Here is a 72089-nt window from a genome sequence, read left to right as displayed (position 1 = left end):
TTGGCTCTGAAAGCATCACACTCAAGAGGAGCGGCATAAGAATGCTGCGCATTAGTAGACATTTTGTCTGAGTTTATGCGATTTTTTTTAAGTGGCCTGGTTTCATTCGCGCTTCTATTATTAGCGAGTTATTATTGTACGTGGAAGCGCAAGGTCGCGGTTCAGCATTTTCACCTGGGCATGAACGCACCCTTGTGCATCGAAAGTTTAGATCATATAAAATAATGCACAAATAAATGGGTTACAATGGCTGCAATTACCCTAAAACATTTTTAATTTGTGCCCTCCTGGAACATCTTCATGATTTCAGTTCTCATGCAATGAGGTTTTACCTTTTTAATCTCATTGTTTTTCCACCTGATTTATCAGGCCTCAATGCACATACCACGAAATAAAAAAACTCCCTATATTCATAATGCCATGATACAATCAAAGCTGTAAAGAAAGTATCTGTATACCTTAAACCTATCCGGATATTGAAGTGATAGTCTACTTATACAAGCTTGGGACACGAACAGAGAACTGAGTTGGGTATGTAAATTTTAGGTATTTCGTCATTCTCAAATTCATCAGCGTGCACAAGTGTGAGATGAAAATTACATTAATGGCACCATGTCCGAGGAACGATGTTTTCTTTATATTTGATATCCAAAATACAAATGTGAACACAAAAGACATACTTAAATAACAAATACAAATATTAGCAGATTGCCCTTATGGAACACAAATTAATTTTTTTGTGGAAGAGCAAATAACGACCTGTCAAGATAAAATTATTGTTTTCATTTATGGAATTTTCAGCAGCTTGCTGCTTACAAAACAGGGAGAAAACTCGTCTTTTTTGCGGGCTACTGCTAGTATAACGCCCGACGTTTGGCCTAAAGCTGGCGGGTATCTCATGTCCTTAATGTAATATATTTCCAAACAAAGAAAAAGTACATTCTTCGGGCTTAAATTATGGTTCGGGTACACCACTTCCGATGTTTAGATGGCCTTTGTAGAATCGCCACAAGCAATCTTTGGCCCGGGAGCTGCTGTTTCTGGAATTTCGTTGCACTGGAATGGAAACAGCGTTGTAAACATTTCAAAAACTTTGAGTCACGGTTAGCAATCTGTTGTGTTGGCACTGCGTGAAGAAAAGAAACGGCAGGTGAGTAAGTTGCAAGGTACAAAAGAGAGGCGTTATTTATTGGCGGTAAAACAGTATAGCCTGAAGGGGCGCAGCAGAAGTATCACGAACGCGTTAGCAGATATGTGAAAATAGCATGAATCAGGTAAGTGCATCGCTGTAGTTCAGGCAATTATTTCTTTCGTACTTTCTTGTAGATTCAAACGCTCTACAAGAGGACGTTTTCTTCATATACATAGGAAGGCCGAGCGCTTTTTCAGCGAAAAGGCGTGCGAGAAAACGTTGCCATAATTTTATTTGATGGAGACACGTAAATTGCACGTCGAAAAGAAACTCTGTTCACTGTTACATGCTAACGGTAATGTGCCCTAGTTTTTTTTTTAACAATTTCTACCAATAGTATGGCGCAAAACATTTTCTTAAAGATGGAACAAGATTGCTACCAATATCTTTTGCTAAGCTATAGGTAAACTGCGCGCACCGAGCAACAGCCAGCGCATCTTTAACAACATTAGAAGCCACCGCTTCGAGCGACCTCCACGCCGGCGACGCGCCGCGTTTGCGCTGCCAATGCTATCATGTTTCAGCAAACCGCGTCTTGACACTCTAGACAGACCACAGCTGTGGTGAAGACAACATGATGGGGGCTGGTGTTGCTCATGAATATTGCATCATGTGAAAACTTTACCACTTAAACGCACCGTAACAATTTTACAAATCGCCACAGAATCAAGACTACTCAACGCGCCAGAAAATTCACTAGCCGAAACGACAACGCGAAAACCTAGTTACGAAAAAAACGTTACATACCGTTTCGCTACGCCTACGGAAAATGACAAGCAGTGGCCATGGAAAATCTAAAAATACAGAATTCAAAAAGGGTTTTATGTGCCTTGACCTGGACAATGAAACACATGAAAAAATGCAATTTCTTTATGACACCACGGTATTCATTATGGTAACGGAAGTACCCCACATGTGCAAGCGTTTACATTTTTCGCCTGGATCCCAAAACGGCCGCCGCACAGGGAAACCGAATTCTGTCTATATAGCACGTCACGTTTGCCGTACAGCCCCGGGTATCGGAGAATGATTTTGGCGCGGGCTTCTTACGACGACGAAAAAGCCATAATTTCATGGCCATTACTAGTTGTCTGCAAACACTAATTCTTACAGTCTGCGCCCCCCAACCCTCAAAAAAAAAACAAGAAATCCAGGGACTTACCTATCCTTTCATGTTCAACCGGGCTATGCCAGCAATACACACACCAGCCGGCTTAACATGGCGCCGCTGCTTAGCTTGCGTGACTGGTGGCCCTAATAAACCCATCGCATTTGCAGTTGTTTCGACTGTTACACCGACGTAGAAGAACACATTTGATGTCAGCGGAAGCGAATGTGTTCAAGAAAGTGTGAACGCTTGGAACTAAGTATGGACTACACAGAGCGAGAGTCAAAGCGCGGGCCCCCAATTTGCTCCGCGATAAAATTCCTCGCATGTGCGCGATGGAGACGAATAACCGTACCACAACTCACCGCGCGCGAACGTTTTTCCATTGCTACTGCGCATGTGCGCGCGAGATATTTGTGAATGCTTTTTGGCTTTCGACGCGTCGTCGGGCGCGCATCATCGGCCACGGCAAAAGCAGCTCACGGGCGATTGTGTGAGGAGGAATACGCGCATGCGCCGCAAGCCAACATATCGCTTGGAGCTTCACGAATTCCCCCCTTTTTTATTTTATTCCTGGCATCAGGCTGTCTGCTAGTTTATAGCCGTGACATGGGCCGTTGGCGCAGCATATAAGCGTGATGCAACAACCTGAGATTTTGTCACGGAAAAGAACTCTGTCAGGGCCTCTTATATCACGGTATAGAGAGTGCCACCGCATATAATTAGGACGCCATCCGGGACGCGACTATGACTATACTCAAGAACGATGCAATCGAAGGCCTCTCCCATAGGCATTGTGAAAGATGCTATGGCGCGAAATAAAACACGGACACAGCAAGACACCGGGAAGCGCGCTTTCTGTGTCCGTGTTTATTTCCCACTGTAGCATCTTTTACAATGAACTAGCATCTTTTACAATGAACAATGAACTATTTTAGGTTTATTCAAGCTTATATCTCTTCCCACGGCCGTGCTATTTGAGTGTCGTTGTTCAAGCATTGTTTTCATATGTTCTGCCCTCTCACTCCGTAAGACTATGTCGTCCGTGAACCTCAAATGGATGAAGAAATTCCCGTTTATCCTTACACCTACGTGTTCCCAGTCAAACTTTCTAAATTCCCGCTCCTGGCCTGCTATGAGTAGTTCCGGCAAGATTATACCTCCCCGTATTACTCCCTTTGGAATCGGAAATTTATCGCTTTGCCTGCAGAGGGTTATCCTGCTCTGCGCACCTTTATTATGACTTCTAGAAGCCTTATGTAGGTTTCGTCTATTCCATGAACTTTTATCGGTTTTATTACGGCTGCGGTGAGTACGGAGTCAAACGCTTCTAAGAATCTACAAATGCCATGCAAAGGGGTTTTGTGTTCTGCGAATTTTTCTATCACTTGTTTGATGACATGGATTGGACCCATGGTTGCATACCCTTTCCTACACCCTGCCTGAACTTTGGGTTGTTGGGAAGGCTGTCTGTGACCTGTGCGGGTAACTGTAACTTTAGTAAATAGCTTGTAAAGACGTGAGAGTAGTTTGATGGGTCTGTAATTCTTGAGGCCCTTGGGATCTCCCTCCTTATGAACCACAATAATGTTGGTGTTTTTTTACGCTATGCGTGAATTTTGGGTCTTTGCCCAATTCGAAATAGTATAGCCAGGTTTTCTATTACAGTACCTCTTCCCTCCTTCAAAATATCTCAAGTTATGGTACCGTCACCAGCAGCTGTTCCTATTTTCATGCCTTTGAGAGCCTTTCCAACTTCATCTTCAGTTACATGTGGGACATCGCAAGTTCACCTTGTAGTCTCATTAGTTTCCTTGGTCTTATGTCACTGGCATACAGCCCGATGTACAATCGCTCCGCTACTTTTATTAGAGAGTTTTAGCTGACCGTTTCTGACGGTCCGCTCCGCTCCGATAGCAAGCGGGAGCGCCATTGCGCATGCGTCGCACGCTAGCGCGCTACCGGCGATACCGGAGCGGGGCCCCGCTCCGCTAACCGGGGCCTCTTAGCGGACCGTCACGGCAGCTTACGCTACCGGGCGGAATTTTAACATGGCTGCCCCCGAAATGCGAGCGCGCTCCGGTGAACTTCGTTTCTTCAGTTGAAACACGACTGACTGAAGCCGCGAAAGCGCTTCCGAATAGGCAATGGTGCCACACACCTCAAAGATTTTTAGAACGGAAGCGAAAAACGTCGACCGAAGCGCGGGGCTGCTTCTATGCAGCGCCGAGAAAGACAGCCTTGGCTTGGCTATTCCAAATTTTACCGGCTTGTTTATTGTTATTTCGAAAAATTAAACCATTTCAGGGACTACATTATGCAAAAAAAGGTTAAATGAGGCCAAGAAACACGGTATTTTGCTTTGTTTGGGCGACCAAATACAAATTTTTATGTTTCCTTTAGGTTGAAGTTTCGGTTTACAGGCGCAGGCGAAACGACCAGTCACGCGAATCATTCCCCGTCGAGGGAGATACGGTTATCGCTTAGCTAAAAGCGTTTCGGCTGCTGACGCTCTGGTTGTGCTGAGCGGGACGTCGGGAGCATAGCGGAGCGTGTAAAACGGTCAGCTAAAACTCTCTATTATCTCGTCTAAGTTAGGCGTGTGGCTACCCTTCTCGAGTCTGAGTGCGTACATCCTGTCTTTGCAGATGGCTAGCCTTCCCCACTGCTGTCAAGCTTCCCCCTATTTGTAGCGTTTTCTCTATCGATGCCATGTTATATGCACGAATGTCGTTTGTTTTACTTTTGTTAATCAGTTTCGAAAGCTCGGCTAATTCTGCTCAATGCGCAGTGCTTGACATTTTCAGTTCTTACATTTGGCAAATATTTCATTCGTTTACTTCCTTAGTTTCCGAGTTTGTTCTCTACATGTTGCTTCTCCCACAGTTGGTGCAAATTCGCTGAGTGCCAATGTTAGGTGGTCATTAACGTGTGTACGCTCACCTCATTCTGCTCGTTCAAAAGCGTGAATTCGTTTTGAAGAGTTATTTTAAACTCCAGCGGTCTGTCCGATTCAATGGTAGTTTTCTTAGTTTTTACGAGTTTTCTTCTTTCTCTTTTGAGGTTGAGCATTAGCTTGCATCTAACCATTCTATGAACGCTGCTACAAAGCTTACCGCATCTCCGCCTTGGGCGATACCAGGGTTATCGCTTAAAATCAATCAATTCCTGGCTTCACGTGTCATGACGGGCGTCTTTGGAGGGAGATGCGCGAATTTTTAAATTTCCGGCAGAAAATCTGCGACATTAGTTCTTATCCTATCGCACTCCAAATTTTACAATGTTCTAAACAGGTTTGTGACAAATTTCAATCTCATAGCACCAATAGTTGTACGGCTTTTTTTTTTCTCGGCGCAGTTGTGGCCGCGTTTAGTCATGCCTGGTGTCAAGGCAAATAAAACAAACCTAGCTAACTTGAGCGGCAATGTGCTTCTTAAACGGCGTAGTCTCGTTATCGCGGGAGTGTTCAGATAGTTTGACAAGTGACATAGGCTTGCCAGGCGGAAATTCGTTGAACACACAGCCGAAATTTCAGATGTAAACAAAACATCCACCGTAGGCCTATTCGGTGAAGCCGCTTGTACAGAATTGCAGAATAAGCAAGTAATTCACCCGGCAGGGCGTTTGAACTGTTGTACTGGTTAAAAAGAAACCCTTCCGCTGCAGCGCACAGGCTCGTAGAAACAAGAAAAGGCCGTGTAGTAACAGCGCTCGTGGAAGTGCCATAGAAACGGCCTGCAGTAACTCCAAGCTCAACCACCACAGCCAGCGGGTTAAGTTTGAAAAAAAGAGATTAGTTGCTAGGACGGGGTCAGAAATTGCTGGAAAAGATAAAAAAGTCCTAACGCAGCATCGGACGCAAAGTTACGGAGGGGAAAAAACTCGAAATAAGTGCAGCCCTACGCCAGAAACGCCACATCCATACCGGGCTAAGAATATGATAAAGACCCCCGTGACACATGTACAATCGCTGAAATTTCGATGACTCGAGCACACCTGGGCGCACACAATAGTGGAACCTAGATACTTAAATAGGTAAATATGTTTGTAGAAAATACGGAAACGGACTCCTTCCGCTCTGTCGTGGTCCCGAGGTTTTCGGACTAGAGAGAGCCCAAAGTGCCTAAAGTTTTTCTTGCCAGTTGGCTAAAGACTCCTGCCAGGTCTCCGTTGTAGGCGGAGCCCACGATAAGCAGTTTTTCAGCTTAGAATAGTGCAAAAAGGCCAGCAAGGACACTACTGTATACAACATGAGCGACCATTTTGTCCACCTTAGCTTTACACTACTCTTGTTTTCGTAGCCGTACACTTTAGCAGTGCAGTGGCTTACCTTTCCAATGGCCAGACGTCAGTGGTTCTCATCAATAAGCCAGCGCCTCAGCTTACTCCTTTAAAACCGCGTGTATAAAAACCAAAACCGACAACCTCTCACTCAATGTCACTGCAGGCGGCAGGCGTGTGGAGTGACGTCGTCATCGGGGAAATTCTCGACGTGTTTTTCCTCCGGCTTTATGTGCAAAACCTGTGCAGGTATGAAGTGCTGCCTGCTACGGAAGTAGCCTACATTACGAATATCTAAGGGGCTACACTAGAAAGGCCCAACCATGCTAAGAAGGCTCTTAGGAACATAAACAGCACTCCCTCACCAGAGAAGGATCTGGCCACCCTAGTGTAGTAGATGGCCGTCACCTCCCATAACTAACCAACTCAACTCTCGGCCCTCAGTCCCCAGCAGATGTAGAGCACCTATCCACGGTGACGGTTAGAACAGCGATACAGCAAAGGGTGCTACGAATCTCCTGGTCAGACCAGGCCGTTTTTGGAAATTAACCCTGGCAACGTTTTACGCAAGCACCTTGTCTAGAGAGGTAAGGTTAGCTGCACTACTATAGGAGCTCTCTGACATAAGTGCTATAATACAGGCTTACGCGAAGTTACAAGGACCGAAAAAGGATTCATGGAGCGCACTAGAGGGCATATTTTGTGCTACAGTGAACCCCAACAGAAGAACAAAGCGTGGTGGATTTACAATCCACAGAAAAATAGCAGGAAACGCCAAGGAGTTTTCCAGCATCTGTTGTTATCAAGCTAAACAAGCGATACAAGATAAAGATGGTACAGGCCTATGCGCCAACAACAATCTATGGTCACGAAGTCGTAGAGAGCTACTACGACGACGTCGAATCAGCAATGAAAAAGGCAACAGCGCGGTACAGCATTGTGATGTGAAACTTTAACGCATAGGTATGGGAGAAAGGTCAGTGGGAAACTTGGGAATAGACAGTCGAGACAGTCGAGGAGATATAGTGGTGGGATTTGCAGAGAAAAATAACCTGAGGCTCATGAGCACATTCCTCAACAAACGAAAGAGTAGTAAATGGACATGGAAAAATCTCGATGGTACCGCACAAAACTGCTTTATATATCATAATTTACAAACGACAAACTAGTTGCGCAGTGTCGCCCTAGCAAAGGTTGTGACATAAACCCCCTTCGACATGTGTGCCGTTGTGCGAGTCTCCCGCGTTTGTTCACGCCAGTAACTTTGATTGTCCGTTTTGAACTAGAAAGGTGCACCAGGGTACTTTGCTGGGGTCATAACCCAGCTGTCGGTAGCACAAGGCTCAGGGGTGACTGCTACTCACCGGGCCAGAACCCCATGCACTCTCCCAACTAACCAAACTCGCCATAACTTGGCTGATTAACTTTGTTACGTCCTCAATTCTCAGTTGAACTGCCCTCAGCGTCTGGCGTTGTGCTATAGAGTCATTTGGCGTACTCAGAGGACTCTATACCAGAAATGCAGACGCTATGGGGAGTTCAGTCCAGTCTTAAAAGTTCGAATGTCGTCGGGAAGCTGGGTTGCTGTCGGATGGCCTTCTAGACACTGCTAAATCTCATTTACAAAAGAGAGTGTAGAAGATTTGAAAGAATGTGTCGTGGTCTGATTCTTACCTGATGTTGCCTGGGGGTCTATTTTTCTAGCGCATGGCGCGAGGAAGTGTGGATGAGGCGAAGTCATCAGTCGACCTTTATATTAAACCTACCCATATTCTTAGAGACGGTTGGAAGTCTGTGCAAAACAGCTTTGTAGGCATTGTACCCATGTTCACTATAAAACAATCGCAATTATAGTAAACTATACCTCCCGTAACAAGTTTAAATTAGGTATTATGGTCCTTATTCGTTGCGGGTCGTTTCCATTTACGCCACTCACCTGGCATTGATAAAGCACCCCGAAGATTGGGGTTCTTGCTAAAGATACCCCTCCGCCAAATTGGCATTTGTGCGTATTGGACGCCTGCCTCGAAAACCGGTGCTACAGGTGCCAGTGAGGGTAGACTTTACACCCAGAGGGACGAGAGCTAGCTTTGCTGGCGAGTAGATATGGTGTTTGTTTGCTCAACCAAAGGAGGTAGGGTCAATACTGGCAAGATGGCTGCATTTTTATTCCAGGCTGAATGCGATGGCACCCGTGTTTCGTGATTTTTCGAGCGTAAAGATTCCAAGGTGGTCAAAATTCGCCTGGAACAGTCCACTACGACACGACGCCTCTCATAAAGCAACATCATTGAACTGGCGTATCTGCGAGCTTCAAAGGTGGAGCACTGGTTGCGGTGAAAGTATTCAGTGGGGCTGGAAACGTCATGTCCTTTCAGGGCTGCATGATCAGGTGTTCTCGCCTCCGAGTGAACTCGACGAGAACCAACGGTCCCAGTCACTGGAGTAGCCATCGTTGCAATACCAACCCTCACATGTGCAGGCTTGCGGCATTGTAAAGGAGTGTAACAAGTAGCCCATAACATCAGGGGAGAGCCAAATAACCTGTATATTCCTTTACCCTACTCATGAACCCCCACCCAGCAAATCGGTTGCCACGCATCAATAGGATGGGGCCGAAAACAATGTGTTCTTTTTGCTCACCTATGAAAAAGGTTTGTAGACCGTCACTCTCACCTTGATTTTTTCTTTCGTGAATGCACGAAATAAACGCGGGCATTTCCTGCGTGGGCCGACGCGTTTAAGAACGTTGTTTGTTGCGTTTTATAGTCTCCCGAAGGGTGGTCGTTGTAACCACGCTTCGCAGTGGTCAGCTTGCCAAGCAAGTTTGTGAACCTTTTGTATATTTGTGAAAGTGGAACGAGCGCTTCAGGATTGTATATTTTCTCGTACGTGACAGCTCATCAAGGCTCAGTCTTCCACACACTGTATTGTGGTAAGTATACGGTACATGCGAATTTCAATATTTGTGTCCTCTATTGATTTCTTATTGATGCTTTGATACCACAATTTTGGGACCACTGACCCGCGATATATTACTGCCACCGTAAATCTAAACTGCGACGTAATACACGGTGACTTCATTATAACATTGGTGCTCAGTGCGCTCATCATCTTGTGACAGCATGGGGCTACGAGAAAAAAATACGCGCATTAATATAAGCTATGTTATACACAAAATAGTAATCAGTGGTTGAGTCGGAAGCCTGTTTAGGATGAGGAGGAAGTACCTACAAACCACAAGATTTCGCTTTAAATGGCGTAGAACCATCTCAGATATGACGTACTGTAGGTCTTTGTTTTGTCCTAATGGAAAGCTACGGATTTCACATGTGCTCCTAAATTTCTACAAAGCAATGGTTTTGTTTCGTGCTTCGGGGTCAGAAACACCTACCAAGAAAGAAATCGAGCATGAGGGGGCATGCAGCCAAAGAATGCTTTAGCCGCGGCTTCGATGTCTGGCTGCGGGAATTTGAACCTTTCAGTATGGTAGAGGTTTTAGGTATATCTATGTTAGTGTAAAATTGTGCTGCGTAATTTTTTCTTCCTTAGATTGTGAACGTGGCGTGCAGTCCAGCGAAGTATTCTCGTAAAAATCTCAGTGGAAGTGCTGTTCTGAAGGTGCGAACTCGATTGAAAGGGGTTCCATTTTTTTCTTGCATTATGCATTTGAAATTACAATGAACACAAGCCCCTTACAGGAGCAATGGGTTTCATAGGTGGCGCAGTTGAAAACAATGTGGTTGGTCCTTCTTGCATAGGAATCGGTAAACCACAAAAGTAAGATGTTCCTTCAGAGAAGCATTTGAATGTTTATTGTGCATCGATATAAACTTGCACTTTTATTTTTATATGTCACCGGTATGGTACCGTTCGTCGCATCCACATTAGAAACGGGATTTTACGCGCTAGCGCATTGAGTTAATCCGATTGAAACCCCAGCCGCTGGCAAACCGTGAGAACGAAACCAAACGGGTGGTCGGCCAATTGTTCGGTGAAGTAAGGGGCAGCTACGGCGAAAGGAGCATGTTTGTGGGTCGGCCGCAGTATTGTGGACGTGTTTGGAGCTCAAGGTCCTTGTAGAACGCGGCGGTGGCGTACCACAAACTGAGCGACGTTCCACACAGGCTACGGACGGATAAACACAGCAGCTTCTGCTGCTATACGCTGCCCCATCGAGGGGTGAACTATTGGCGCTCATTCACGTCATGACGCACTACTTCGCGTCACCTCTCCTAGACGGCAGCACCATCTGAATTAAGATGTTAGAGGGGAGGACATAGGGCGTGTTCGCACAAATCTCCGGACATGACTTCATGGATCAGTTGGAAGAGTGTTGTGCACTTTCCGTTGCGGCCAGGCTGATTGTGAGCTCAAATCTTAGCGCTGCCGCTCCAGCGGAACGTTTTCTGGCGATGTCAGTTCCGTGACGGATATGACGTCGGTAAGGATTTCGTACCCCGCCATAAAACACGTGCGCGTTAAGAAGTTTTTTGGTGCGGATTGTTTTTGTTTAAACAATTCTTGAGCAAAACTTTGCAGCCAAAGGGCTCTCCTCAGCATGTTTACACACACGAAAAAGAAGCATACATCTTCACGTCCCGCTCAGCAACTTTCAGCCGGGTGACGCCCAAAGTTCTCCCCTATGTATGTCAGTGAATACAGAATTTGGTATAGATAAGACCCTATACAGATGGCGCCCATAGTAATGAATTCGTAAGGTGCTAATTTAGCAGGCAAAATAATACCTTCACTCACGAGAACAGTAACTAATTTCTTGTGCTTTTGTACCCCTAGGAAATGGTACCTGTAAAATGTATTCCGCGTATTTTCATCAAGAAAACCTTCGCTAAAAATATTCAAGGGAATAGAGTTAAAGGGGTAAATAGAAAACGTTTGCAGCATTACAATTTGGTTTTGTTATTTGGCGTATGAAACGAAAAGAAATGGTTAGGCCTTGTGTGCTGCCGCGAGTACCGTAAGGAGTTCTACAGTGTCGTGTTGCTAAGAGACTAGGTCCAAGAAATGAATTTATATGCCACGGAATTATACAGTAGGAGACTCGACACTGGCAGTAAAATAATGTTGTGACCGATTTGTTATTGGCTGATCTTGAGAAACGGCGACTGCGAACAACAAGGGAAACTTTGGCATCACTATAAAATCTACATTTGGTATTTTATAGCCAAACTCTAGAGATTGTGGTGAGAGCTTCAAGTTAATGAGTGTAAAGAACTTATCATCGTAGACATCAGGTTCACACTTCTGTTTTATTTGATTGCGCGCCTAGCGAGGCACTGTTTTGGTCCTCTTATAAGGAAGCCTTCGTATGCTGCGGGAGGCGTGGCTTTCAAGCAAGGTGGATGAATAGCAGGCGCCGTTACCTCGGATGCCAACAAGATAGTGGGAAGTGGCTTTGTAGCAGTCTGGAATGAACACTTTACACTCGAAGAATGCAGGACGGCCATTTACGGACGCTATTTTTGGAGGTAGAATAGAAGACAAAAAAAACTGCTCCTAATGCTGAGTTTTTTCCCAAGAATGTTCGTGGAGAATTTGTTTGATTTATTCCAAGCTACCATGAATCGATTTAGTGCCGTCAGAAAACTTGCTACTGAATTGTCTCATTCGAGGTATACATGCTTGCCCTCAAAAGACGCTGCCACGGAGAAACTGTCGCATCCTACTAAAAAGTTTGACTTTGTGCGAGCTCCATTGTTGTTATGGATGTCCTACTAGTAAGCGACAAGTCAAAGAGCAGCACTTTATTCCATACTCGTGAGTATTCAGTGCGCGAGTAAGCCGCAGATTTTTCGGCTAAAAAACAAAAGCGATGGTCTTAAAATTTCGGCGTTCGTGCAAAAGGTCTAAATAAATTACAATAATATGCCGTCCCTAATATGTCGCCTGCCTTACAAGAGGTAGATTCGTAGCGTAAAAGAACTTAAGTTGCGTTATGAAAAGTATTTGATTATGAACTGCGCTGTGCGATAAAGGCAGTGCATCGTGATTGAAGGGGTTTATTCAAGGTTCAAAAGACAAAAAAAAAACATTCCCCAAAACCAACGATGTTTTACTTTTCGACTGCGCAAAAATTCATCCCGTGAGAAAGTGGCAACAATTTGGTATACTAAAATTTCCCTCTGGAGGTACTGTTTGTGTAATTTTGTTGGTAGCAAGTTCAGGTAATTTTATTGTGCTTGTCAGTGTTTTACGCTGGCTTGGAGGACTTTTAATTCAGGACTACGGGGACAAAAACCAATAAAAATTAAATTAAGTGTTCCTCTGAAGAGTATCGGTGTTCGCCGAGAAAGTTTCTGCAAATGTTTTGATGCATGCATTTCTCGCTTTCTGCACTGACCATCTGCTAGATGGTGTTTCTCTATATAGTTTAGCGAGGCACAAACTGAAGAAGGTGATAATAGCGGTCCAAGAAGAAGAAATATAAGATTAATAAAACGCGAACTTGTGTCTCACAATGTGTCTTACAAAAGACGAACGCCCAAGCTCTGCTGAAAAACGACTTCAATCTCACTCGCCGCGCTAGGTCTTCAATCAGGACTTCAATCTCACTCCGCGGTAGATCGGAGGGTCTTCTGCCTCTGCACTTGCGTTGGCTGGTTAAACGCTGGTTAGAACGAGGCATCCTTTTATTGTTTTGCTATTCGTGTCGAGCCGCGTGCAGTAAGCCATGCAGGGACGTTGTACCCCCTTGAGAAGGCGTGTTGTACCTACGCGCAAAAGTAAGGAAGGATTTGTGCGAGATTGTTTTATCCTAACTACAGAATGTTATCTTGTACAATAACGCTCTGTGAGAACTATATGAACCGCTCCTGGGTGCGGTTGCCGATGAGCCGGGAAAACATTGCTGAAAGGTTCGGCCTCGTACGTAACGTAGCTTGGTCGTCTCAAAAATAGGTAAGGTCTGGAGTGGGTTCTCAACAACTTTTCGGAGTGCTCTCGGCATCGGAGGGCTATCGATACCCAAACTTCACTACCTTGCTAGAATTCTGTTTGCCTGTGGCGTAACTGTAGTGGCTTGCGTCGTGGTGCTGAGGGTTCCTGATGCGTACACGGGCTAGCTGCTTTGCTTCTTCAGTGCGCTGCGTGAGGTCTGCGGCCCAACAGTCAACATTTCCAACGTGGGGCAGTATGGCGTGTGGCATTTTGGCTGCATAACAATAGTTAGGATTAAGAAACGGAGTAATTCGCGTTGTTTCCTGCGGTGTCGTATTGTATACGACAGTTATATACAGTGAAATAATGTCACGCGTCCTGTGCTCGACGCCTACAGGCATGCACAACATATCGGCGATTGTTTTATTCATGCCCTCGGCAAGTCTATTTGTTTGCGAATGGTAGGCAATAGTTCTTCCGTGAGAAGTGCCCGTGACCGTCATGAACGTTTGCACATGTTGGGTCATGGACGCTGGTAACTTATCTTTGATTAAGATAAACGGAGTACCATGTCGAAGGACAGTATTCTCGACGAGAAGGTGTTCTTACGATGCAAAGGGAAAAGATAATATTCATGCCACCTTCTCGAAAGGTGCGGCCGGACTCTGAAGAGGTTGCAGCAAGTCGAAGGGGAGATGCGGCCAGGGAGCACTTTTCGACGCTGGCAGTCGCGACGCGTCCACATATACTGCTTAACAGCCGCTGAAGGGGTCTGGAAGTCGTATTTTAGTATGACTCTCGCCAGAGTGTGGGCGCAGGCAAGGTGACGAGCAGTTGGCTCGTCATGAGAGGGCAGTAGTACTTCGTCGCGGATACTTGTGGGCATTACCAGCCGGTATTTCTGGCCGCTAGCTGCGAAGTTGTTATTGTAGAGGACAGCAGCGCCTAATGAAGACGAAGGTACGCTCCTTGGTAAATCGTTTGGTGTGTCTGATGTGTGTTCCTCCATGCACTCCACAAATAGGCGGGGTTCGAGTTCTTGCCAATGCTGCTCGGATATTAAGCCCATGTCTACTGACCCGGCGATAATGTCATTGTCCTTGTAGTTGGTGACCGCTGATTCTACTGGTGCCCGGGAAAGACAGTCCGCATATGAATGTAGTCGAATGGACTTCTCCACAATACTCTTGTCAAATGATTGGAGCCGTACGCTCCAGCGTGCCAGCTGTTCCCATAGATTTTGACGTTTATCAACAATTACAGTGAGCGGTTGTCATGACCTAAAACAGCCGGCAATAAAGGTAGGGCGAAACTTCATTTCAGCCAAATAAACCGAAGGACATTCTTTTTCGGTGGCAGGGTAGTAGAACTCTGCGCTGAAAGGGCCTTCCTAGCCAAAGCAAGAACTCTTTCGGTTCTATCGTACCGTTGTACGAGCATCCTTTCGAGTCTGCATTGCTTGCATTTGCATGGACAATCGTCCTGGCCTTTTCATCAATATGAGCAAGCATGGCTGGAGCATGTAGGCTTATCTTAAGCTCGTCGAATGGTGCTTCGTTCCAGATAAAAATCGCGTCATTTTCTGTTACTTCTGTCAGCGAGGCAACGCTGTAGCTGGAGCACTGGCCCACGAAACGCCGCACAGACTTCTCACCGGCAGGCACAGGGTAGCCAGCGACAGCTGCAATTTTGTCCGGATCAGGTCGCACCCCTTGACGGCTAAACACGTGGCCGGGAAACCGGAGCCATCCTAGCCAAAATTGCAATTTCAGGCTTCATCCTGCGTCCAGCGGTACGAATGGCATGAAGTACACATACCAATATCTTTAAGTGTTCGACAAAAGTTTCGGAAAACACGACAACGTTCTGTGCAGCACAAACCATTCTGCATCTTCAAGTATGCTCGAAGCCTGCCATAGCGGTCTCTTTCAGCATTTGCTTAGTCTTTTGTCCAAAGTTCGCAAGGGAATGGTTGAACCCCCAACAATATGTTTCTGATTTGTATGCTCCACTGTTGTTGAGGTATATGCTTTGGTTTGAGTACTGTAGACTAATGTTCACGTATAGCACTAGAGCAAGAAGTAATTCTGGAAAAGTGGGCAATTCACAATTCACTGTTGGTCGACAGGAACGAACAGTATTTGTTTTGTGCATATTGCAAGAAAGTATGCAAGTTTAGTAGTTATATTCATGTGTAGCTTCTATGGAGGCTCTCTGGCTATCCTTGTATTAGACTGACAAAAGATGAGCATTTGCGATCATAACTTCAAAAAGATAAGAAAAAATGTATTTATACATAAATGATGTGGCATTAGCTGAACGTGACCGCAAATTTCAATGGGCAGTGATTTTTTTGAAAAAAACCAATATTTCTCTTCCGTGACGCAAGTGCTCGTATTCAGCCGCATGCCTCGATGATTGTGGAATACATTTTCGCTAAAGGGGTCTTCATGGGAAGTGCCGTGTAGAATATATAAGTAATGTAACTTATACATTATGGGCCTCAATTACCAGAAGAAACAATAGCCATAATTGATACAACCCTCCGCACAAACTCGAGTGAGTAGAGTTGTCTTTCGTCATGGCATCGCCAAAATATTTTGTCGCAAATCCAACTCATACCACCGAAATGTTCTAGCCAATTGAGCCCTCCACCAGAAATACCAGCCCCGATAAGGAAATAGATGTATCTCCCTTCTTTATCAAGGGGCAGTCTAACCGTCAGCCTCCTTGAACACCCCGTGTCACATGACCGGTGCCCCTGAGGCAGCCGCCATTTCGAGCGCATGTTAAATTTTGCGTCGCATAACGCGCGTCATTGCGGTATTTTTTTACGTTCTTGATATGGCCATGCTCCGCTCCCTAGTTATAGTACACGTTTGCATCATGTGATGAACGAACTCTACCAGGAAATACGCCCACGCTCTTGCTGCAAAACAGGCATATTTTCAGTCAGCCGACAAAAAAATTTCCGCAATGTTCCCTCTACAGCAAACTACATGGGGATGTTTGAAATTGAAGAAGGAAAATATATGATGCAGTTGGCAGGCGTTTCTGGCGAAACAGATAACGAAGGCAAACCAGAATGTGACAGAGCCAACTTCTGTAGCCTGTTTATTTTCATCACCGGTATTTTTTGTTCATTTTGCTTTTCTGAAAGCCGTTGGCTTCGCCTCCTTTAAGCTGCAAAAGTCAGGCAGCCTAATTTCTCTTCTAGCCTTTTTCGGCCTTCTGGAACCCCGATCGCAGATGCACAAATCGAATTTACGATAACATATGCGTCAAAGGGCGGCGCTCAGCTAAAGCTAAGCCTAACCTCAGCAGGTGTTCATTGGTTATACCCATTGCCATCGAACTGACCGATAATTTCGGATACTTGAACTGCTTTGAATTTGCTTTAGGCCTTGTTGCATAGAATAACTGAAACTGCGTTTTTCTGTAAACTCCGACAGATCCCCCTTTCACGAGCACTTGCCTTGGTTGGAGCCCATGAAGAGCCAAAGAGTAGGGCAACTGGCCATGCTGTCTTTCAAAGAAAACCAAAGAAATCCTAACTCGTCCTTCGTGTTGCCTTTATTTCAAAATAAAATTCACTACTGCTAGCACTAAGCTTTTCAGCGGAGCAAGGGTAAAGCACAGCACATAGATTTAAACACTTACACGGAAGAACCCACTTGGTGCCTTTCACGGCAACCCAGCGAAGTATTCAGATGTTGTCGTGCCCCATATCAAAGTGGTTTCTGAGAAATGTATTCCACAAATTTTCCATTTCATATATTGCAGGATATAATGTTTTTCTATGAATGCATTACTAAGTCCTTAACACTGCGTGCTCCTTGCGTCTTGCTGAAGGGATGTATTTAAGAAGGTTAATGACTTCACAACCTTTACGGTAGTGAAACAACCGAACCTGTGGATGTTCCCGCAAGGCATATCTTGCCAAATACTTTCCTAAGCGTGACCGCACCACCATCTCCACCTAAACCTTGAATTCGCGTCGGCCAAGAAACACTAAAATAAATCAGCGTGAATAAAAGTGCGCTGAAATATAAAAGATTTTGACTGTGGTCCTATTTTTATATATATATATATATATATATATATATATATATATATATATATATATATATATTTTTATATATATATATTTTGAGAAGGGCTGTCTTAGGTTGCCGTGACAAATAGTCAAAAATGGGTATAGCTTCTAACAAAACTGTTTATTGGTCGACGTTTCGGTCGGATGCCGACCTTGATAAAGATCGGCATCCGAAGGTCGGCATCTTCTAACAAAATAAACGGTTTAAACGGTTTTGTGAGAAGATATACCCATTTTTAAAATGCAGAGCATTTCAGTAACTCACGATGTCACCCGCGTTCGCGTCCGTAGTCCGCATCGCTCCTCCTACACTATATAAAACAAATGCTTAAAGGCGCCAGGTTTCGATCCCACTACTCTGCGGGCGGAACGTAAAGTCACGGCCGCTCGATGGAAACTAGGTCCGGCCTGCCGAACGCGCCTCTCCGCCTGTGACGGCGTTAGTTTCCCTTTCCGCCGCAGCGTCAGTCGTGGCGCTAATCATCGGTGAAAGATGAGCGGCAGCTGCCGGCTGCGGTCACGGTTTCAATACGGTGTAAGTTGTTCATGACTGCCCCGACGGCCGAAGTCAGCATCCTTATAATTTATAATATTACGCGGTGATAAGTGAGGCGGAAACTCACAATATAGGCGTCACGGACTAACAAGTATTTCAGAAGTAGGCACAGCGCTACATTTGTTTTCCTTTTAGCGCGCCGCATGCGACGTTAGCAGGTGGCGTATTGCTAACGTCGAGCGCAATAGGCGGATTTCTTTCTAAAGACTTTCCCAAGGCTTTCAGGAATAATATTTAGCATGGCAAGCTAGTCTGAACAACCGCATTTGTTTATTACAAAACAGCTTACAATTTCAGCGTACGTAAAAATTACATGAACGTTTCGTGCTGTGTCGTACACGCCCATTTCTCAATGCGCGTTTGACAAATGTGACTGGGTATTTTCACACCTTGCTTTAACTGTGTTTTCAAAGAGAACTGGAATAATCTAATACCTTTTAGGATTCATTGGTCCATCTGCTTTGGTCCATCTGCATACTTGTGCTCCCTGAACGGCTCCGGGAGCACAAGTACGCGTGCTCGTTGATAAATGCGCCGAGCAACTTGGCACAGCATTGTCGAAGGTCTGGATGCACGCCTGAGTACTATAAAACGTCAGTGCTCCTTAGGTCCAGAAACAAGATGCAGCGCGAGATATGGGAAACATGCAGCATGGTTTCTGGTAAAGAAGGGGATTACGTCAGCAGACCATCTATCACATTATCAAAAAGAGAAATAGACTTCTTGTCGCGCTAAGAACTGAGCATGCGCTCCTTGTACACAGTGTGCAGGTGTAATCACACACGTTCAAACGTTTTTGTAGCTTTTTGTTTTTTGTGTCTCCTTTTCACACAAGCACGTGTGTATATATATGTTCATCCACGTAAATAAATCAGTTGTTAGCTTGCGCTTCGTCCTGTGTTGTAGTTTTTCTCGTCCTTGTTTACCAGTCAAGTTTAAGCGCTTTCCATTCAAGCTATATATATATATATATATAAATATATATATATATATATATATATATATATATATATATATATATATATATATGCAATAGACGAAACCTGCCAGCAAGACATCGGGGTATGTGCCTCACCAGCATAGCCCATATAGGATTATGCCCAATGCACACACGGGGATATGGGTATATGCGCCAAAGAGGTGTCAGGGACGAAGATGAACCCCAGGACGTGCATGCGCCAGAAACGCGCTTGGTGATCGCAACGCTCAGACCTGCGTTGTCCATCGGCTTCGCTCCTGCAAATTAAACAACCTCAACCGGCTACCGGCGTGTCGGCTGTCTTTTTAACAATATATATACATATATATGTATAAATATATATATTTTTTTATCCAAATTCTTTATCTGTTTCAATGACCTACCACATCCTCCCCTTTGCTTTTCGAGGTTTTTCTTGAGAGCCAACTCTTTTTTCTGTCTTATTTCAAAGAGCCCCTCATTTTCTATTCTGATTATATATGTATATATGCATATATATACCTCACTTATTAACATATTCGGATACACTAGTCAGAGACCTGCTGTGTTTCAAAATTACCATGACGGGATGCTAATTTTTCATTACCTCGCACAATCTTTCAAGTTTTTTCATTATTTATATTGGTCCTAGATAACAGTTTACCGAGAAGTACTGTGGCACCTACGCTTTCTGTAGGGACGAGTGGAAATGGAAAGGCTATGTGGAGATGGTATGGTGCATCGCTGTCAAAGATAATCGGTAAATCAGCCATGGGATAGAGCAATCTACACGCGTCACTGCCAAATATCCTGTGTGGGTTTAATACATTTGCGGGTTTGTGCGTTGGTGTCACGAATAAATAAGCGGTGGCGAATTATCCGTTGTGCCACCTTACACCGGCAGTTATAATTTGCGAATTACCGTACACAGTTGTGCTACAGTTGTGGGTGGGTATGCTGAAGCTGCAACAAAATAGAAATTGGTGAATAGGCCACCACTACAAGCACGGATATATGTTGCAGGTATTGTCAGAGGGTTACCTATATCGAAAACACCTCATATTCGAGCGGGAAACCATATTTTGTTACTGTTGCAAACAAAAGCATCTGTAAGAACGTGAACATGAGAACTAGCGATTGGATTCCCAATCATGCACGCTAAGGGCTTAGTTTTCACAAGTGACTCCCAAGTTGCCTGTCGAAGTATCATGGCAAAATAAGTGGCTCCATCAAACTTCCACATTATTTTCAAGCATCAATTCCAAAGAAACGTCGACCTAATTCGAACCTCCGCCCATTGCCCATTGACGGACAATAAAATAGGCTGCCTGAAAACTTCCGCCCTTTCCTACCTGGACCTAGACTAATAAGTGAAGCAGAAATTATTGGTCGCATTTGAAAAAGTTTCACAATGGCATCGCCATTGCCGACAATAATTTATTTCACGTCACACAAATTGTCTGAATCAGAGATGATTACTGCCCGTCTCACTTAAACAAATACATTCTTTTGTCCAGTTCGCTTACCCCTATTGCTTCTAAGTTAATTATTTGCCCACTTCCGTTTCTTCTCTGAGCGAGGAACACGGGAACAGATTGTATAAGCGTACCCGAAACGCACAACTCTACGCTTACAGTCTTTTGCCCGACCTTCACGTTTACAAAAATGTGATCACCAGCCAGCATCTGGCCATCTAGAAAGTGCTGGCATATAGGACATCGATCGCCCGATCATCACTTGAAATCCAGGAATTGGGAACTACACCTTCCTTAAGAGTAAATATTAGTTTACTACTACTACTACTACTACTACTACCTCTACTACTACCACTACTACTACTACTAGTACTACTACTACTACTACTACTACTACTACCATGATTACAAAATCACTGCTTCCCAGAGCTGGTTCAATCTTGGGAGGCAAATTTAGTTTTTTGGCAAATTGTTGAATCAGTTTAAAGAAGATGAGTTTAATGGCACCCTTTACCCACATTTTACAAATGCTGTAACTTTGTTGACATTGGCAAGAACGATGTTCAGAAAACTAAATATGGCAATAACACTACTGTCTTCAACGTTTCCTAGCTTCAATTAGTACATTGCAAAAAAAAATTATGTCATTGAGTGCTGGGAAAGTGAGTATTACAGATTTCATTTATTGCGTGAATTTTCGCATCCATGACTGACGGCCGCCGTATCGATGAGGGCATCCGTACCGACAGCAACGTTTCTCTTGAAAATATTGTACATGCGGGGTCAAAGATTGCACGGCACAATTTCGATTTCTACGTTATTTTCTCTGCTTTCTGGGACTTAGCACCGAATATGGATTTGCTAGCGAAGCATCACGCTTGGGGTATCATCACAGTTCGCGTAGCAGGAGCTTTGCCTCCAGAGAGCAGAGATATTATGGATAAAATTCTAAATCCAGTCCTGTAACCTTTTGAGCCCACGTGTTCATTACCGAAGGAACTGATGATCGGGATGATAGTGCCGGAGCATGCGGGGCTCAGTATTTGCATAGAGATAAGCAGCACTTTCTGGCGGTCTACCCTGAATTTTTAGCTACCTTTAAGCCGTCCCACATATAGAACAGGAATATCGTTGTGTAGTTTTTTACTTCATAACCAGCCTTGTGCTATGCCACGGGGTTAAGCCTAGGACCCCCTGCGTTCGAGCTCACAGCAGAATGGGCGAACCATGAAGAATGTAAGCGCTGCCCTAGGATAACGGTATTCAGCTGTAAAACAATTTCACCTCACAAATAGCTTCCGCACATGTTAGCACAAAAGAGCCATAATTACAAACAGCTCACTAAAATAGGTCGCATGCAAAACAAACCTCTTCTAGCGGAGACTATTTCAAAATATTGAGAATAGCCAAGGGGCTTAAGCCTTTTATTTGTGAGCATTTGGATGGGCCGACAAGCGTTTTAGCGCATGCGCATGAAAAGCGCATGAACGAATTCAGCATTTACGGGAAAGATATGAAGAAGTTTTACCTCTTCAGCATTGGCGGTTGTCATTAAAATTGAAGCCACATGCTTACACACTCATACATTCAGCGGGACTCTACAGATCGTGACAATGAATGCTGTTCATATCGAAGAGAAAATTGCATGCTGAGATTAGGAGAAGCATAATCTTTGTGTGTAAGTTATTTCTTGATTAAAAATAGTGACATCTTATAACTGATATACTATACGCTCAAGTCAAACTGATGCGACGTGCAGGCGTGAAGTGCGGATCTTGCTTTGAGTGCACGGCATGCTACTTCATTTGAATACGCATTGTTGTGAACACACACGGCCGAAGCGTTCATTTTAAAATGAAAGCTGTCTCAGTGGGACGGATTGCATCCTGACAAAAAACAATTCCATTTTTTTTTATACCTTCCGGCCGACTGAAAGTTCTGATAAGAGCTTTTGACAACCGGCGTCGGCATGAGTCCGGGATTCCAATGCATCTTTTCGATTCGATTCGATCGTGCTTTAGAGATCACAGAACAAACAACATACGTTGTGTATATACAGGAGGAGGTCCCGAACTCAAAAACTGCGGGGGGGGGGGGGGTCTCCTATAATACAAGCCTCAACAGGTAAATATTTTAGCAAACTTGTGACAGTATTATCTTGAAACAGACAAAACGGAGATATCGCAAAACTGAGATTGCACAATTACAGTAAAAAAAGCAAACAAATCTGGGGATAAAAGCATACAAATTCATCTCAAATGAACGGAAGATGTGCGGGTTAGCTATTCTTAAAAGAAGAAATATTTGAAGCGTTTTTTGTGAAGTGAGGCAAGCAGTTCTATATGTAAGCAGCAGAAAAATGTGCAGCTTGGTTACTATACTTAGTTTGAGCTTTAGAAAGTAAAGCATTGTTATGTAAGGCAAGACGTGTGCAGCTCTGAAGAGGAAGCTGGTTAGTAGTGAGGACGCGCGTTTGATTTCCAGCCACAGCGGCCGCTTTTCTAATGCAGGCGAAAAGCAAGATCACCCATGTGTACGAGATTTCAGCGCGCGTTAAAGATCACCAGGTGGTCAAAATTAATCCGAAGCCCTCCACTACGGCAAGCCTCATCGTCTGCGTTGCGTTGCCACGTTAAAGCCTACAATCAATCAATCATGGTTGGCAGTGACAATTTTGACAGGAAGCCTTCCGCTAAAGAATTTGAATGTTATGATGCAAAGAGAATGCTTCGCCAAATTAAAACCGACAAAATATAATGCGGATGAAGGAGCGGTAAAAACTACAACGGAAATGACTAAGAGTAGTGATCCTTATGGCTCGATTCTGGATATGTTGCAAGGGCGACAGGTGCTTTGGGTTTCTATTACCCCAAGACTATATGCCACAACTAATGTGGCTATGAATGAAAGCATAGTGCAGTGAAATTGAAGTCTTCAACCAAAAATAAGCACGAACCTTAGTTATAATGCTATTCCATATGTTTTTTTTTTTCAATTAAACATTTAACGAAGCCGTGTATTTTTTGGAATTTGAGATGTTCAGCAAGCTCAACGCCTCAAAATGTATCGTTTACCTGTTATTGGTGCTGTTTGCCCCAGCTGGCCTTGCCCCATTAAAATGCAACCATCATCATCATCAAAATGCGCCGTTGTCAAGCAAAAAAGTTGACTACCAGTTAAGCAAATGGAACAGTTTTGCGGGAACGTTTTCTGTTGAGATAGGGAAATACTAAATCTATAAATTAAGCTATAAATATAAATATAATAATGAATAATAAAATACCTATCTATAAATAAAAGTGAATAAATTAAGTAATTATTGTGGTTATAATATCGTCCCTGCTGTCGTGACTCTTGTGCTGTTTTATAGGCACCATGCACCGGACGGAGCTCACTGTTAGCGCTGCACATTTGCTAATGGCGATGTCTGTAGCGCACTGTTGGGTTTCCATGAAGAAGGGGCGATTTCTTGACCAGTTATCCGCCACTTCCTGCAGCTTGCCGTGCCACGTGGAATGGGGCTGACACATAAAAAAGGCGTAATTAAAACTGCTTTTTATTTTCTATAATCTCTGTGGCCTGCTATTATATCAAAGAAATACCGGATTTTCCTATGCCCCTCCTAAACATTTCCTCCGAATCTGCCTTTATTATCATGACGCTACCCTAAAGATTTTATTCTGCGGAGGCTTGGGCTTAACTCGGGTGATCTCCACTTTTGACATCGCGATCTTGGCGTGGACACCTACGTAAGTTGAATTCTTCGAACAGAGGGGGTGATGAGCCGGCCATCTTCGCCAACAGAAATGACTCCACGAACCAGAAGATATAGAAAGCGGCACTGCTGCTTGTGGAGCCACCATCATCGCAACTTGCCTATAGAACTGTTCCGCAGCACAACATACAGATTATGCTTTTTCTAATCTTCCTGCAACAACACTACTGCACATGGGAAGTCAAAATTTTGGCGGGAACAGAGACGGCAAGACGAAGCAGACTGATAACCTTTGTTCCAAAACCAACAGGATAGAAACAACTGAGGTAGGAACTGAGGTAAGCATGCGAAGGTAACAGACATTTCTGGAACCCACCCTACTGATATTATTCCGGGTTAACAGCAGATGCGGCCCAAAATGATGGTAAGCGAAACAGCGGCATGGTTGCACGCCTTATTCTAAAGGAAACGAGCCCACTCAACGCAAGCCCGCAAATCAACGGAGAACTCGTGACAGGCCAACTCATCTCACCGGCTGTTTGTTAAAAAGCTTACACTTTAGAGTAGCAGGTGTTCTTGCGTGTTCAAATTTTAGAGTAGCACGTGTAACTTATACGACACAACCATTTTCTGAATTATTCTGTCAAGGATAAACTGGCCCAGTGCCCTTGTAGCATAGTCTTCTTTATCCACAAATATTCAGTATTCTTTTGACGCAATTTATTCTGTTAAAAAATAAATAATTTACCCTCTTTTAGACAATAAGAACCTCTACAGTGTAGGCGTAAACGCACTCATTTCCTCCACTCTTCTTGCTGTTATTCATATTCCATTTTTATTGCTTAAAATATTCTTAAGACGTAACAGCATCCACATTTCATTAACAAATGACATTAAGCACTTTGTGAGGAAATAATACAAGCTACCATCCCAGTTTTTTCTGGGATGTCATCTTTTTCAAGTACAATTGTAAAAACATGGTATGGATTATGACATCACTGGCTTTAAAACCAATCAAACGACAAAGCCGCATTTGAGTCAAATTAAGAAAATCAGTTTTGTACCTGCTATTGTCATGACCCCAGTGGTACTTCGGAGAAACACTGGTACTTTTATTTTCAAGCCAGCCAGGCACGGTTCTTCCAACAGCTTCTGAGAAGGTTCACTTACGCAATATGTCAAAGCTCGCGTCTGGTATTTTTCATTTCATAACCTGCTGTGCTTTTTGCCTTATATACATGAGTAGTTGCAGTGTTGGTTTTCCGCAAATGAGATTTTGCTGTAAAATATGCAGTCGTACTAAAAGCCCTGTTTTTATATATTTTGTGTCTGAAATCAGAACGTTGATAATTAATTTTATAGTTTTGCTTTTATAAACCTCTCACACAATGCCCGGGGCGCGTGGAATACTTGAAACAAATTTGTATTGCTATCACTCGAGCGTCATCCTGAAAAATTTGTTGATTTTTATTGGATAAAATTGTCTTTTAAATATTCAAACTCTACCCAGACCTTGGTGACGTTTCACTTTCTTTGCAATTTAAATAAAACAGTTGCGTGAGTAAATCTATTCGCGTAATGAAGGCTACTTCACTGTCAATAGTTATTCTTTTGAATTATGTTCTACCTCTTACACGTTTGAACAGACCGAAACTACAAAAGTAAGTGCTTAGGACCTTTCGGTATTGCATAATCACAATACATATGAACCAAAAACAAGGAGACGTATTATTTGAATTGTATTTTAAGGAATGAGAACATGGTTAGGGAAAATAGCATGATCTAGATCTAGGAATACAGCCTGGAAATTTTTGCTTTGAAGACAATATGCGAAATTATTCTTCTGCACATACCCCAAAACAAAGGTAATTATAAAACAAGAGAGCCCACTTAAATTTAGGCTTGGAAACAGACGGCAGTATTGAGAAACTTAACGACTGATTACAAAAACATACCTTAGCGTTACGTTTGGCAATAACATAGGTTTAGCCGGTTTATACGTGGACTTAGAACGCTAATGTTATTAGGCTGTCGTTTGTGAAAAGCAATATTTACTGTGTCAAAACAGGCGGCATTTTCAGAGCTCTTTGAGGTGCTCGTATCTGACCAACAATGTGTTTCATATACGCGCACTGGGGCACATCGTAACTACACAGCTCATCACCACGGGCGGTGGTTCTCTTAGCAAAAGCACAAGCAAAGTACAACCATTTTTGACACTGCAAGGGAAGTTTTACGCCAAACGCTCGGCTCAAATTGAAGCGGCGATTCAACTATTCTAACAATTTCATTCCGAACGCTCTTTTTTTTCACTCCCCTGCAAAATAGCCTAGGATATTCTTTGGTAAACAAAGCCTTTTAAGATACATGAAACATTGAGGCACCGGCTCTGTCCCAGGTGTATTGTCACACAGCAGAAGCTGAATACCCAAGTTTGGCCCGAATGCAAACCATTAAAAGAGTGACGAAGAGGGTATTTGCTGTTGGTGAATAAAGCGGGAAGTTAGGCAAGTTGGTTACTTATAAAATCTTACTGCTAGCAAATGTTACACGGAACGGAGAAAAAAAAAGTCGAAACACACGCTAAACTTCAAGCAGCCTAATTCTAGAGAACAAGGAAAGACGCATACACGCACATGCGTATGCACGTTCTCGATTGATGTACATATGTGCGTGTTCTTTGTTTTCTATGGCATAATACAAATTGACGTGGAGCGTGCGTTTTGTCTTTTCTTCCTTCGTTCAGTGTCGCGTTCGCTATCAGTGTGAGTTCATTAGTTGCTCTTGGTTTATAACATCATACGAGAAGTGATAACATGGCTACGAAATATGCGGGAGCACTGTAGCCTAAGGGTAGAATAATTCAGAGCCGTTAGGTCGGGAAATTTGGGGCCGAACTGGCACTAACACTGCCAGCGCTGCCACGCCGACCCAGGACACCACTTTACTATTAATAACTGTGCTGGACTCTGTCGTCTACATAAAAAAATATGGAGTTATTTTTATTACGAAGTATCCTGTATATTAAGCAGGAGATGTCAAGCGTACTAGGCATCGTATATCTAAATGGTATATGAAATTCAGAGTATTTTATACGGAAAAGTACTGCAAAGCTACTTGAAAACGGCAGCTGTTAAACATCTTACCATTAGGAAAAGTGGTGATTTGTACATTGGAATGTCTGAGCGAACAGAAAACCTGATGAACTGAAGTGTTTAGTAATGAGTGCCAGCAAAAGTTTAAGGGTAGTATTTTTCAGGACAACAAAAATTATTAAAATATTTTTTGTTCTTGCATACAAAATATAAAAATAAAAGATTGTTCGTTTTGTTCTTGCTTAAAAACTTAACTATTGATGTTTTACCTAATTGGTGTAAGCAAGCAAAACCTTAACAGTGTTATTTATGAGTGGCTAAACGTCCACCTGTTCTCTCCATTTATCAATGTGGGCTGTAAAATAGAGGTATCCTATCATGTCAGTTTTATATCCCTAAACGCTTGCGGCCGGCAGCGTTTTATAAGGGGTGAGTCAAAAACACATCAGTTTCGAAGAAGTACCAATGTGAAAAGTAAGCATTGAGTTTTTCTGACACTTTTATTAGGCAAAATGAAGATACAACATCGGGAAAGGCTATTACAGTGACGAGCCGTACGAGCAGAGAAAGAAGCGGCAAAAGAAAGGAGGAACAGAGGGGTGCGTGACGCGTAGAGAGTGAGAGCTGTGATGAGATGTGCGTACTGGGGGAAATATGTAAGAAGGTTACGAGGCGATCCATGGTAAAATTGATCAAACATTGCCATAACTGCATTGCAGATACTGGCATTGCGGTGACGCAGTAGAAAACAAGGAAGAAAGGTTTTATTTTGAAGGAAGATGGGCTGACGTGTTAAGAATATTAACAATGAATGAATCTTTCTGCACTATCTTCAACGGCTTTCAGCGCGTCGCTGAGGTGTGTCTGGTGTTAAGTCCAGATAAGATATAGATATTCCAATTTGTATTGGACAAGTGATCGTTAGGCCAGTAATTTACCATGCTCCGGTCTGTAGCGAAGGCGACGTTCTGAAAAACCAAGTGCTTTCTTTCCTGATAATATCACAATGTTTATATCAAGTTTCCGGGACAGGTCCTCTGACATTGTATACCGAGGTATTTGTAGTTTTCAACATGCTTAACTATGGTGTAAGAGGTAGTGTAGGAGAAAGTAAAGGGTTGGTTGAAGCGTTGAAAAGGAATGGTTTTTCATTTATTGGTTTAGACTGTCATCAGCCACACATCACAATATTCATCAACATAAAAAATAATGCTTGGAGAGATATTTTATTCCGATCGTTAGAATTTCAACGGTGGATCTATAAGAAGAAATATGCGTTGGCAACAGAAGAAGACGCTGTTTGCAAGTTGGCGCATATTTGGTAAAACTTAGAGCGCGATTCAACAAGGACGACAGGAAGACGACAAACACAAGCGCTCGCTCGAAAAAGTAGTTGCGAGTGAGTACTTGTGTTTGTCGTCTTATTTTTATCCTGGTTGAATCGCACTCTACGTTTTACCAAATATGCGTTGACAAGGGGTAACATACATTAAGAACAAAAGGGATCCAAGTACATCGCCTTGTGGTACACACAAAGTTACCGGGAAGGGACTCCTGCACTGATTATTACATAAACGAATTGTGAGTGGCTAGTTAGGAAGCCCTGAATTCGTTGTGGTATAGGTTTACGCTCAATCTGGATAAATTAAATCGTAGGCAGTTAGGAAAGAACGTTGTAAAATGCTTGAAGAAAATCAAACAATATAGCATGAGTGTGCATGTTAGTTTCATGATTGGAGTATAGGACAAGAACAGAAGTAGCCGGTTGTTTCTCACAAGAGAAGTGCTTTCTGAAACAATCCTGAGGTGAAGGAAACACGTTGTTTGAATCTAGAAAATATACGATATGGGAGTATAGGACGTTTAATTATTTTACAGCATTCTCCAGTTAAGGATATCGGTATGTAGTTTAAGGGTGAATGTCTGCTAGCGGATTTGGGAACTTGAATAAAGTTTTCAATTATTTAATCGATTGGAATCACGCCTGTTACCGTGACTGCGAGAACACTCAACACGGAAGAAATGCGCATACACTTGTAGTATTTTCCCAAATTTTGGGGTTAGTTCCATCAACGCCAGAGAAAAAATAAATTTTATTTTTCTCGAAGAGTCACAGCATTCTTGTTGTAGAGGGCTCAGCATGGCGCTTACTACAGCGCACGGCTGCGTCCAATCCGGCGTGTCTGTTTCTTGAGTAAAAACTGAAAGGATATATTACCGGCAGAGCTGTTTAGGCCGACACAATTCGTACGTGTAGACAGAAATCCCCGCAAAGTTAAGAAAAAAAAAAACGTGGTAAGGGAGGTCGTGGAAATGAAGTCCGGGAACTTTACACCATGAAACAACAGCACTGGGCAACGCGAAAGGCCTGAGGGGTAACGGTTAGCAACACTGGGGAATAATACCATGTGCAGACAATAAGAAACAAAACGACTTTTCTCCTGGGCGGAAAACCGGATTTTGTCTCAGTAAGCTAGAAACGCATTCGGGGCACACAGGGTTTTTTTTGGTTTCGTAGCGCGGGTGTTGGCTTTGAACTTGGCCGGTGGTTTTAGAGCGTACGTGGTCCACTCTGGGAGAGATGCGAAAGCAGGGGATGAAACTATGTCTGACTGTATGTGACGCTTGACGGTGGTAGCCAGCGCCACTCAGACTACGCGAAGAGAAGGGGACCTTCTTTTCAACCCCCGGGGCGTGACGCGAACGTCTACAGCCTGTCATAAGCGGGTAACTGGCGGGAAACTGGCCCCGGGGGTTGAAAAGAAGGTCCCCTTCTCCCCGCGTAGTGTGAGTGGCGCTGGCTACCACCGTCAAGCGTCAGTTACAGTTGTAGTAAATATAAATACCCCAGAAAGTGAAGGAGAACACAGTCGCCCAGATAGCCGAATTGGGAAGGCATTCGAGATCTAATCGAAAGGCGTGGGTTCGGTCCCCACTCTGGGCACGTGTTTTTCTTTCTTTCTTTCTTGTGTAATTATTATTAAAAAATAATGTAACGTCACTAACGGTAAAATATAGTCCAACCATTCCCCTATGCCTTCTTTGGCGTTGTAGACTGCCGGCATTTCTTTCTATATTTCCTAACAAGCCCCTCATTTCCAAACCCTATATATATATATATATATATATATATGTCTAAAGCAAGTCTAAAGCAAGTCTCTTTGATGAAACGTTGGCAAGAATTGTGCTTTTACCTTGTTGAACGTTTTCGTGTCTTATATATATATATATATATATATATATATATATATATATATATATATATATATATATGTAAGGTAAGTGAGGCGAGAGACACACAACAAACAAAAAAACGTTAAAAATAAAAATGCACTAACGTCTTAGGAAGAGCCCTTCCTATGATCTGAAGAAAGGAAATCCTCGGTAAACGTCAGTAAACTTTTATGTTTTAATTGTTTTTGTATTGTGTATCTGTCTTTACTTACCTTATTTTCTCGCACTCTGGGATTTTTTGTTTCCAGAAAATATATATGTATATATATATAACAGTAAAAGCAAGTTCTTTTGGAGGAGCAAGAAGAAATATTGGAGAAAATTGTTCACGCATGATTAAACAATGGTTTACTGAGGTTTCGCCTGCAGGGAGCGTGTTCATCAAGTTACTCAGATGTAGACTGTTCCACCAGTCGAAACGTCAGTAAACCACAGTTTTGTTTTTAATCGTGAGTCCACCATTTTGTCATATACATCTATATATATATATATATATATATATATATATATATATATATATATATATATATATATATATATGCATATATATATATATATACTTATATATATATACACATATACATAGGTTTAGGAAAAGAGAAAACTCACATGGCGCACACAAATAGTATAAGATTCGGATACCCAGCAACTACAATACCAAAGAAGGTTTACTCACGTAGCGGCAATAGGACTTGCCTTCATCAGACTACAGTTACACTATTTTGCTGCCACAATGATGTTGACTTAAGAAGGGGCTCAGAAGATTGCACGGCAATATGGAAACGCAGCTGGCATGGGCTGCACGTTCAGGTAGTATGGAAGCGTGGACAATGACGGTTTTAAAAAGAAGGAAAAGGTACACAATAAGGTATTAATGGTGTGAGGAGACGGGTTTGGATGAATTTATACACGCATGAAGAAAGACATTATTTTGGGTGTGACATCCGCGAATGGAAAGAATAGATACGGTTCACCAAAGACCATTGCACAGTCAGCTTGGAACCGGACAAGAAAATGCTAGGGTTCATAGATCCCAAAGGGTTAAATGCTGCAAAGTGATGGGGGGACACCATATCCTTCCCAAGAAGAAATTGTGTTGTGTAGCCGGATTAGGCTAATAAAGGTGCTGCACTTGGAGAGTTTGTGCCAATTATGATGGGAAACTCAAGGGTAGAAATAATAAACAACGTGATAAAAATTATGATAGCGCCAATTTTATTTGAGGGATAAGCACATTAGTTTTCCGAAACTTTCATTGATACCAAACGTCGCTAACATAACCTATAGGATAAGATTCTTGGCTTGGCTCTAAGGTATTGCTGTTTCGCAGTGTGTGACATGGCTGCTTTGGAAGTGCAAATACTGCCGTGTGTATGGCGGTTTTCATTACAGTTTATTTTGAAGTCTGCCTTGCGAAGTAGTAACAGTATCCTCCAGAAAGTTTGCACTGTGTTTCGAGCAGGAATGAGCAAGGAAAATAATAAGATGTGCTAGGGTAATTGCGTCAATAAATGTCGGGTGTTTTGCATCACCGTGCTGCCAAATCATACATTTGTCGCCAATAAAACTATTATAGTATAGTGGCTTAAAATGTCAGAGCCAGGAAAGTGTGTTTCGCGGTTAGCCGTAGTGATAATGGCGTAGTTGGGTCCGATTCTAGTTCCCATTGACTTTGCGCTGACCTGCACGTAGTATACCCCGCCAAACTCAAAATGATGAAGATCAATAGACAGAATACCCAAAAGGCAGAGAAGAATAGCTAATACACACAAAAGCAGAAGCAGGTTGTTGAAAAATTTAAGGAAACGCCACAAATGACACCCTGACACCAGGAGTGTGCGAAAGAGATTCGTAGTGGTTTAAACTTCAAAAGGGTATTTCGAGTACTTATTTAAATTCTGGAGGAGACGACTTGACGCAAAAAAAGAGCTATTTGGTACTGAACAAGGGTCGCTTGACTCTTGCAAACAACCAAGTTTCATCTCTATGTTCAAGTACCCGATGCGAAGCTACCATGGACTACTTCTGCTTGCTTGCTAATTTGACAAAGGCATACGGCCCCCTAGAAATGTGCAGCCTCGGATTAAAGGAATCTGGTTTTGCAGTAAAGGAAGAATATGTGCGGGCCACAGTCTACACGGGGCCGCTTAATGACACCAACGGACTCTGTCCGCGCTTTGTCAATCTCGATAACAAGCCATGTTTAGTTGGAGATGGCATTGCAAACACAGAGCTCCGTCACCGGCCCGACCATGAACACACAAGTGATGGCATGTTGAGTGATGGCATGTTGGCGAACTGCTGGAGCCACTGGCTCCAGCAGTTCGGATAAGCCAATTGCTAACCCCGACCTCCGACCACGGTCTACGTGGTGGCCGCTGGGAAAGAAGACGGTCTACGTCTCCCACGGTAGTCGAGGGGCGGCGCTAGTTGACCGGCCTCAGAGCTCTTGTAAATATAAACCCCCGCTGTAAAGTCGAGAGAGAAGCCGCTGCGGGATAGCGTAATGGCGAACGCACCGCACCGGTTATGCGGAGATGTGGGTTCGAGTCCCGCTCCCGGAAACACGGCGGATTTTTTCTCGACTTATAATTTCACTTATTTATCAATGCATCAACGAAACATGACAAGCACACGTCATTCGGCCGTATTAAATATTTCGAGAAAAGCCGAATAGCACTGGCAATGACGACTGCTACCTTGATATGTATCTTTACCGAGTCCCTCGTCCCGTATCTTTCTGTTCTGCTATATATATATATATATATATATATATATATATATATATATATATATATATAGTAAAAAATGGGTATAGCTTCTAACAAAACTGTTTATTGGTCGACGTTTCGATAGGATGCCGATCTTTCTCAAGACAACATTTCGCATTTTTGTGCACGTATTTATAAGCTCGTCGTCCAACCACGCCGAAAAAAGAGGGAGGGGGGATTTGGGGAGAAAGGTAGCAACAAACACGCTCTCGGCGAGGTGAGGTGAAGGTTTGCAAAAAGAGAGAGAGAAAAAAAAGGAAAAGAAAGAAAACGCAAAACAAAGACAAACCCAAACATGCAGAAAAGAGAGAGGAGTACACAACTCTTTCACAAACACTGTCCTCCGTCGTTCGTCAGCTTGTAGAACGAGTGACAGGTAGCGCCCGCTTCAAGGGGGGCTGCTCTGCTTAAGAAACGAAAGCGCAAAGCAGTAACAGGGACGCTCTCACACCATCACTGGGAGGCACAGAATTCTAATGGTCACTGACCTTACGGGAAGAGTTTACAGGAAGCGGCGGGCGCAGCCGCAGACATATCTCAGTGACGCCAACCCCACAAATCAAACAGGCAGGCTCGTTAAGAGTGTAGGTACGATCTCCGCACTGTGGCTCAAAGCATGCACGATTCCGCCTACCGGCAGGACTGGTGAGCGCCATTCATCATTCTTAGCTCTATTCTTCTGCCCTGCCCGGGCAGCCGACAGGGTCGTCCCTGACCATGAACCAGGGAGAAATAGCTAACTAATCCTTTAACCGTACGCGGGAGTCGCGCGGGTCCTTTGTTGGAGTAAACGGCGGCGGGCGCCTCGATGTTGTTTGTGGCATATGCCGCCTGTGCGGAAACCCCAGGAAGGGAATAAATAAAATAAGAATAGCTTGATTATTTGTTTAAACGACACAGACTTACAATTTAGATAGGGGATTATTCTGCAGCCAGATTATCAACAGCATGTGTAGACGACCTAATGCCCGGGCTAACATTCATTCCTGCCTTTACGGTGTTGAATTTGTAAATAATGTAAGATTCACGTTGTTCGCGTTCTCTTGTAGTAGAAAATCCACTCTGTAAAAGTGTGACCCTGATGGAGTCGAACGGGTGGTTTTCGGAGTTAATATGGCGTGATAAGGGTAGATCCGGGAGTGAACGAACATGTGCGCGATGGTTGTTGAAGCGCATGCGGAATGCCGTGTCCGTCTGGCCAATGTATTGGATGCCACAAACACCGCATTCCAGAAGGTACACCACATTAGAAGAGTCGCAGTCGAGTGTCGCGTGAATTAGATGCTTGAAATTTGAGTTGGTGCTTTCTGCCACCGTGGTTGTCTGCATGTGTTTACATACGCGGCACCGTGCCTTTCCGCATGGTCGACACCCACCCTTGGGTGCCCTCTCAGTTTTGGCGTGTACAAGGTAATCTTTAATATTTTTGGGGCGCCTGTATACGACCCGAGGAGGGGTGGGGAAGATTTTCGAAAGCCGTTCACTCTGTTGTAGCATGTTGAAGTGCTTTTTCAAGATTTTGTTTATGTTTGGGGAGTTGCCCCCGAACGTCAAAACTAGGTTGCCTCTCCCCTTCTGGTTTAGTTCCTTTTCATGGTGCAGCAACTCTTGGCGATGGAGGTTGACCGCTTTGCAAATAGCGTCGTTGACTATGGGTGGTGGGTATTGTTGCTTCGCGAGTACATTGCGCAAGTTTTCTGCGTTTGCCTCGAAGTCCTCGGTGCGGGAACAAATTCTCCTAAATCGGTGGGCTTGCGAGTATGGGATACTCGTTTTGCAGTGGCGCGGATGACAACTGTCGAAGTGCAGATACTGTTGCCTATCGGTAGGTTTTTTGTACACGGTAGTGATCAGTTCTCCATTGTCTGTATTTATATGCACGTCAAGGAAATTGATTTCCGTGGTTGAATAGGTATAAGTGAATGCGATGCTTGGATGGGCCTTGTTGAAACACTCGATGAAGACGATTAAGTCATCCTCCGTACCGGTCCAAATAAGGAATACATCGTCCAGAAAGCATTTGTAAAAGAATGGCTTAATTTCACGGGTTGATAGAAATTTTGTTTCGAGATCGTTCATGAATATATTAGCGTAGTTGGGTGCCATTCGGGTACCCATTGCAGTGCTGTTTATTTGTAGGTAATACTGATTGTGGAATTCAAAGCTATTTAATTCCAGCACTAGCTTGGTCAAAGTTTCAATGAGTTGTGGGCTTGGCGACTCATGGTCCCGATGTATGGTATAGGATTCAACCAGGGCTTCAATCCCATCTCGGTGAGGTATATTTGTGTACAGAGAAGTTACATTTAGAGTTACGAGGAAGGCGCCATCAGAGATTTTTATGTTGTCGATTTCCCGTAGGAAGTGGTTAGTATCAAGAAGATACGACGAATGGGTAGCGGGTAATTTCTTAATCAGGGAGTCTATGTAGCTTGATATTGGTTCGGTGAGAGTGCCTCTTCCCGATATTATTGGCCTACCAGGGTTCCCTTCTTTATGAACTTTAGGCAGCATGTAAAATCTTCCTGGCGTTGCGTGTGCTGCTGTAAGTGCTTTGCAGAGGCGTGGCTCTATTTCCCCAATTTTGACAAGATCATTTAGTGTTGTTATTATTATTTCCTGATGTTCAACAGTTGGATCCGCGTCAAGTTTTTGGTAGAAAAATTCGTTATTTAACTGACGGTGGCCTTCTTGAGTGTAGTCTGGTTTACTAAGTATTACAATACCTCCACCTTTATCGGCCGGTTTTAAGACGATGTCTGTTTGATCACGCAGTGCCTTAAGTGCCTCGCGCTCCTCTTTAGAAAGGTTCTGGGCCCCTGGTTCGCGAGCGTTATAAGCCCGCAGGACGTCTCTTTGAACGGCCTCAATGTACGAGTCCAAGTGTTTTTCCCGCTCTGATTTCGGTGTCCACTGCCGCCCTACATTGACGGAGGTTGGGGCAGTGCGCTCTTTGTCCGGCTTATCGAAAAAATATTTTTGTAGGCGTAAATTTTGTAAAAAATTGTCCAGATCTTTCAGCAAGCTAAACTCATTGTATCGGCCGGTACTTGGGAAAAATGTCAACCCGCGCGAGAATAACGACCTGTACCCCAGAGGTTAATTATGTTTTCATCTATGTTCTTTAGAGTTTTTGACATTTCTTTCGACTTGCAGGGTGGAATTGGGGGTGTAATTTTGGAATTTCCAATGTCTGTGCGGTGCGGAGCTGAATTGATTTGACAAAACTCGTTTGAGTATGGAACAGAAAACTGGTTTGAGTATAAAACTTTATCCCTTGACAATTTTTTAATTTTGATTCTCATTATTTCATCTGTCTTCTTTTTCTAGAAAAGTTCCAGTTCGCTGGCCTCCAGCGCAGAAAGGACAATATTATTCCTAGCACGAAGCTCCCCCGCCCTCAGAGACGCGAGTGTATTATCACAATGATCCACTACGATTTTAGTTAGCTGAAGTGATGCGGATTTAAGAGTTTCGTTCCAATTTTGTGTTTCACATTTGTTAAACGTATGCATCGATGGTGTTTATGATAGAAGAAGGCCCCGGAGGGCGATCCCAGCCTTTAGGTATATTTTGAGTGTAGGCACATGTATATCAAGGCGCACCCGCTTGTCAATTGTTTTCCTTATCTTAAAAAAATTAGGCGTCAGCAGCTGATCACGCGTGTCATTTGATGGAGAGGAGGTCGGAACATTTGCGCGGCCAGGATGTCAATTCAGGATAGAACCATGGGTATGAAAATATCATGCGGATAACTAAAGTAATGCTTAATAATACCGAGAGAGCCCAGCGGTTTAAGATAGGTGGTGAGTCAGTGGAAGTCGTAAGAAAATATATCTATCTAGGGCAAGTAGTGACCCCGGATCTGATGCATGCGGCAGAGATAGTAAGAGGGATAAGAATGTGGTGGAGTTTATTAGGCAGGCATTCTCAGATAATGAATGGCACACTACCGTTGTCCCTGATGAAGAAAGCGTAGGACAGCTGCATCTTAGCTGCACCCCCCTACGGGCCCGAAACGTGGATGCTCACTGAGAGGGTAGGAACCGAAATTGAGGACGACTCACCGAGCCATGGAACGGAAGATAATAGGTGTAAAATTAAGGGACAAGAAGAGAGCAGATTTGGTCAGGGAACAAACGCGTGTTAAGAACATCATAATAAAAATAAGAAGAATGGACGTTGGCAGGCCACGTAATCCGCAGGGAAGATAACTGTTGGTCACTAAGGATAACAGACTGGATCCCGAGAGAAGCTCAGCGTGGCAGGGGGCGGCAGAAATTTACGTAGTGAAATGAGATTAAGTGTGCGAGGATATATTTGTCGTAGTTAGTACACTACCCAGATAATTGAATTTCTATGGGAGAGGCCGTTGCGCTGCCGTACTCTTCAACACGTTTTGTGTAAATACGTTTCCATAAACTGTCCTAGAACGCAGGAAATATAGTCTACAGTGTACGGGTTTTATATTGAGCAAGATGTGTCACAATGTTTACAAATACCTTCAATGTTCATTCAAGGCTTACCTGGAACCCGCCTTAGGTGTTGGTAGAATTCAATGGCAGCCTATTTGAAGACCACATATTGTGCAGCCTCGATTACTGCATATCGTATATGGCACAACGGACATGACTTGATTAGTGGAAGTGATCTTTATGGCACACCCTGAAACATTTCCCCTGGTGGATTTTTATAATAACGTTCCCAAAATAACAAGGAAGGAGTTTGTTGCTACATGCATTCAATTTTGACGAGTTTTTGTTCATTTTTGTTTTACACGTACGACCTGTTTAATAATATCTCGATGTCTGCAAACACTTTACTACTGGCTAGGATTGCGCAATGTTCCTTGCTTGAATGACTTTCTACTCGCAAACCGTCACGTTCACCCATCATGATGCACAAGCGAGGCTACCTTCTGTCTTCCCGCTGGTAATGTGCAGAAGTTACGTGCGAATAGCGTACGTAGCGCCGACTGTGGTTACCCCAGTAAATTTCAGCACAGATACAAATTTTTGTTTGCTCCAGGCTTTCCTTCTCTTGCAGCTCCCCTGATTGGACAACTTGACCTCATCAACGATACATTTCGCCACTTCATATACTCCAAAAAGTCGCGCCCATTTTCTCCCAAATGGTCACTGAAATTGTTTAGTTACCTAACCAACAATCGCACTGTATGGTATTCACGATAGCTAAGATATATCAGTACTTCAAGTTTTTTGGAAAGATTCTCTTCATGACGACCTACAGTAGAAGACATGACACTACAGTAGAAGACGGTTCAATGGTGATACAAATTTATGGCTTGATAGAAACAGGATTAGTTTAAGGTTTACTCCTGGCAAGAGCCCATACGTAGTTTTCATTATTATCATCATCAACATCATCAGCAGCAGCAGCAGCAGTCTGTATATGCACATTGCATACCTCCACGCAATGTGGTACTCTACTAACTGCAACCAATTCATCCCAACAAACGCCTCGATCTCATCGGCCCACCTAACTTTCTGCTGCCCCTGCCATGCTTGTGTGTGTAGGGATTCACTCTGCTGCCAATAATCACCAACGGTTATGTTGCCTTTGCATTACATGTCTGGTCCAAGCCCATTTCTTCTTCATAATTGCTACTAAAATGTCCTATACACGCGTTTGCTATCTGACGCACTCTGTTCTATACTTGTACCTCATCGGTACACCCATAAGCTTTCGTTTCGTTGTTTGCTGAGTCACCCTCAAATTAAGTTGAAAATTTTTAGTGAGCCTCCAAGTTTCTGCCACTACGTGTGAACCATTAAGATCCAGCTGTTATACACTTTCCTCTTCAGGAACAACGAGAGGCTGCGATTCATTATCTGAGAATACCTGCTCAATGCACTCCACACCATTCCTTTTTTTACAATTATCTCTCCCCTGTGGTCTGGACCCTTGTTCGTTACGTAGCCTACGTAGATATAATCGCTTACCACTTCCACTGCTTCGCCACCTATCTCTAACCGATGTGCTTTGCCGATGCTATTGAGCGTTACTTTAGATTTCCGCTAATATTTTAGGGCCCAGGATTCTATTCTGCTTGTCCAGTTTGCTAATCATGCTTTGAAATTCGTCCAAACAATTGTTTAGGAACGCAACGACTTCAGCAAATCTAACGGTAGTGAGCTTTTCTCCCTTAACCACTACGCCCACCTTTTCCCAATCCGATATTCTGAATAGCTTTTGGAAACTTGTTGTAAATAACATAGGAGACATTGTGCCGCCTTGTCTGCCGCCCTTACTAATTGGTGTTTCACTGTTCTCCTTTGGGGCAGCTAGGTTTGCGGTGGATGCATTGTAGATATCCTTTAGTATTCTTACGTACTGCTCATCTGTACCCTGATTCCGGAATGCCTGCATGACTGCTGAGGTTTCGACTGAGTCGAAATTTTTCTTATAATTTATGAACGCTATACAGGGGCTAAATAAACCCCACGTATTTTTAATCACCTCATAGATCGGGTGTATATGGTTTATTGTTGAATGTTGAATAGCTTTTCGAATGCCTGTTGTGATTACCGCGTCTCTAAAGATGCCTGGACCCAAGGCCTACAGTTGCCGAGAAAAAGAACACACACACACACGTACACAAACATATATATATATATATATATATATGAATATATATATACAAAGTAAGAAAACTCGGTAACAGCAACAGCGGAGGGTCTATTTCGACGTTTCTACTTCGAGACAAGTCTTCTACGGGAATGATGGCTTCGGTCGCTTTGGAAGAGAGAATATATGTTGAAAGTGGAAAGCGGGTTTACGAATGGCCAACGATACAACAGACAAACATACGTGAATAACACAAATACGGAGCGGGAATCTTCTTTATTAGAGGAATGAACAAAGAAAAAGAACAAAACATGAACAACGAATAGAGAGACGACAAGATAGTTAGGGGGAAAAAGGAAGAAATTGAGAGGGAAGAGCACTGAACAGGAATTTGAGTGGTGGCGGAAACGCGAAAAGCTCAACAGCGTCCGAAAGGGAGGATGTAGAACAAAGGAGATAAGGCAATATATCTTCCGCCGCTAGTCGTCACTATGCAAACGCCCAGATGCTCGGAAGGATCGCGTTTCCGTTGATTGAAAGCGAGTGTACCGCCGTATGTTCGGAAAGTACAAACAGGGCATTTTACATCCTGTTTATGGGCCCCTTCACGGAGCTGAGGCAATTAAAGGACATTTTGTGGTCGTGCAGAAGGAAATGGTCCGCTACCATTCCACCATTCCCCCGCTGGACGGACGCTTCCCACTCAGCGGAGGGGAGACACCGACGACGCACGGGTTGTCGCTGAGCTGCAAAGTGGCAGCTCTTAACACGGACCTAAAAACTCGGCCTAGCGCCCCGTTCTCGGAAGGCGTCCGTCCAGCGGGGGAACGGTGGAATGGCAGCGGACCATTTCCTTCTGCACGACCACAAAACGTCCTTTAATTGCCTCAGCTCCGTGAAGGGGCCCATAAACAGGATATAAAATGCCCTGTTTGCACTTTCCGGACATACGGCAGGACACTCGCTTTCAATCAACGGAAACGCGGTCCTTCCGAGCATCTGGGCGTTTGCATAGTGACGGCTAGCGGCGGAAGATATATTGGCTTCTCTCCTTTGTTCTAAAATTCACTTTCAGAAGCTGTTGAGCTTTTCGCGTTTCTGGCGCCACTCAAATGCCTGTTCAGCGCTCTTTCTTTTCCTTTTCTTCCTTTTGCCCCCACGTATCTTGGCGTCTCTCTCCTCGTTGTTCATTTTTTGTTCATTCTTCAAAAAGGAAGATTCCCGCTTTGTGTTTGTGTTATTCACGTATGTTTGTGTGTGGTATCGTTCGTAAACCCGCTTTCCACTTTCGACATATATTCTCTCTTCCGAAGCGACCGAAGCCATCATTCCCGTAGTAGCCTTGTCTCGAAGTCGAAACGTCCAAATAAGCCCTCCGCTGTTGCTGTTACCGAGGTTTCTTACTTTGTGTTCACCACGCCTTCGGCCCCATCGCCAGCATGCCAGTTGTTTCAAGACCGGCCCCCGGTGCACCCTCGGAGCAGCAACTCACGCGGAGGTTCCCCAAACATCCGCCTACCTCTGCAGTGATCGGAAGTTCACAGACTCGTTACCTTCACCAGCACTTCAATCCGTATGACACAGCGGCCCCTGCCTTCATCACCATCCGAGGAGCGACCACGTTCGAGATAGAAAGTGAGCTTCCAAGTATTCCAAGAACTGTGAGAACACTGGTGTTCCACGTCGGTACAAGCGAGCTGGAGCATTACGGCTGCGATGAGACCCTTCGCCGTTTTGGCCGACTGGTAAACAACACCCTTCGAACCAGACCGGAGCTCCAGAAGTTGGTCGTGTCATGTGTGTTGCCACGTCACACCAACCGCCGGCTTGACCGACCAAACGACCACTTCGTGAAGTGGTTTAATTGGGAAGCCCGCAAATTCAACGAAACAATCCGGAGCTACTGTCGTCGCCCAACCAAAGTGATGTACGTGGACTATCAGTTTGACTCACTCCCGCCCCGTCGTTTCCTGGCTGCGGACGGGCTTCACCCCAGCTTCCTAGGAGTCGCTGTGATGGCGCAAACTTTGAGGGGTCTTCTGATACGGGATGCAACAACGACGGCACCCGGGTGGTCATCAAAAGCGGTCACTGCCAGCAGTCCCTCGCATTACCAACCGGCAACCCAGACCAACAGAGTTCCGGTTCGCGACGCCACGTCAAGTGAGCCACGCATCACCGATCATCATGCCAACCAGGAGAACATCAATGCAGCAAGCCCGGCCGCCACAGCGGAGAACCCCGAAGACCGCCGCCACCCCCCCCCCCATTGTGAACACGGTTCAAGTGCCCTTTCCCGGAGTTCTGGCTGAAAACATCGACGTGGAGTTTCCGACAATCGCCCAGAGCATGACGCCCGGAACACCTGTGCAACAACGCCGCTCGATATTGACGACCGATAACCTACGCCAGCCGCCCACACCCGCTCCCCGCATTAGGACCGACTGATATGTAAATGGTGAGTCCGGTTCTGTGCCTACATTCCACAGCGCCACATTCCTAAAAATAAGAAAACTTTCTGACAAACCAATTAGACATGATCTTCATAAATCAACGCTTCAAGTGTACCTAAAAGCTGGAGTAACCCCTAAAGGTATCACGCTCTCTCACGCGCCTTCCATAACGAACCTTGATCATCACGACCGACTAGCATGGCAGAACGTTCTCTCAAGTGCTTCTCTCGAACTTGTAAAAATTGCCATCAATCATAGCGAAAAACAGGTGAAACAGCTAACTGCCCAAACGATAGCTCTTATCCGCTCCAACGGGCCCCTGTCACCAGACGAAATAAACTCCTTAGCGGAGTTCGAAAAAGCTAAACATCGTGACCTCATAGACACAAAAATTCGCAAACTAAGACGAGATAGAGTTCCCAACCCTACTTTGCCTGAAATTTCGCCTTTCAACTATAGCCCCGACCCTCAACCACTTTCTTGCATAGTGAATAACCAACCTACTACAGAACCACGCGGCACCGCTATCGTAAACTTATCTAGTACTGCCCTGTCACCTGATGAAACAAAACTACTCTCGAAAGGGCTGAACTTCTGCCCCACAACCGGCTGCTTTAATGAATTCCAGTTACTTCAAGACCTAGATAACTTTGCAAGAAATTTAAGACTAAGAGAATACTTTTTAGATAAGCCTCCTAACGTTCAAGATGCGCAGACACGCCCAAACAGGGATTGGACGCCAAGCACTCAACGTGACGAGTGCCTGAATCTGTACATCGCCGCTGTGCAAAAAGATGTCATGCGGGAATATGAAATTCACAAAGGTAAACGTCAAAATTTAACAAAGTCTGAAAAAGCGTGCTTGAAGGGTTTGGGAAAATAGAACTGACATAACAATTAAGCCTGCCGATAAAGGAGGAGCGATTGTAATCATGAATACTGTGGATTACATTCGAGAAGGGCACCGGCAACTTGATGATTCAAACTTTTATGAGCGCCTTGCGGAGGACCCCACGATTGAGCACACCAAAATCGTAACTTCGGTATTAAAAGATCTCTTGGACGGGGGAAAAGTAACCTCCAGTGAGCACAGTTTAATGCGACCAGTGCAACCCCGTCCGGGCCGATTTTACATGCTTCCTAAGATCCATAAAACTGGCAACCCAGGGCGCCCAATCATATCCGGCATTGGCACAATCACCGAACCCATATCGGGGTTTGTGGACAAACTAATAAGGCACATTCCCAGCGTCCTGGACTCGTACATAAAAGACACCACGGATTTCCTCAAAGTTATTTCGGATCTTCGTGTACCAAAGGACTCGTACCTAGTAACCCTTGACGTATCTTCCCTTTTCACTAACATCCCCCATGACGAAGGGATAGCCGCACTAACCAGCATGTATGCGCTCCATAAACAGCCAGATACCCCAGACTGCCATGTAGTTGCGAGGTTAGCGGCCCTCGTCTTAGAACTAAATTCATTTGAATTCAACAATGAGTACTTTCGGCAAGTTAGTGGAACCGCCATGGGAACCAAGATGGCACCAAGCTACGCCAATCTGTTTATGGGGAAGTTAGAGGCCACATTCCTGTCTGAATCCCACTTAAAACCCGTCCTGTACAAAAGGTACATTGACGATATCTTTTTTATTTGGACCTACAACGAGGATGAGCTCCTCCACTTCATTGACTGTTACAATTCTGCACACCCGAACATCAATTTTACTCACACCTACTCTCAAGAGAGCATAAACTTCCTGGATGTGACCGTGACAATTGAAGACGGTGAACTCACGACAAAGCTGTATCGGAAGCCACCAGATCGCCAGCAATATCTACATTACCAAAGCGATCACCCACGTCACTGTAAGAATAGCATTCCTTATAGCCAGGCCCACCGTTTCAAACGAATCTGCTCAAAATCGGAAGATTTCACTACCAACGCCAAAAATTTAAAAACCATGCTGGAGGGGCAGGGGTACCCAGCGCGTGTAACTGATGACGCCATAAAAAAGGCCGAAGCACTCAACCGCGTGGACCTAATTGCGAACCGTCCCCCACAACGCGACTTACAACGAACAGACCTATGCTTAACGTACAGCACCAACTTTCCTAACGTAAAAAACATCTTGAAGCGGCACTACAACATTCTCGGACAAAGTGAACGCCTCAAACGGGCGTTTCCGTCCGTTCCAGGCGTCGTCTACCGACGATCCCGGAACCTCAAAGACACGCTCGTGAACGCAAGGACAAATTCATTGTCCGCGCATAATGAATGCTGGCCATGCCTGAAACCGCGGTGCCTTGTCTGCAAGGCAATGCAACAGACAAGCATTGCTCAAAGCTCCAACTCAGAGTACTCTTTAAAAATTCGCGGGAACATGACGTGCGACACTTCCAATGTGATTTATTTGATTGAATGCAATGTGTGTCGAATGCAATATATAGGGCAGACAGGGACCTCTTTCAGGCTCCGGTTCAATAATCACAAAGCGCACGCCAAAACGCGCCCGACCCTGCCTCTCTCCAGACACCTCAGCCTTCCAGATCATTCTTTCGATAAACTAAGCGTCACGCTCTTAGAGACGGGGTTCAGGTCAAACCGGGAACGAGAACAACGTGAATCATACCTCATATACCGATTCAATACAATCAAAAAAGGTATAAATGAGGACCCAGGCACACTTGCAGCGATTAAAACATTGTCATCTACCTAACCGTATCAGTGGCGCTGTGGGTGTAGCCGGAACCGGACTGTCGAAATCACATGCACGTGAGCGTTTATTCAGTGGATTTTTCCCACATTGCTGATGTCTTTCCGTTTTTGTTTTCATTTTTATTCCTTCTCTCCTTTTCCGCTCTTCGTGTTCACTCCTATCCTTTTTTTTTTCTTCTTAATTCTCTCTTTTATAATCTTGTGTTATAACTTTGGAAACTTTTTCTAAATATCCGTCACAATCTTACCATTAAGTAATGTTGCTTAGTGTCGGTGCTGTTTCAGCAATAACTTCTGTTTACCTTCTCCCCAAAACACGTGTTCGAAAATTGGTTGGGGGATTTAAACGTTTGGATATGGCGCATAACCCGGAAGATAAGCAATACAATTTTGGGGTCTGCGTTATTACTCGAGCGCACATATCTTTGCCGCTGTTATCACTATTCGCCCCCGCGGACTGGTTACATTTTTGACTGCTTGCAAATCTATTTTTCCCTCCCTTGCACCTACAGTCGTCTTCTAAGCCCGGCTACCGAACCATCGGGGTTTATTTTCTCCGTTTCCCCCCCCCCCATCCCGTTGAGCAGCTTGCGTTCTGGTTTGGCTGTTTTCCCTCCCATCCCCCACTCAGCGGAGGGGAGACACCGACGACGCACGGGTTGTCGCTGAGCTGCAAAGTGGCAGCTCTTAACACGGACCTAAAAACTCGGCCTAGCGCCCCGTTCTCGGAAGGCGTCCGTCCGGCGAGGGAACGGTGGAATGGTGGCGGACCGTTTCCTTCTGCACGAACACAAAACGTCCTTTAATTGTCTCAGCTCCGGGAACGGGCCCATAAACGGGCTGTCAAATGCCTTGTTTGCACTTTCCGAACATATGGCGGGACACTCGCTTTCAATCAACGGAAACGCGATCCCTCGGAGCGTCTGGGCGTTAGCATAGTGACGGCTAGCGGCGGAAGATATATTGCCTTCTCTCCTTTTTTCTACAACCCCACTTTCGGACGCTGTTGAGCTTTTCGCGTTTCCGCCACCACTCGAATTCCTGTTCAGTGCTCTTTCATCTCCCTTTCTTCCTTTTTTTTCTTTTTTCTCTCCATATATCTTGGCGTCTCTCTCTTCGTTGTTCATTTTTTGTTCATTCTTCCAATAAGGAAGATTCTTGCTTCGTGTTTGTGTTGTTCACGTATGTTTGTGTGTGGTATCGTTGGCCATTCGTAAACCCGCTTTCCACTTTCGACATATATGCTCTCTTCCGAAACGACCGAAGCCATCATTCCTGTAGAAGACTTGTCTCGAAATCGAAACGTCGAAATAAACCCTCCGCTGTTGCTGTTACCGAGGTTTCTTACTTTGTGTTCACCACGCCTTCGGCCCCATCGCCAGCATGCCAGTTGTTTATATATATATATATATTTATAAATCTAGAGAAAGATAAACTCACAAAGCGCGCAGAAATAGTAAAAGTAAAGAGTCGGATACACAGCAAGAACAATAACAAACAATGTTTACTTACGTAGCGGCAACGGGACTTGCCTTCATCAGAGTAAAGTTACATGATTTTGAGTTACATGAGTTACTCTTTACTTATATATATTTATATATATATATATATATATATATATATATATATATATATATATATATATATATATAGAGGAACAGAAAGATATGGGACGAGGAACTCAGTAAGGACACATATCAAGGTTGCAGTCGTCATTGCCAGTGCTATTCGGCTGTTTCCGCTATATTTGATAGTGCCGAATGACGTGCGTTTGTCATGTTTTCTTTTTTTTTTTTAATATAGAGCTAAATAGGCGAAAATATAAGTCTAGAAAAAATCCGCCGTTTTTCCGGGAGCGGGAGTCGAACCCACATCTCCGCCTAACGCGTGCGGTGCGTTAACCAATTACGCTACCCCGCAGCGGCTCCCTTCTCGACTTTTACCAGGGGGGTTTATATTTACAAGTGCTCTGAGGCCGGTCAACTAGCGCCGCCCCTCGACTACCGCGGGAGACGTAGAACGTCTTTTTTCCAGCGGCCGCCACGTAAGACGTGGTCGGAGGTCGGGGTTAGCAATTGGCATATCCGAACTGCTGGAGCCAGAGTCCTCGTAATGCATGTAGCAGAACAGAACGATATGGGACGAGGAACTCAGTAAGGACACATGTCAAGGTTGCAGTCGTCATTGCCAGTGCTATTCGGCTGTTTCCGATATATTTGATAGTGCCGAATGACGTGCGTTTGTCATGTTTTCTTTTTTTTTTTAATATAGAGCTAAATAGGCGAAAATATAAGTCGAGAAAAAATCCGCCGTTTTTCCGGGAGCGGGAGTCGAACCCACATCTCCGCATAACGCGTGCGGTGCGTTAACCAATTACGCTACCCCGCAGCGGCTCCCTTCTCGACTTTTACCAGGGGGGTTTATATTTACAAGTGCTCTGAGGCCGGTCAACTAGCGCCGCCCCTCGACTACCGCGGGAGACGTAGAACGTCTTTTTTCCAGCGGCCGCCACGTAAGACGTGGTCGGAGGTCGGGGTTAGCAATTGGCATATCCGAACTGCTGGAGCCAGAGTCCTCGTAATGCATGTAGCAGAACAGAAAGATATGGGACGAGGAACTCAGTAAGGACACATATCAAGGTTGCAGTCGTCATTGCCAGTGCTATTCGGCTGTTTCCGATATATTTGATAGTGCCGAATGACGTGCGTTTGTCATGTTTTCTTTTTTTTTTTTTAATATAGAGCTAAATAGGCGAAAATATAAGTCTAGAAAAAATCCGCCGTTTTTCCGGGAGCGGGAGTCGAACCCACATCTCCGCATAACGCGTGCGGTGCGTTAACCAATTACGCTACCCCGCAGCGGCTCCCTTCTCGACTTTTACCAGGGGGGTTTATATTTACAAGTGCTCTGAGGCCGGTCAACTAGCGCCGCCCCTCGACTACCGCGGGAGACGTAGAACGTCTTTTTTCCAGCGGCCGCCACGTAAGACGTGGTCGGAGGTCGGGGTTAGCAATTGGCATATCCGAACTGCTGGAGCCAGAGTCCTCGTAATGCATGTAGCAGAACAGAAAGATATGGGACGAGGAACTCAGTAAGGACACATATCAAGGTTGCAGTCGTCATTGCCAGTGCTATTCGGCTGTTTCCGATATATTTGATAGTGCCGAATGACGTGCGTTTGTCATGTTTTCTTTTTTTTTTAATATAGAGGTAAATAGGCGAAAATATAGGTCGAGAAAAAATCCGCCGTTTTTCCGGGAGCGGGAGTCGAACCCACATCTCCGCATAACGCGTGCGGTGCGTTAACCAATTACGCTACCCCGCAGCGGCTCCCTTCTCGACTTTTACCAGGGGGGTTTATATTTACAAGTGCTCTGAGGCCGGTCAACTAGCGCCGCCCCTCGACTACCGCGGGAGACGTAGAACGTCTTTTTCCCAGCGGCCGCCACGTAAGACGTGGTCGGAGGTCGGGGTTAGCAATTGGCATATCCGAACTGCCGGAGCCAGAGTCCTCGTAATGCATGTAGCAGAACAGAAAGATATGGGACGAGGAACTCAGTAAGGACACATATCAAGGTTGCAGTCGTCATTGCCAGTGCTATTCGGCTGTTTCCGATATATTTGATAGTGCCGAATGACGTGCGTTTGTCATGTTTTCTTTTTTTTTTAATATAGAGGTAAATAGGCGAAAATATAAGTCTAGAAAAAATCCGCCGTTTTTCCGGGAGCGGGAGTCGAACCCACATCTCCGCATAACGCGTGCGGTGCGTTAACCAATTACGCTACCCCGCAGCGGCTCCCTTCTCGACTTTTACCAGGGGGGTTTATATTTACAAGTGCTCTGAGGCCGGTCAACTAGCGCCACCCCTCGACTACCGCGGGAGACGTAGAACGTCTTTTTTCCAGTGGCCGCCACGTAAGACGTGGTCGGAGGTCGGGGTTAGCAATTGGCATATCCGAACTGCTGGAGCCAGAGTCCTCGTAATGCATGTAGCAGAACAGAAAGATATGGGACGAGGAACTCAGTAAGGACACATATCAAGGTTGCAGTCGTCATTGCCAGTGCTATTCGGCTGTTTCCGATATATTTGATAGTGCCGAATGACGTGCGTTTGTCATGTTTTCTTTTTTTTTAATATAGAGCTAAATAGGCGAAAATATAAGTCGAGAATAAATCCGCCGTTTTTCCGGGCGCGGGAGTCGAACCCACATCTCCGCATAACGCGTGCGGTGCGTTAACCAATTACGCTACCCCGCAGCGGCTCCCTTCTCGACTTTTACCAGGGGGGTTTATATTTACAAGTGCTCTGAGGCCGGTCAACTAGCGCCACCCCTCGACTACCGCGGGAGACGTAGAACGTCTTTTTTCCAGCGGCCGCCACGTAAGACGTGGTCGGAGGTCGGGGTTAGCAATTGGCATATCCGAACTGCTGGAGCCAGAGTCCTCGTAATGCATGTAGCAGAACAGAAAGATATGGGACGAGGAACTCAGTAAGGACACATATCAAGGTTGCAGTCGTCATTGCCAGTGCTATTCGGCTGTTTCCGATATATTTGATAGTGCCGAATGACGTGCGTTTGTCATGTTTTCTTTTTTTTTTAATATAGAGCTAAATAGGCGAAAATATAAGTCGAGAAAATCCGTTTCTCGACTTATATTTTCGCCTATTTAGCTCTATATTAAAAAAAAAAGAAAACATGACAAACGCACGTCATTCGGCACTGTCAAATATATCGGAAACAGCCGAATAGCACTGGCAATGACGACTGCAACCTTGATATGTGTCCTTACTGAGTTCCTCGTCCCATATCTTTCTGTTCTGCTACATGCATTACGAGGACTCTGGCTCCAGCAGTTCGGATATGCCAATTGCTAACCCCGACCTCCGACCACGTCTTACGTGGCGGCCGCTGGAAAAAAGACGTTCTACGTCTCCCGCGGTAGTCGAAGGGCGGCGCTAGTTGACCGGCCTCAGAGCACTTGTAAATATAAACCCCCCTGGTAAAAGTCGAGAAGGGAGCCGCTGCGGGGTAGCGTAATTGGTTAACGCACCGCACGCGTTATGCGGAGATGTGGGTTCGACTCCCGCTCCCGGAAAAACGGCGGATTTTTTCTCGACTTATATTTTCGCCTATTTAGCTCTATATTAAAAAAAAAAAGAAAACATGACAAACGCACGTCATTCGGCACTATCAAATATATCGGAAACAGCCGAATAGCACTGGCAATGACGACTGCAACCTTGATATATATATATATATATATATATATATATATATATATATATATATATATATATATATATATATATATATATATATATATATATATATATGTTGTAGTAATCGCGTTGCGTGAGAGCGCTTTCTTAACGTTACGCCACCGATACAGCGGCATTTGACCCGAATGCGCCCACTGAGATCCACACTGATGCCAGTGGTGTTGGCTTCGGTGCTGTGCTCGCTCAACGAATGGGCGGATTGGACGAATACGTGGTGAGTTACGTGAGCCGTACACTAGCTAAAGCCGAAGTCAACTTCTCCGTAACAGAGAAAGTATGTTTGGCTATTGTATGGGCAATCAGCAAATTTTGTCCTGACCTGTACAGTCGCCCTTTCGACGTCGTAACGGATCACCATGCTCTGTGTTGGTTATCGTCGCTGAAGGATCCCGCCGGCCGTCTTGGCCGCTGGGCACTCCGCCTTCAAGTGCACGATATCCGTGTTATGTAGCGTTCCGGACGGAAGCATACCGACGCCGACGCTCTTCCTCGATCCCCGCTTGCGTCGGATATAGATAGCTTGTTCGCGGAAGACCACAGCCTGACCTCTCTCGCCATGACGGACATGGTTGCTGAGCAGCGCCAAGACCCTTGGGTTTCTTCAATCCGCGAATACTTGTCGCGCTCACGGGCAGCTCCTGTGCCTCGATCGCTGCGCCGTCAAGCTGCCCACTGCACTATTCGTGACCAGCTCCTATATCGCCGGAACTACTTCCCCGAAGGTCGAAAATGGCTACTCGTGATTCCTCGCCAATTGCGCAAGGACATTTATACTACGTTTCACACCGATGTGCAAAGTGCTCACGCTGGAATCCTTAAAACCTACGAGCGACACCGACTCCGCTACTACTGGCGCGGGATGTATACCTTTGTCGCCCAGTTTGTTCGATCTTGCCGACTGCCAACGTCGGAAATCTCTAACGCAGCACGTCAGCGGGCCACTCCAGCCACTGCCCTGCCCATCGCGGCCGTTCGACCGGGTAGGCATCGATTTCTACGGCACACTCCCACGCACAGCCACCGGCAACCGCTGGATCATCGTCGCCGTTGATCACTTAACGCGGTATGCCGAAACAGCTGTGCTACCGGCCGCCTCGGCTCGGGACGTTGCGTCTTTCCTTTTACGCCGTTTTGTTCTTCGGCACGGTGCTCCTAGCGGAGTAGTGAACGACAGAGCCCGCGTCTTTCTATCAGGAGTCATGGAGGCCCTTCTAGCCGAGTGCCACGTGGTCCACCGTAAGAGCACGTCCTACAACCTCCAGACTAATGGCCTGACCGAAAGGTTTAAATGCAGACTTGGCGATATGATCGCCATGTACGTCTGCTCGGACCACTCTAACTGGGACCTCGTTCTTCCTTTCGTGACGTATGCTTATAATACGGCCACGCAGGCGACCACAGAATTCTCGCCGTTATTTTTACTCTATGGTTGGGAGCCCTCCTGCATGCTGGATACAGTACTTCCGTACCGACCGGACACCTCCGAGTACGCAACACTGTCTGACATCGCTCGACAAGCTGAGGAATGTCGCCAGCTAGCCCGACGATTTACATCGGAAGAGCAGCAACGTCAAAAGACGCGTCACGATGACTCCATTACAGCTCCAACATTTACGAAACGATCACTGGTCGCGCTTTCAGTACCGTGCCCGGCTCCCAGTCTTTCGTCGAAATTTCTTTCTCAATACCAATGGCCTCACCGAGTACTGGAATAAACATCACCTGTGAACTATGTTGTTGAACCTGTAACGTCCACATCTGACCGCCGACGTCGTGGTCGCGAGACGGTTCACATCCAGAGGCTGAAGTCATATTATGACCCGCTCGTCTTGTGTTCCCCGTAGGTCGCCAGGATGGCTCCACTTTCCGCCGGGGGTATTGTAGTAAGCATGTTGCGCCCACGAGAACTGTGATGAGCCATCAGACACAATGGGCAAATCCCCCTTCGTGGATATGCTGCGCCGGATGCCGCTTGAGGAAGACGCCGCGCTTGTTCAGTGTCAGTCTCGCGAAAAGCTGGTCCTTTAGGCTCACCCCGTCTGCATCGACGCCTCGTTCGTGAATAAAGAAGTCCAGCCTTCTTCCGGAACGCCGACTATCTCCTTTACAATATATATATATAGTCTGGAAAGATAAAAACTCACACAGAGCGCGAAAAAATAAAATTAGTACAGACAGAGACACACGAGAAAGACGTAGAAAAAAAAAGTTTACTGACGTTTCAGATAGAGGACTTCCTTTCTTCAGAAAGGAGTTCTCTTCCTGAAACGTCAGTAAACTTATTTCTATTTTCTACGTCTTTCTCCAGTGTCTTTCCCTACTAATCTTATATATATATACTTTGGAGAAGGGCTGTCATTGGTTGCCGTAGGAAATAGTAAAAAATGGGTATAGCTTCTTACACAACTGAAAATTGGTCGACGTTTCGATCGGATGCCGATAAAGATCGGCATCCGATCGAAACGTCGACCAATAAACAGTTTTGTTAGAAGCTATACCCATTTTTTACTGTATACATATATAGCTATATATATGAACCCTTCCGCTTTTCGCGCTATTCCTGCTTCGGTGGTTTTAATTTGAATTGTCGACTGCATACTTTCTAAATACTGTGCAGGCGCGCACATGCCGGTTGCTCTTTTTATGACTGATTGTGTATTTTATATTTATTGTGACTGTTGGAGCAAGTACTTCAGTACAGAAACCCGCCGAGGTGGCTCAGTGGCTATGGCGTTCTGCTGCTGAGCACGGGGACGCTGGGTCGATTTCCAGCCGCGGTGGCAGCTTTTCTGAAGGAAGCTAAAAGAAAATGCGCCCTGAAAGATAAGATTTTGGCGCACGTAAAGATCCCCATGTGTCAAAATTTATTCGCAACCCCCCACTACGGCGCACCCCATCGCCTGCATTGCGTCGGTGCGTTACACCCGACACTCAATCAATCAATACTTCTGTATACAACATTGTGTAATACTGGCGTTTGGGTATTTATTTTACTCTTTATTTGTTTTACTCTTCAATTTGTTTTACTTTACTAAAGATTTATAGGTTGGAATGAATATCAAGCCATGGCGACCACCACATATTTGGACAGCTACAGTTTTCCTTCCAAACCAAAAACAGACCCAGACAGTTATTATTTTAACTTGTTCAAGTTCTTATTTTATATGTGGATAACATTTTTGTAGTTTAAATTTGATCATCGTGGTCTAGCTTATGAAGAGGAACATGAATCAGAGGAACACGAACTCCCGAAAGCCAACCCCGATATGAGCGAACCGTTATTGTCGCATAGAACTAACGGCCACAAGTTTAGAATATTTGTTTTCCAAGCTCAAATATTTTGCCGACCTATTTTTTGGAAATCGCTTCAAATGCTTCTGACTATATCTTGCAGTTGAATCATTTGCATAAGGAAAAGACAGCCGCTGACAATTGATAATTCATCGCGGAAACAAGAACAGCAGCACGTTCATGTAAACTAACATCAGCGGTTATTGAGTGTCGGTATTCCAAACGTTCAGTTCTACACCTAGGCTGGTAGACCTGAGGGTAAGAAGCAGAGAAAATATTTTCTTATTTTTTTTGTGTCACAACGTGCTAAAAAGAGCATACAACCACCGAGCGCCAACCAATAAATTCGCATGAAGTAGTTGTCCTATCCTAATAATTTTTCAAACAAACCATCACCTGCTGCTCAAAAATGTTGCTAATCGGATTTAAACAATTTATTACATCTATGAAGAATTTGAACAATGAATCAACGTGCATAAACGAACAAGATTGTGTTCATGTTTCTCCCGACAATCCTTCGTTTCCTTACGGGTGAGTGAAAAATGTTCTAGTGATTATTAAAAATATAATTTAGTAATGCATCAAACTTTCTTAGAAAGCGAATACGAAATCACCGTTTGACCGTCCGAAAATATTGTCACGAAGCCAAGGACGACGCAGTTGTTATGAAGGAGAAACAAGTTTGTTGGAGGGAACTTGTGCTCCCCTAACAACTCAAAAAAATACAGAGGCGGCGAAGCAGCGGTCAACAAAGTGACTTGCTTCGGCGAGCGTCGCAGAATCGAATGCCGAGGCATCTGCTCTGCAGGCTTTTTATCTTTCGGGGCGAGTGTTTCTGGAACCGTCTATTCACACCCAGAACATTGTAGATCACAGACGATTATGCTGGGCCAGCGACGGTAGGGCGAAACAGTTTGCTTATCTGAATGTGGTAGTCCGTTCGGCATAAAAATAAAGAATGGAAGACGCGCTTTGCTTGGAACGCAGATAACGAAGCCGGGCGTGGCCCGGAAGTAAAAACAAACAATAAATAAGCAAGCCAATACATGGTTCGCGGAATTACCCCCCCTTTAAGAGTGCATCGAATCGATGCTAAAATAAAAGACGGTCCGAAGAAACAACAACAAACAAAATAAAAAGTCCGTCATCTTGCATAGTAAGGTTTCAAGCGAACCCCGTGGACGACTTCGGGCCGCGTGTGTCGTTGTGATGTTCCAGAATCACCATCGGAGATCACCTCGTAGGTAAGTTGGCCGACACGTGGTAGAATTTGGTGGGGTCCGAAATATCGTCGCAGAAGCTTCTCACTGGGTCCGCGTCGTCGGATGGGAGCCCAAATCCAAACACGGTCACCTGGCTGGCACTCGGTGTCTCGGCGTCGGAGGTTGTAGCGCCCGGCATCCACGAGCTGCTGGCGCGTAGTACGAACTCCAGCCAGCTGGCGGGCCTCCTCCGCACGCTGAAGGTATCCTTGGACGTCGGAGGTGAGGTCGTCGTCTTCTACGTGCGGAAGCATGGCGTCGAGCGTCGTAGTTGGCCGTCTTCCATAGACAAGCTCGAACGGCGTAAGCTGCGTCGTCTCCTGGATAGCCTTGTTGTACGCAAATGTGACATACGGGAGCACTTCGTCCCAAGTCTTATGTTCAACATCAACGTACATTGACAGCATATCTGCGATTGTCTTGTTCAGACGTTCTGTTAGTCCGTTCGTTTGGTGGTGGTACGCCGTCGTTCTTCGGTGATCCGTGTTGCTGTAGCGTAATATTCCTTGCATCAGCTCCGCAGTAAAGGCCGTTCCGCGGGCCGTGATTAGGACTTCCGGGGCTCCATTTCGCAGCACAACTAGGCTTATGAAGAACTTTGTGACTTCCTGTGCAGTGCCCCTCGGGAGAGCGGCGGTCTCTGCCTAGCGCGTCAGGTAGTCTGTGGTCACGACAATCCACTTGTTCTGTGATCGTGACGTAGGAAACGGGCCTAGAAGGTCCATTTCAATCTGTTGAAAGGGCCTCGATGGGGCGGTGATCGGTTGCAGAAAGCCGGCGGGTCGTGTCGGTGGCGTTCTTCGTCGCTGGCAGTCACGGCAACTCCGAACGTAGTGGGTGACGTCGGATGTAAGGCGGGGCCAGAAGTACTTCGCCTTGATATTTGCAATAGTGCGAGCTGTGCCGAGATGTCCGGAAGACGGGTCGTCGTAGCACGCTTCCAAAATTTCGTCACGGAGCTCTGCAGGGATGACAAGTAGGCAATGCGTTCTCGTTCCGGGGCTGAAATTCTTCTTCACGAGGACTGAGTTATTGAGGCTGAATGCTGGCAAGTTCCGCTTGAACGACCTAGGCACGGCGACATTTCGTCCTTCGAGGTAGTCGATCATGACGCGCAAGTCGGGGTCGGCACGCTGCTGGGCGGCTAGGTCGCTCTCCGTAACGACTCCGAAGAACGCGCTGTCTTAATCGCAGTCTAGTGGTGGCGGGTCGACGGGGGCGCGGGACAAGCAGTCGGCGTCGGAGGGTTTCCTGCCGGATTTGTAGACGATTGTAACGTCGAACTCTTGCAGGCGCAAGCTCCACTGCCCAAGACGGCCAGAGGGGTTCTTCAAATTGGCGAGCCAACACAGCGCATGGTGGTCTGTGACAACATTGAATGGTCTACCATATACGTATGGGAGAAATTTTGAAATGGCCCATATAATTGCGAGGCACTCTTTTTCATAGGCTGAGTAATTTTTCTCCTCCTTCGACAGACCACGGCTTGCAATGGCGATTACTTTTTCGCCAGCGCTTTGCTTTTAGACGAGAACGCCACCCAAGCCTATATCGCTGACGTCGGTGTGCATTTCTGTTTCGGCGTTTTCGTCGAAATGAGCGAGCACGGGTGGGCTTTGCAGGCGTTTTTGCAGCTCGTAGAATGCCTTTTCTTGGTCTTTTTCCCAGCTAAAAGGCGTGCTATCTTTCGTCAACCGTGTAAGTGGCTCTGCAATGCGGACGAAGTTTGCGACGAAGCACCGGTAGTATGCGCACAGTCCGAGAAATCTTCGCACGCCCTTCTTGTCTTTCGGCCTTGGGAAGTTCGCAATGGCCGAATTTTTTGCCGGGTCAGGTAGGACTCCCGCGGCGTTGACGACGTGGCTCAAGAAATTCAGCTCCTCATACGCGAAACGACACTTTTCAGGCTTCAGCGTTAACCCAGATGTACAAATGGCCTCGAGTACAGACTCCAACCTTGCAAGGTGTTCGTCGAAATTCCGGGCGAATACCACAACGTCGTCGAGGTATACGAGGCAAGTGTGCCACTTCAGGCCAGCTAGCACAGTGTCCATGACTCTCTGAAACGTTGCTGGCGCCGTGCACAGCCCAAAAGACATCACCTTGAACTCGTATAGGCCGTCCGGAGTTATAAACGCAGCCTTCTCTAGGTCTCTCTCGTCCCCTTCAATTTGCCAGTAGCCGGTCTTGAAATCCATCGATGAGAGGTACTTGGCATGGCAGAGGTGGTCAAGGGCGTCGTCGATTCGTGGCAGGGGATACACGTCCTATTTGGTGATTTTGTATAGTCGCCGGTAGTCAATGCAGAACCTTAATCTGCCAATCTTTTTTCTTTACGAGTACGACCGGCGCAGCCCAGGGGCTTTTTGATGGCTGTATAATGTCGTCGCTGAGCATGTCGTCGACTTTAGTCCGGATGGCTTCCCGTTCGTAGGAAGAGACGCAGTATGGTGACTGTCGGGTAGGTCGGGCTCCATCTTCAGTTATAATACGGTGCATCGCTAGGGGTGTCTGACGTAATTTTGAACTCGATGAAAAACACTCCCTGTAGCGAGGCAGCAAAGCCAATAATTTGTTCCGTTGTTCTTGCGGTAGTGCCGGCTTCACGTCGAAGGGGTGCGGAAGCTTGAAGGTGTCATCGGGTGTGCGTTCAAGGTCGGCGACCGCGATCACGTCACTTGCTTCTTGCGTTTCTTCGAGGAACGCAATTGCAGCTCCCTTGTTTAAATGCTGGTACTCTTCGGTGATATTAGTGACCTTTTAAAACGTGAGATTGGCGTTGCTTAAAGTGCGCAATGCCTCTTGCGTCGGAGACACCGCGGTCGATAAGCAACCTTCGATCACTCTCTACGATAGCGTCGATGTCAGAAGCAGCATCCTTACAGTAGACGTCGAGCATCGGGCTTGCGCGGGGTGGCGGGCTGGTGTGATCGTCAGCGATCCTGACAGCAGCACGGTGATCGGGTTTCGCTGCGGCGTCGTGGAGTGATCGGAGGAAAAAATTATCGACTTGGTCTGCAGATCAATTATTGCGCCGTTGTCCGTCAAAAAGTCAATTCAAAGAACTACGTCGCGGGAGCACTTAGGCAAAATAACAAACTCAGCAGGGTACGTGGTGCCACGTATGGTGACGCGTGATGAGCACGTTCCAGTTGGCGTTACGAGATGGCCTCCTGCTGTGCGTATATTCGGACCGTCCCATGTTGTCGTAACTTTCTTCAGCTTCGACGCGAATGAGCCGCTCATTACCGAGTCGTCGGCTCCCATGTCGATGAGGGCGACTACCTCAAAGCCGTCGATGGACAACTGGACGTCGGAAGCCGCTTTCCTGGAGTTTTTGGGGCGTCGGGGTGTTGTATCTCGGCTTGTACGTGTTGCATCGTCATTCTCGTCATCTTCTCAGCGGCAGGCTCTGTCGTTTCGGGTACGCGTCGCGTCATATCGTCGTCGGGTTCGGGAGTCACGTCCGGGTTAGATCGAGTCGTTGGGCTGCAGGTACGGTGTTCGGTGCGGCCATGCGTCGACGTGAGAAGTCAGCGGTGTTAGGGCGGTTTGGCTACTGGTACCGGTAGGGCGACGGTGAACGGTTGAACCGGGCAGGTCCTCGGTTCGTGTTGGACAGGTATTCGTCGATCTCAGTAGGGCGCTGGCCGGGTCGGTGGCGTTGTGCGTCGACGGAGAATCCTCGCAGACCAAGCATCTTGTAAGGGCAGCGACGGTAGATGTGGTCGGCTTCTCCGCAGTGATAGCACAGCGGGCGATTACCGGGCGTTCGCCACACGTCGGTCTTCCTTGTCGTCTGGTATTGGTGTACAGGGCGTCGGGCGGGCGGCATTGGACGGCGGTATGGCTGGGCCTCCTGACGACGCGTTGGAGCAGGGCGGGGTTGACGAAGAGCTGCGGAGTTGGTCATCGCTTGGGGCTGACGGGGTGCTTCTGAAGGCATAGAAGTTTCCAGCGCCTGTTGAACCTCTTCACGGATGACGTCAGTCAGAGAAGCCACTTGAGGTTACGGCGTTGTTGGAAAAAGCTTCTGAAGCTCCTCCTTGACCACTGCTCGAATGGTCTCCCGCAATGTATCGGAGCTTCCAGTTGCGGCACCGATGGTCTCCGAGAACAGCGCGTTGACAGGGCGGTCGTATTGCCTCGTTCGCTTTTCTAGCGTCTTCTCCATCGCGGCCGCCTCAGACGCGAATTCAGCCACCGTCTTCGGCGGTTACGGACTAGACAAGCAAAAAGCTCTTGCTTCACTCCTCGCATTACAAACCTGAGCTTCTTTTCTTCGGTCATTTCGCGGTCCGCACGGTGAAAAAGTCGCTTCATCTCTTCAACGAAGATCGCGACACCTTCGCTGGGGTGCTGGTTCGAGTTTCAAGCAAAAGCGCAGCTCGCTCTTTTCTCACAACGGTAGTGAAGGTCTTACAGAACTCCCTTTTGAATTGAGTCCAGTCGGTCAAAGAACTCTCATGGTTCTCGAACCAAGTTCGAGCAGCATCTTCTAAGTAAAAAAAGGCATGCCGGAAAGTTTCTTCGTCGTCCCACCTGTTGAAGATGTTGACGCGCTCCAGCTTCTCCAACCATTCTTCAGGGTCTTCACCGGGGGCTCCCCGGAACGATGGCGGTTCCCGGGGCTGCTGCAGGACGATTGGCGACGTTGTTTCTTGCACCATGGTGTTGGTTGCAGCGTTCCTTTTCTTGGGCCCTTCTGGCATCAAACCGAACTCGGGTAGCAATCCTTGCAGTCGGCGGCTTTCTCTGGTTGGGCTGGCTTGGCGGCTTCCAGATGTCGTAGAGAGCATAAAGGGTTAGTACCATGCACCTCCACCAGATGTCACGAAGCCAAGGACGACGCAGTTGTTATGAAGGAGAAACAAGTTTATTGGAGCAAACTTGTGCTCCCCTAACAACTCAAAAGAATATAGAGGCGGCGAAGCAGCGTACAACAAAGTGACTTGCGTCGGCGAGCGTCGCAGAATCGAATGCCGAGGCGTCTGCTCTGCAGGATTTTTATCTTTCGGCGCCAGTGTTTCTGGAACCGTCGATTCACATCCAGAACATTGTAGATTACATACGATTATGCTGGGCCAGCAACGGTGGGGCGAAACAGTTCGCTTATCTGAATGTGGTAGCCCGTACGGCATAAAAATAAAGAATGGAAGACGCGCTTTGCTTGGAACGCAGATAACACAGCCGGGCGTGGCCCGGAAGTAAAAACAAGCAATAAATAAGCAAGCCCATACATGGTTCGCGGCAATATTGTATTCAACTTGCAATTGAACTCCTCGGTCACGGCTGTGTACAGTTCACCAACCCCAGCACATCCCGAAGCGTTTTCCGTTGTCCCGCCAGCGCCATTTTCTTGTATTCCCTGCGTCGTCGCTTTTCTGAGTCCTACTCCGACCATCCTACGGCACCGAAGTTTCTCTCTCCTCCTACTCGATTTCCAGCACACGCTCCACCACTGGTGTCAAATCCACTCCCTCGCAAAACGTTTCTTGGACCATCATATGAATCGATGTTTAACATACAGACTTAAGCATCGTGTTCTAAGGAGCCCCTCGATAGTTTCTTTATTGTGCCTCGAACTTCTTCAAAGATGCAAAGCCTGCCGCCGGTAAGTAGACTCTGTCGTGGAAGAAAGAGCCAAATGAACGGAAGTACATGCATTGTAAAGAACAAAAAATTTAAATTTTCTTGTAATTCGTGTGAAATCGGCTGAAACAGCAGAGCTGTAGTGCTATCGTCTCGGCTCGAACGTCAACGGGTGGTCGCCAGAGAAAGGCGCCGCTTGACCGCTAAACATGTACGTTTTATAGAAAGGAATCGACAGCTAAACGTCAGAGACAGGTGTCTGCCTTTCCTAGCATGATGGAGAGGAACCCACCCGAGTTGAACCACTGCTCTTTATAATGGTGGGCATAGTCACTGATTTCACCGAGCCCACCGGAAGGGGCTGGGAGCTTGCGCCTACCCGTGTGTGAAGCATTACATTCAGCAGACTTATTTAAAGACTCGATGCACAAAAGCGCCACTGTTTAAATTACTTAAGCTGGCTAAGCTCTGAAAAGCGGACGTTCATCGGGATTTTGTTGACAACCTTATCTTCAGTTCTCCCAGTAGTCGGACGGGGTGACCACCGAGGTAGTTTCAATTGAGAAACGCCAAAAAAAGTTCTGCACACACGTTTCGTCGCACAGGCTTGAATTTGGTTTCCTGCTTTTTGGAGACCATACCTCGGTTTTTTGTTTTCTTGCAGTTGGCAGTGCAGGGCAACTATCTTGGCTGCCACTTTGATTGCAATGTTTTTCTATGGCTGAAATGATAATTGCACAAAAAACGACAATCCCGGAAACACTACCGAAACGACGGGTAAAGAACCTTAAAAACGTTATGCTTTTCCCGTTCGTACCTTGTTTTTATTGAAAAACCGAAACAATAAATATTCATTATGATCCCACCACAAAAATCACCCTGCGCCAGCTAACCAGCTGAATTGAGTGTCGTGGAATCCGGGCCGGGGACTTTTTTAGGTGTGAGGTCCTTAGGGAGACGAATCGTTACTTAGTAAAATGCCATAACCTAAGATTTCTCTAAGCAGCGAAGGCTTTCAAACTGACCAGCCAGAATGGCAACCGTTGTCCTGTCACTAACTGTATTTTCTGTGACAGAGATGAGGAAAGCGAAAATAATGGTGATTGCTAAAGTTGCCCTTTTGCTTTAGGGGATGACATGTGACTTCTCACCTTAGTAAGTTACCTACTCCTAGTGTAACGTGCCTCAAATAAACTCCGTAAGCAGTTTACGTGAGGCGGAGGGTTTATTCTTTGTCTATAAATTTTAGGTACTGAAGTATGAATCCCGCTAATCAGCGGCTACGGGCGTAGGAAAAAAACTGCACCCTTTTTAAAGGCCAGATAAATTGTACTTTATGAAAGAACCTTCCGACATTTAAAGTCCACGTCGACCTGTAGCCACCTTCCTTCCACGGACTTCTAAAAGCTGCTCTCCCTTCGAGCGCTTCAAGCGCGTAACACGTTTTCTGCGCTTCGAACTCGTGGTGTCTTTGCCAGGTGATTAAGACGTTGAGCCTTGATGTCATGCTTTCTAATCCCAAGCCCTCTTGCCCTCGTTGGCGTGCCACAGATCTGGCGCCGCACATCAAAAATGTTGGTAGATATCAGTTTCATTCGCGTTGTCAGTTTACTTAGCACTCCGGACAGCAAGCAGGGGTCACTGTATTTACGGTATATAATAAGAGAAAAGGGAAAAAACTGTGTAGGTGAAGACCCACTAAGGCAGCCGCGCAATCATGAAAGAAGAGCAGCAGCCAACATAGCTACTTGGTACCGGAAACCACATGAATTGCTTTTTGTAAAACAATAAAGACAAACACGGTAATGCCTGTATGCACAATAACAGTAATTCTCAATCTTTAAAAAGCTCAAACAATGCACTAGCGTTGCGAGCCCTGTATCATGCCTTGAAGGCGCGTTATTGCTTGTTATGAAGGTATTCCAGGGTCGCTTCAAGATAGCATATTACCATGTTGAGGAAAATATTTGCGCGAAATATTTTAGGGTCGCGTCAGTCAAATATGGCTGCAAAGCATGTGGACGCTGCCAGCTTAGTGCGACGTAGTTCGCAGTTTAACAATATTATCTGTCACTCTTACCACGACAGAAACGTCATCCAAGCATGTGACGTACTGAAATGCTAGCAAGTTGTAATGTGCTATCAGCCATTATGATAACTTCAGAGGGACGTCGTGTGCGTTTCAATACAAAAGACGAATATTTGTCAGGGTTGAATGCATGTAGCAACGATACGCTTTGTTGTTGAAAAAGTAAGGCCACGCCCTTAAAAATAATTTCCAGTAAACACGTCCTCTCAAGTGTGAAATGCCCGATATGCACCAATAAATGCAGCTTATTTTTTGATAAAGATATGTTGTATTAGGCTGCTTTTTGGTTGGAGCTAATGTCTGCAATAAAACATTTCTCTCTTTATCTCTCTCCCTCTCTCTCTCTCTCTATCTCTCTCTCTTTCTCTAGTTGAACTATCAATGCCGCAAGTGCGAATACAAGCATTGAACGACAGCTACTCCTAAAATTGATTTCAGTTATGTGCTTTGTTTGATGGCATGCTACTTCGCAAACACCATTTTATGCCCCTGAACGCTTGACTGAACGCACTGATGCTGTTAGGTGCTGTGAAATAAGCAACATTTTCACTCGAACGAAAGAGATTTCTTGTGCGTAATTCGCGCTCTTTTATTTCTTCGCCGAGATTGTGATCAGAGGGTTCGCGAAGCATCAACATATAGTAGTAACATAAGCTTACACCACTTTGAATTCCTGAGTAACCTTTCCCAGTGGCTTAGTTGCAAAGGTGCTGGGCAGCTAAACCCAATGATACGAGTTCAAACCCGCCGCAGTGACTGCATGTTTGTCGAGGCGAAAACCGAAAATACCCTTTTGTCGAAATATCAGGTAAACATAATTATCCGAATGATTCAAGATGTTTCGGAGCCTTCTGCCACGGCCCACCCCATAGCCAAGTAGTCGCTTCGGATGGTTAACCCCGCGAGCCTATGTTTCGAGCTCACACATAAAATTACTTTTTAAAGCTACGTTTTTCGTAGTCGAACCGATTGGGTTCTGCAGAAAAATAATGTATTTTCAATATACCAATTAGGCGACCCGATTGGTCGACCCTGACATTGATCGACCCAAACTCTAGACGCACGGCGCATTGTTTAAGACATGCTTTCATTGTGTCAAAATAAGTAATGAAAAATTGCAAAAATGGAATGGCTCTGCATCAGACAATACACTCTTGGACACTGAAAAAGGACTGCCGTAGCATATCTTTTCCTCAGAACCACGTATCGGTATACATTTAAATCGTTGGTAGATGTGCTTAACTAGTGCTTGAACAATTCGCGAATGCGGGAGAACTCTCCCGAGTGCAAGATTTCGGCGCACGTTAAAGCTGCCCAGGTTGATATTGCCGCGAACCATACATTGGGTTTGTTTATTTGTTTTTTTCTTTTACCGCCCGGCTGCGCCGGTCTGTGTTATCTCTGCGCCAAGGGAAGCGCGTGTTCCATTCTTTCTTTCTGTGCCGCATGTGTTATCTGTTCTGATAGGGAGAGCATTCCGATCTAACGTGAACATCCCGGAATAATCTTCTTGCATCTACAATGTTCTCGATGCGAATCGACGGTTCCAGAACCACGCGCGCCGAAAGATAAAAAGCCTGCAGAGCAGACGCCGGGGCATTCAATTCGACGACACTCGCCGACGCAAGTCACTTTGTTGACCGCTGCTTCGCCGCCTCTGTATTCTTTTGAGTTGTTAGGGGAGCACAAGTTCGCTCCAATAAACGTGTTTCTCATTCTAGACAACTGCATCGTCCTTGTCTTCGCGACATCTGGTAAGGTGCGGGGTACTAAGCCTTTATGCCCTCTACGACATCTCGAAGCCGCCAAGCCAGTCCAACCAAAGAAAGCCCCCGACTGCAAGGATTGCTACCCGAGTTCGGTCTTCTGCCAGAAGGGCCCAAGAGAAGGAACGCTGCAACCAACACCATGGTGCAAGAAACAACGTCACCAATCATCCTGCAGCAGCCCCGAGAACCGCCATCGTTCCGGGGAGCCCCCGCTGAAGACCCCGAAGAATGGTTGGAGAAGTTGGAGCGCGTCCGCATCTTCAACAGGTGGGACGACGAAGAAACTTTCCGGCATGTCTTCTTTTACTTAGAAGATGCTGCCCGAACTCGGTTCGAGAACCATGAGACCTCTTTGACCAACTGGACTCAATTCAAGAAAGAGTTTCTTAAGACCTTCACTACCGTGGTGAGAAAAGAGCGAGCTGCGCTTTTGCTTGAAACTCGAACGCAGCACCCGAACGAAGGAGTCGTGATTTTCGTTGAGGAGATGAAGCGACTTTTTCGTCGTGCGGACCCTGAAATGGCCGAGGAAAAGAAGCTCAGGTTTCTAATGCGAGGAGTGAAGCAAGAGCTTTTTGCTTGTCTAGTCCGTAACCCTCCGAAGACAGTGGCCGAATTCGCGTCTGAGGCGGCCGCGATGGAGAAGACGCTAGAAATTCGAACGAGGCAGAACGACCGCCCTTTCAACGCGCTGTTCTCGGAGGCCATCGGTGCTGCAAATGGAAGCTCCGATACATTGTGAGAGACCATCCGAGCAGTGGTCAGGCAGGAGCTTCGGAAGCTTTTTCCAACGACGCCGCAACCTCAAGTGGCTTCCCTGACCGACGTAATCCGAGAAGTCCAAAACACACTGGGAACTTCTACGCCGTCGGAAGCACCCCGCGAACCACAAGCCATGACCTACTCCTCGGCTGTTCGTCAGCCCCGCCCTGATCCAACCCGTCGTCAAGAGGCCGAGCCATACCACTGTCCAACGCCGCCCGCCCTGACGCCCTGTTGACCAATACCAGACGCCAAGGAAGACCGACGTGTGTCGAACGCCCGATAATCGCCCGCTGTGCTACCACTGCGGAGAGGCCGACCACATCTACCGTCGCTGTCCCTACAAGAGGCTCGGTTTGCGAGGGTTCTCTGTCGACGCCCCACGCCCCCGATACGGCCAGCGACCTGCTGAGATCGAAGAATACCTCTCCAACACCAACCGAGGACCAGCCCGCTTCAACCGTTCACCGTCGCCCTACCCGTCTCAGTCACGGAACCACCGCAGCACTGCTGACTTCTCACGTGGAAGGTCCCCCAGCCCACGCGGGGGAAACTAAAAGCAGCAACTTCGGGAGGTAAAGTTGCACAACGGCGGAAAAATGAAAACCCTCCAACGACGCAGCGACTCGCTGAAGACCATCATTCACGACATGCCCTCATCCCGATGACCCGACCTAGCCCTAACGACACTCCTGAACACGACGACAGCTACACGGCGCAACGCGTACCCGACCTGACCGAGACGTCCGTTGAGAAGACGACGACAACGACAATGCACACTGCCCGACCGTCAACACGTACAAGCAGAGATACGACGCCCCGACGAACCCGGAACTCGAGGAAGACTGCATCTGACGTCAAGGTGTCCATCGACGGCTTTGACGTAGTTGCCCTCGTAGACACGGGAGCTGACTATTCGGTAATGAGCGGACCATTTGCGTCTAAACTGAAGAAAGTTATGACCAGATGGGACGGTCCGCACATACGCACAGCAGGAGGCCACCTCGTGACGAAAAGTGGAACGTGCACATCGCGCGTCACCATAGACGGCACAACGTACCCTGCGGCGTTCGTCAATCTGCCTAACTGCTCCCGCGACGTAATTCTTGGAATGGACTTTTTGATGGACAACGGTGCAATAAACGATCTGCAGACCAAGTCAATAACTTTTTCCCCCATCACTCCATGACGCCGGAACCGAACCCCGAACGACGGGCTGCTGTAAGGATTGCCGATGATCATGTCACCCTGCCACCCCGCGCAAGCTTGATGGTCGCAGTCTACTGTGAAGATGCTGCTCCTGACGTCGACGCTATCGTAGACACTGATCAAAGGGTGCTTCTCGACCGTGGTGTGTCGGTCGCAAGAGGCATTGCGCGCTTTAAATAACACCAATCCCACATTCTGGTTACTAATTTCACCGAGGAGTACCAGCATTTAAACAAGGGCGCGGCAATTGCATTCCTCGAAGAGGCACAAGAAGCAAGTGACGTGATCGCGGTTGCCGACTTCGAACGCACACCCGTAGAAACCTTCAAGCTCCCGCAGCCCTTCGACGTGAATCCGGCGCTACCGCAAGAACAACGGAACAAATTATTGGCTTTGCTGCGTCGCTATAGCGAATGTTTTTCGTCCAGCGCAAAACTACGTCAGACCCGTCTAGCAAAGCACCGAATAATAACCGAAGATGGAGCCCGACCTACCCGACAGTCACCGTACCGCCACTCTTCACATGAACGGGAAGCCATCCGGGCTCAAGTCGACGACATGCTCAGCGACGACATTACACAGCCATCGAAAAGCCCCTGGGCTGCGCCCGTCGTACTCGTAAAGAAAAAAGACGGCACATTAAGGTTTTGTGTTGACTACCGGCGACTGAAAAAAATCACGAAAAAGAACGTGTACCCCCTCCCCCGAATCGACGACGCCCTCGACCACCTCTGCCACGCGAAGTACTTCTCATCGATGGACCTGAAGACCGGCTACTGGCAAATTGAAGAGGACGAGAGAGACCGAGAGAAGACTGCATTTATAACCCCAAACGGCCTATACGAGTTCAAGGTGATGCCGTTTGGGCTGTGCACAGCGCCAGCGACGTTTCGAAGAGTCATGGACACTGTGCTAGCTGGCCTTAAGTGGCACACCTGCCTCGTATACCTCGACGACGTAGTGGTATTCGCCCGGACTTTCGACGAACACCTTGCAAGGTTGGAGTCTGTACTCGAGGCCATTCGTACGTTGGGGTTGACGCTGAAGCCTGAAAAGTGCCGTTTCGCATACGGGGAACTCAGGTTCTTGGGCCACGTCGTCAACGCCGCGGGAGTCCTACCTGACCCGGCAAAAACTTCAGCCATTGCGAACTTCCCAAGGCCGAAAGACAAGAAGGGCGTGCGAAGATTTCTCGGGCTGTGCGCATACCACCGGCGCTTCGTCGCAAACTTCGCACGCATTGCAGAGCCACTCACGCGCTTGACGAAAAATAGCACCCCTTTCAGCTGGGAAAACGACCAAGAAAAAGCATTCTGCGAGCTGCAAAAACGCCTGCAAAGCCCGCCCGTGCTGGCTCATTTCGACGAAAATGCCGAAAAGGAAATGCACACGGACGCCAGTGATATAGGCTTGGGTGCCGTCCTTGTCCAAAAGCAAAGCGGCTGCGAAAGGGTAATCGCCTATGCCAGCCGTGGTCTGTCGAAGGAGGAGAAAAACTATTCTTCCTCTGAGAAAGAGTGCCTGGCTATTATATGGGCGATTTCAAAATTTCGCCCATACGTGTATGGAAGGCCATTCAAGGTTGTAACAGACCACCATGCGCTGTGTTGGCTCGCCAATTTGAAGGACCCCTCCGGCCGTCTTGGGCGGTGGAGCTTGCTCCTGCAGGAGTTCGACGTTACAGTCGTTTATAAATCCGGCAGGAAACACTCCGACGCCGACTGCCTGTCCCGCGCCCCCGTCGACCCACCACCACAAGACGCTGATGAAGACAGCGCGTTCTTCGGGATCGTGACGGAGAGCGACCTAGCCGCCCAGCAGCGTGCCGACCCCGACTTACGCGTCGTAATCGAGTACCTCGAGGGATGCAACGTTGCCGTTCCTAGGACCTTCAAACGCAGCTTACCAGCATTCAGCCTCAGAAACTCCGTCCTCGTGAAGAAGAATTTCAGCCCCGGAACAAGAGCGAATTACCTTCTCGTCATCCCCGCAGACCTTCGTGACGAAATTTTGAAAGCGTGCCACGACGACCCGTCTTCTGGACATCTTGGCACAGCCCGCACTATTGGAAAAATCAAGGCGAGGTACTACTGGCCCGGCCTTACCTCTGACGTCACCCACTACGTCCGGAGCTGCCGTGACTGCCAGCGACGAAACACGCCGCTGAAAAGACCCGCCGGACTTCTGCAACCGATCGCCGTCCCTTCGAGACCATTTCAACAGATTGGAATGGACCTTTTAGGCCCGTTCCCTACGTCACGATCACAGAACAAGTGGATTGTCGTAGCGACAGACTACATGACGCGCTACACAGAGACCGCCGCTCTTCCGAGGGGGACTGCACAAGAAGTGCCAAAGTTCTTTATAAGCCAAGTTGGGCTGCGAAATGGAGCCCCGGAAGTCCTAATCACCGACCGCGGAACGTCATTTACTGCGGAGCTGATGCAAGGAGTATTACGCTACAGCAACACGGATCACCGAAGAACGACGGCGTACCACCCCCAAACGAACGGACTAACAGAACGTCTGAACAAGACAATCGCAGATATGCTGTCAATGTACGTTGACGTTGAACATAAGACTTGGGATGAAGTGCTCCCGTATGTCACGTTTGCGTACAACACGGCTATCCAGGAGACGACGCAGCTGACGCCGTTCGAGCTTGTCTACGGTAGAAGGCCGACTACGATGCTCGACGCCATACTTCCGCATGTAGAAGACGACGACCTCAACGCCGACGTCCACGGATATCTTCAACGTGCGGAGGAGGCCCGCCAGCTCGCTCGAGTTCGTATAACGGACCAGCAGCTGGTGGATGCGGGCCGCTACAACCTCCGACGCCGAGACGCCGAGTACCAACCAGGGGATCGTGTGTGGGTTTGGACTCCCATCCGACCGCGCGGACTCAGTGAGAAGCTCCTGCGACGGTATTTCGGACCCTACCAGATTCTACGACGTGTCGGTCAACTTACCTACGAGGTGATCCCCGATGGTGATTCCGGAACATCACGACGACGCACGCGGCCCGAAGTCGTCCACGTGGTTCGCGTAAAACCTTTCTACGGTCGATAACGAATTTTATTTTTATTTTTGGATTGTCGCTTATGTTAGCATCGGGTCGATGTACCCTTAGAGGGGGGGGTAATGCCGCGAACCATACATTGGGTTTGTTGATTTGTGTTTTGCTTTTACCGCCCGGCTGCGCCGGTCTGTGTTATCTCTGCGCCAAGGGAAGTGCGAGCTCCATTCTTTCTTTCTGTGCCGCATGTGTTATCTGTTCTGATAGGGAGAGCATTCCGATCTAACGTGAACATCCCGGAATAATCTTCTTGCATCTATAATGTTCTCGATGCGAATCGACGGTTCCAGAACCACGCGCGCCGAAAGATGAAAAGCCTGCAGAGCAGACGCCGGGGCATTCGATTCGACGACACTCGCCGACGCAAGTCACTTTGTTCACCGCTGCTTCGCCGCCTCTGTATTCTTTTGAGTTGTTAGGGGAGCACAAGTTCGCTCCAATAAACGTGTTTCTCATACAAAACAACTGCATCGTCCTTCTCTTCGCGACAATATCAGTCCGCAGCCCTGCACTATGGCGCACCTGATTAGCTGTGTAGCATCGGCGCATTAAACCTGACAATCAATCAATCAATCAATCAATCAATCAATCAATCAATCAATCAATCAATCAATCAATCAATCAATCAATCAATCAATCAAACAATAAACAAAAAAATCATGATTTCTGAATCAATTATTCATCCAGTTACTCAGCCATTTGCGATTTAGGTATTTCCAGGTGTGGCGATCGATTCCTTACTCGCAGCGAAAGTGGGCTCCACTTTTAGTTTCAGCCCTTTAAACTTTCTTTAGAAGGAATGGCAACATTTTTTTGCATGGAATCAGCAATAATACTTTGTATCGACTTCGTAGTTAAGCAAACCGCATGTACCATTGAGCGATGCGACGAATGGCTTCAAAGGACTAAATAGATTTTTAAACACTGTAATATTACTTGAAAAAAAAAGAATGCAGTGCCTAGGCCCTGTTTTTACCCCTCAGGGTAGAAGTGTCAGAACTTATAATTCAGAAAAAATAGTTCAAAATATGTAACCTACTCTATTCAGCTTCCTTGCCGATTCCCTATGCCGTTTCACATGATGCTTACTCAGACGGCTTGGCTTGACTGCGCCTACTGCTCGGATCACTGACTGTACCACAGAGTTAGCCGACCGGCGGGTGCCGTACCGTCATTGTCGGCTTGATGTGATAGAGCCCCTACAGGGTTCACGCAGAACGTGGCCTTATTGTGTTAGTGTGTAGACTGTTACAAGTTAAGCAAAATCGATAAAGCCAAAGTAGCTCTCCACCAGCGCACAGACAGTACGTATTTCGGCTCACAATCCATCGGTTACTTCTGTTCTGTGCAGGTGTAAGCAGCATATGCTTGTCCAGCCGGTAATATGGAACACAATCTAAGGCAGAAAGAGCGTGAAAAGAGTAAATGAGGTGTCTGTATTTATAAGTAATTGAAATCAATAGTATTGTAAGCCGTCAACGAAGCTACAAGATCTTTTTCGCAGGGTAACCTTATAAGAGAAATGCTCGGCTTAGGAGCTTGCAATGCCACAATGAACTCTCTGAAAAAACACATAAGCGTACAATTTTTACAATTACATATATAACTGTTATTTCTCGTGAGATTCGTATTTTTGTATCTGACTTGTTTTGGTCAGTACGACAGTGTGTACTATACAGAAAAGAAATGGGCGGTCACGAGGCACGAGAGAATCCTCTCCCAGTTCAGGCTCTCTCTTCGCCAAATAAACATACTATACCCTCAAGATAGGTTTATCCGGCTGATTTCTGTAGGCCATCTTTGCGATAGTGCAAATTTGCGATTCTGTGAATGTCGCTAAACCAGTATCACAAATTACTCGGAAAACCAAGAGCATGTTTCGCGAAACTGCATCCGAAGCTAGTTTAGGCAACTCTTCAAGCATAAACCACAAAAATGGCCTCCCCAATCAAATATATCTTGCCAATATAAGTCAGGTATTTTCTAGAACAAATGTAGCATTTTTAAAACACAGGTATCCGTAGAACCTGCGATATAATTCTGGTCATCTTGGGTACACAAAACGAGTTGTCGGTGAGCGCCTGCCTCCGACATTATAAATTTTTCGTACAGCGCGACACCACAATCCAACGGAGTGAAACAAGAGGCCGCAATTCAGTGGACAGGAGAGTTGAAGTAGGTGTTTGAAAAATGCAACAAAACGTTACCAATGACATCTCTTTCTGCAAACTGAAAGCAGTATTCGGCGACAAAGATTCGTGGCGAGTCTAAATACACGGGGCTATGAGCAGTGATAATCGAACATTGGTATGATGCAACTTGAAGCATTGAATCTGCATGCCGCACTTTCTCTCTGGGAAAACGCAGCTACTTGGGTACTAAAGCAATATTTCTTGCTTTGTTGGAACTAAAGAGCCATCATTTCTTCCATTAAGCTCGCCATTTTCTAGCCGTCACGGACAATAACTTCGTCTATCTTGCTAATGTGAGACAACCTTGAGGTTCCCTAAAAGGGTGCAGCATTGTTTTCAAATAATTTCAATTCTTTTTATTTGTAAGTAGGTGAGCGCCACAGTGCAGCGAAGGTACTTTAGGGACACCAACAAAGTCAGTCCA

Source organism: Haemaphysalis longicornis, unplaced genomic scaffold (genome assembly GCF_048455015.1).
Source record: "Haemaphysalis longicornis isolate Haplotype H1 unplaced genomic scaffold, Haemaphysalis longicornis Haplotype H1 scaffold_10, whole genome shotgun sequence".
NCBI lineage: Eukaryota > Metazoa > Arthropoda > Arachnida > Ixodida > Ixodidae > Haemaphysalis > Haemaphysalis longicornis.
Note: the sequence above shows the minus strand (reverse complement) of the source record.